At 38.3% G+C, this 71,162-nt stretch overlaps 5 protein-coding genes and 1 pseudogene across 9 annotated transcripts; all 6 read right to left on the reverse strand.

The window, feature by feature from the left end:
• Positions 1 to 25,350: 25,350 nt before the first annotated feature.
• On the reverse strand, positions 25,351 to 27,556 carry LOC113289682 (annotated as a pseudogene).
• Positions 27,557 to 27,734: 178 nt separating this feature from the next.
• Positions 27,735 to 30,431, reverse strand: LOC113289680 (cinnamoyl-CoA reductase 2-like). Its single transcript, XM_026539010.1, has 6 exons — positions 30,155 to 30,431; positions 29,369 to 29,538; positions 29,059 to 29,244; positions 28,727 to 28,889; positions 28,431 to 28,620; positions 27,735 to 28,153 (listed from the first exon to the last, which is right to left on the reverse strand). Exons 1-6 carry the CDS (start codon positions 30,285 to 30,287, stop codon positions 28,012 to 28,014), a joined length of 984 nt encoding a protein of 327 aa, XP_026394795.1. The 5' UTR covers positions 30,288 to 30,431; the 3' UTR covers positions 27,735 to 28,011.
• Positions 30,432 to 30,507: 76 nt separating this feature from the next.
• Positions 30,508 to 32,965, reverse strand: LOC113289681 (cinnamoyl-CoA reductase 2-like). The gene is made up of 6 exons (XM_026539011.1): positions 32,662 to 32,965; positions 31,971 to 32,140; positions 31,676 to 31,853; positions 31,311 to 31,481; positions 31,040 to 31,226; positions 30,508 to 30,850 (listed from the first exon to the last, which is right to left on the reverse strand). The coding sequence occupies exons 1-6, from the start codon at positions 32,774 to 32,776 to the stop codon at positions 30,670 to 30,672; spliced, it is 1,002 nt and encodes a 333-aa protein (XP_026394796.1). The 5' UTR covers positions 32,777 to 32,965; the 3' UTR covers positions 30,508 to 30,669.
• A 261-nt stretch (positions 32,966 to 33,226) lies between these two features.
• On the reverse strand, positions 33,227 to 35,259 carry LOC113289683 (cinnamoyl-CoA reductase 2-like). Its single transcript, XM_026539012.1, has 6 exons — positions 35,078 to 35,259; positions 34,821 to 34,987; positions 34,537 to 34,722; positions 34,187 to 34,349; positions 33,746 to 33,935; positions 33,227 to 33,616 (listed from the first exon to the last, which is right to left on the reverse strand). The coding sequence occupies exons 1-6, from the start codon at positions 35,232 to 35,234 to the stop codon at positions 33,484 to 33,486; spliced, it is 996 nt and encodes a 331-aa protein (XP_026394797.1). The 5' UTR covers positions 35,235 to 35,259; the 3' UTR covers positions 33,227 to 33,483.
• Positions 35,260 to 36,138: 879 nt separating this feature from the next.
• On the reverse strand, positions 36,139 to 37,744 carry LOC113289685 (cinnamoyl-CoA reductase 2-like). Its single transcript, XM_026539019.1, has 4 exons — positions 37,565 to 37,744; positions 37,178 to 37,340; positions 36,730 to 36,919; positions 36,139 to 36,521 (listed from the first exon to the last, which is right to left on the reverse strand). The coding sequence occupies exons 1-4, from the start codon at positions 37,643 to 37,645 to the stop codon at positions 36,389 to 36,391; spliced, it is 567 nt and encodes a 188-aa protein (XP_026394804.1). The 5' UTR covers positions 37,646 to 37,744; the 3' UTR covers positions 36,139 to 36,388.
• On the reverse strand, positions 37,701 to 42,502 carry LOC113289684 (cinnamoyl-CoA reductase 1-like). 5 transcript variants are annotated; one of them, XM_026539016.1, is made up of 11 exons: positions 42,365 to 42,502; positions 41,696 to 41,821; positions 41,483 to 41,558; positions 41,124 to 41,392; positions 40,431 to 40,600; positions 40,140 to 40,325; positions 39,605 to 39,767; positions 39,173 to 39,362; positions 38,803 to 38,936; positions 37,831 to 37,917; positions 37,701 to 37,750 (listed from the first exon to the last, which is right to left on the reverse strand). In XM_026539016.1, the coding sequence occupies exons 4-9, from the start codon at positions 41,230 to 41,232 to the stop codon at positions 38,804 to 38,806; spliced, it is 951 nt and encodes a 316-aa protein (XP_026394801.1). In that variant the 5' UTR covers positions 41,233 to 41,392; positions 41,483 to 41,558; positions 41,696 to 41,821; positions 42,365 to 42,502; the 3' UTR covers positions 37,701 to 37,750; positions 37,831 to 37,917; position 38,803. The 5 variants fall into 5 exon arrangements, with proteins under 5 accessions (XP_026394801.1, XP_026394800.1, XP_026394799.1 ...); XM_026539015.1 differs by lacking the exon at positions 42,365 to 42,502 and adding an exon at positions 42,198 to 42,344 and having other exon boundaries at positions 41,124 to 41,386; XM_026539014.1 differs by lacking the exon at positions 42,365 to 42,502 and adding an exon at positions 42,198 to 42,344.
• Positions 42,503 to 71,162: the final 28,660 nt, after the last annotated feature.

Here is a 71,162-nt window from a genome sequence, read left to right on the forward strand (position 1 = left end):
AAAATAGGTGAGACCTATTTATACAAGTCACTGTACCCTGGTCTCGTCGGAAGTGGAAACGATTGAGTGTTGGAAGAAGGGAGTAACGGGTAACGCCTGGAATTTATGTTTCCATAATGAAAGATATGTTTACACCTTTACTTCTTGCCATTACAAACCGCCCCGCTTTATGACACTTTCTGTAACGGGCGTATTGCACGCCGCACGCTGTAAATCGCCAGACCAATACCCTGATGAGTATCCCCCAGTTTGTGACATGTTTTGATGTCTCGAGCGATTTCGTGGAAAACATGTAGCACTTTGCTACGTGGGGCAAGTTAAAAATGAGAGGCTTTCCGTAGGTAAATAGCATATGTGATGCTAGGCTAGTTTTTGTTAGTCGCCTAAAACTTGTCACGAGCTGAATGGCTAGGTGGCGAATTTTGATGGCTGAGATTACATCTCATGAGGAAGAGTGGCCATTGATTATGGCCGCATCTTGTTATATAGCGAAGTGGCGCCATTGGAATAGTAGCGCCTGGTGGAGCCATGGCATAACGGCATGCTAGTGGTTGTGGCATGGCGGCATGCTAGTGGTCGTGGCATAGCGGAATGCTACTAGCTGTGGCATGGCAGCATACTAGTAGCTGTGTCATGGCGGCATGCTAGTAGCTGTGTCATGGCGACATGCTAGTAGTTGTGGCATGGTGGCATGCCAGTGGCCGTGGCATAGCGACATTCTAGTAGCTGTGGCATGGTGGCATGCCAGTGGCCGTGGCATAACGACATGCTAGTAGCTGTGGCATGGTGGCATGCCAGTGGCTGTGACATAGCAGCATGTCAGTTGTATGGCTACGTCTGTAGTGTTGTAGCATGTCCAAGATTAGGGCATGGCGTCGTGGCCAAGGCTAGGGTTTGGCACTATGGCGGAAATTAGGCGTCGTGCCCAGACTGGGATTTGATGCCGTGGCCAAAGGGTTTGGCGGCATGGTCGCTCAAAAGTTGCCACAAGCCTGTTAGTTTTGTGGCGAACTTGGATGGCTGAGATTGCATCTCAGAAGGAAAGGTAGCCGTCGATCATGGATACCTTTAATTGGCAGTGGCGCCTTTAACTTGTGCAAGCGGTATTGCGGCATGGCACGGCTCGTGCATGCCTTTAACACGGTTGCGCGCATAGCCATATCCACTGAAATTTTGGCACGTTGGTGTGGAAGTCTTGCCTAAATTAGGGTTTGGTTTGTCGAAACCCTAATTAGCCTATATGGCACGTCGCATGGGGTGAGTGGCCATGTTTGGTGCGTTTGGCATATGCATTTGGCATGTGTGCCTGGTATGTGCGTTTGGCATGCTACTTGGCATGCTGGTGCGTTTTTGAGAAGCCAATTGGCTTTGCGGCCATCTGGCGCGATTTCCTTCTTTTCAACACTGTGGCGAGTTTAAAGTAATCTGATTGGTTAATGTAAGAGGGACGGCCAAGCATGGGCGTGGCTATACTTCTGTGTGAGTGTGGCGGATTTAAAGTGACCTGATTGGTCGATGGGAAGTGGGGCGTGGCCACACTTGCAGTGCCCTGTGGCGGATTTAATCGCCTAGTTTGGTTAAGCATAGTTTTTCGAACAAAGGGGTCTAGTGTACTGCGAGGGGCGCGAAACCCTAATTTTGCAAATTACTCGGGTTTATGAGTTTTTATGAGTTATCACAATAATTGGCTGGATTTTGTATGCTGTGCGGGGCCCGAAATGCAGTGTGCTTTCCGTCTGAGCATTTCGTGCAATGGCCTTAACTTTGGTACTTGGAGGTTCATGCTACTCCGCTGCGAGTGAACACAAATCCGTCACGCCATACCGATATTAAGGGTTCTGCCGGGGAACATATCACATGAAAGTACTCAGTGGGTCTTGTATTGGCGAGGTGCCGAAATTTACAGAGCGTTTGGGATGGTTGCTACATTCGCCAGTCTGGATAAATTTCATGTAAATATATTGAATGGCTCAATAAATATGCTGGTGGAGAGGTTAGCACTCACGACACCATTTTCTTGCAGAGTGACGTCAGATGCAAGGTTTTACGATTTTAACCCTAAGCTAGAAACCACCATCAACATTAAGTCCCCTGCTTAGCACGTAACAGTGAAATTATTGCGGGGTAAGCATGAGATGGTGACAGACAAGAGTAAAATCGAAAGAGCAAGATGTGAAGAGATTGCCAAGGAAATTCAACTAACCATTGGTGGAAGGCATGAGGAATCTGTGATCCTTGCATTGGCGGCTTTGCGTAAATTTTGCTTGGCCATGGGGTGTTGGCATCATCACTGCAACTTTGGCTACTGATCGGTAGAGACGACACTGCTACTTGGTCCACGGAACGGGCGCTGGATGGCCAAGAAAGGTAGATGGCGTTGTTGGCTACGGAAGAGTGAATGGACGATGGGGCGGATAGCTTGAAATGGCCGAGGGCATGGCTAGCTTGGAATGGCCAATGGCGCGGCTAGCTTGGAACGGCTGATGGCGCGGCTAGATTGGAATGGCTGATGGTGCGGCTAGTTTGGAATGGCCGATGGCGCGGCTAGATTGGAATGGCCGATGGCGCGGCTAGATTTGGCTACGTCCGTGGAAAGGTGGAAATGGCTTCAGTCCGTGGAATGGTGGAAACTGGTTTCAGTCCGTGGAATGGTGGAAACGGCGCTTGGCTTCAGTTCGTGGAGCGGTGAAGATATGGCCCTGGAACTTTGGCTACCGTACGGTAATGATAGCGCTACTTACTTGACCACGGAGCGGGTGGAGATGGCACTGCTGGATAGGTCCGTGGAAAAGTGGAGATGACGTTGTAACTTCGGCCACGGACCATCAATGTTGGCGCTGCAACTTTGGCCACGAAGTGCTGATGGCGGTGCTGCAACTTCGGACACGAACTGTTGGTGTTGGCGCTCGGAGTGTTGGCGCTGGCTTGACCACGTAGTAATGGAGCCATGGAGCGTTTATAGGTTGAGCGACTGGTGTTCCTCGTGCTGGCGCGCTGCTGGTTCGGTCATGGAGCGGAGATATTGTCATATTACTTGTTCGGCTATGGAGCATGAGTATGGTGCGCCAAGTCATCTATTCCCGTTCATGGAGCAATAAGGAATCCTTATTCTGTTCAAACTCTAGAAACTGCGTTCGTACGAAAGGGGTATCACCCCTCTTCTGTTTTTGTTGTTCGCCCGGCTCCGTGCTTTCATCTGCAACATGTGGATCCTCTTCGTCATTTGTTAGCGGTGGTAGAGCGAGTATTAATGGCAACAAATAAATCTCCAATAGTGATAATCAACGGCAAGGCAATCCAGGAGAACACAAGGTAAGTTCCCTCGCATGTATCCACCCAACAGTACCATCGATCTTCTCCAGAATGTGTAATAAGGCTCTGACTCCAGAAGAATGAGTATCTAACCTCTCCAGTGGATTTCAAAATTTACCAAACTCCATTACGATCTTAGGATAGATGGATGAAATATATGCTCGGTAATGATCATGTCAGGGATAATCTTGGAGATTGTGGTTGCGTTGTTGGTCCATCCTTGATTTTAGGTTATTTGGTTCTTGGACTTTATGATCGCGATGATGATATGTTGTGGATGCTTGCATGGTCGAAATCTTCTGGAGACATGGGTGAAGTAGACGAGCTGAGAGCGTTCCGTTGCCGATATGCTGCTATCAAGTCTTTAAGGACTTCGTTCCAAACGACATCCTTTAAACCATCTTCTGAATATTGGACTATTACATGGAACAATATGCAGTGAGCAGTCCCCAGTTATACTTCTGTTAGATCTGATGGCATGGCTGGATATGTGAATGTATCTCTGTGGCATACTTTTGGGGTCTTTGATGCGCGTGTACGGCTTCATGTTGAGAAATTATTGCGGCTCGTAAAACTTCGACAGTGATGATATTGAAATCGGAAATAACCTGGTTGAGGGAAGTGAAGGCATCCCATTCTGGTAGTCCCCACGTGTAATTATCCCGAACCTATTTTCTCGTGGAAGATGTGCTTCTACTGCATTCACTGGTAAGGTGGTGACTGTGTTTAAGCTTCTAAACATGAAGGAATCTTCAGTCCCCAAGTGTAGCCTACTTTAATTGCATCACCTTGAATCCACACATATGGGATTTGATACAATCTTATCATACTCTCCTGGATGTGATGCTGGGATGCTTGGAATATCATATGGACAAAACATTCTGGATAACGAAGAGGTAGAAGTGAGGGAGTTATGTCGTTAATCGTGGCTCCCTCTGTCTCTTCAAGAAAAATGTTTTAGCCGCGTCTCTGGAGTTATCTCATGAATGCTTGATTGTTGTCGGGGATGGACCGTGATGAGCATTCCCCAGTCACACTTCTCTTTGGTTACTGAAGTTGTTTTCTCTGAGTAGGCTTGGGATTATCAGCGGCCTCGCAAAGTGTTGCAGGCGCCTTCTAGATAGAGAGGTGGTGATATTATTACGCTACACCTTTGAACGGTGGATGACCTTGTCGTGGATATGACTTTTGGTAGACCGTGTCTTCTGAGATTTGACAGTAAAGGGATCCCGTGTAGAGCCTCAGTCCCCAAGTATGGTTTACATGTTTCTAACTTGTATGGTCAATGAGTTGACCACGATAAAGACATCATCTTGCATCCGCACTGGTGACTCTATTAATTCTTCTACGTGAAACTTTGTAGTGGTTGTTGCTATAGTAAATCTCTGGATGGTGTCGATAAACGAGCAACAACAGTTCTAGGCAACAAATGTGATCAGAAGAGACTACATCGTCGTAGGAACCAAAATAGGTTGGCTGGAATTGCATGGGTGTCCATGGAAGAAAAGGGATCGGCTGGATGCGTAAGCGAGTAAACTGTTCACGACCACGAGATTTGGCGAGATGGATCAAAAGTGGCCACAACCGCGATCCTTGGATGGCTGTGATTACGATCCTTCACAGGGAGGAGGTATTGAAATGACTCCGGCTCTTGGAGAGGACGTTGAAGATTATGGAGGAAAACGCTGAAGTTTCGGCTTCGGATCCTGGAGCATCTTACGGAGATAATGCTGAAGCGGAGTGGCTGCTGGAGCGAACGTTGAAGCGAGCCGCTGCTGAATAACGTTAAAGCGGAGCCGCTGCTGGAGAACGTTGAAGCGGAGCGACTTCTGGAGAACGTTGAAGCGGAGCAACTTCTGGAGAGAACGTTGAAGCGGAGCCGCTGCTGGAGAGCATTGAGGCGTAGCAACTTCTGGAGAGAACGTTGAAGCGTCTCCTGGAGAGAAACGTCGAAGCAGTTCCTGGAGAAAACTCCAATGAGAGCGCTATTAACCCTTGACTTTGAAAAACGACTTGATACAATATGGCATATGGGAAGACGTCACAAATAGTGTTGGTCGGCAAGTAGTGTTTTTCTCCTTATGGGAAAGAATACGCTTCTTCTGTTTGATTTTCCCTTGAAACTCTCAGAGCCTTGACGGTTACAATGTTGAAGTCGGAGGCCGCGTCAATCAGCGTGCTGCCAAACTCGACATCCTTCAAGTAAACAGTTAGGAGTCCCCATTTCCATCTATCAATCGTGCTTTCCATGAGAGGTTGGGGTTTGGGAACGGCTTCCCTGGCTGGAAACATCTGCTTTCTTGATGTAGTGCGGTTGAGGGATTCAAATATGTCTTGACGCCGCGCCTTGGAGAAATACATAATCTCACATAAATGTTTCATCATAGACTGCACGATTTTGTGGGCGAAATCCCCAGAAATCATGCAGCTCCTGACGGGGAAGAGGGTCTCTGTGAACTCAGGAGGGTTGCTGATTTTCTTTGCCTCGATTTTGGAGAAGTCGTTCCTGATCTTCACGTGTGGTAAAATTGGATTGCTGATTCCTTTCTACTGGGCGTTCAAGAGCAACGTGAGCCTCTTCATCTATAAACGCGCATATTGCTGAAGTGCCCATGCCGGATTTTAAAAGTATTCCTTGTAAGCTCCATCTGGGGTTGACGTGACTCTTGTGGTAGCCGTTCTGTTAGTGTCTTGAGAAAAATAGGTATCTCTTTTGAGTTGTAGCCATGTCTATCTGAGCCTTACGAGAACCTTTTTTCTTTCCATCAAATCAACAGTGGTAAGAGGATATCGGCTTCTTCCGGCTCCTTCAGTCTCTCGTCCTGATGGTGGAGTAGCAGCGACTCTGGTGAAGGTTGGAGATGTTAGCAGCGACTCTGTTTGACGGTTGGAGATGTCACACTTGAAGAAACGTTGGGAGTGGCGGCAGCGGCTCTGGCTCTGGTGATTGGCGGTGTAACACCTGAAGGAACATTTTCCGCGCCGATAGTGTTGGTGGTAGAGTCTGCGGCGCCGCGGGTGTTGATCATGCTGACAGGTGGTACATTGATGTTACTGGAAGGAACGTCGATATCAAGGATGTTTTCAGCGCCGGTGGCATCAGCGTTTGTTGCTGACCCAGACCTGAGCTCTACCATTTTGAAATTGGGATTGAAAATTGAAAATTGAAAATGGAAATTAGTATTACAGCCGAGAGATTAATCTCCCACTGTGGTCGCCAATTATTTGTGGGTGAAAACGGTTTCTATTGTTTTTGGTAATTTCGTGTGTGGATGAGAAACGAGTCTAAACCCTAAACAATGTACTGCACGGGAGTACTTTTGATTCGAGAGATCAATCTGTACAATCCTGGACTAAACCAAGAAATGGCCGTTCCAGGATTTCTTCGGTCACAAAGTGAAGGAGAAGGGTTGGTCTTAGGGAGGGAAGCGAAGAAAGTGTTGAGACCAGAATAGTTGATTTTGGAAGTGTGGGTATTTCGTGACTTGTATTAGAAAATTGAATTGGCTAGCTGAATGAAAATCTATCAGATGATTTCTGGATGTTGTATTCTTCTCCTGACCAAAACTTGTTTTTTGGTGGAAAATAGGTGAGACCTATTTATACAAGTCGCAACAAAACGTACCCTGGTCTCGTCGGAAGTGGAAACAATTGAGTGTTGGAAGAAGGGAGTAACGAGTAACGCCTGGAATTTATGTTTCCATAATGAAAGATATGTTTACACCATTACTTCTTGCCATTACAAACCGCCCCGCTTTATGACACTTTCTGTAACGGGCGTATTGCACGCCGCACGCTGTAAATACCCTGATGAGTATCCCCCAGTTTGTGACATGTTTTGATGTCTCGAGCGATTTCGTGGAAAACATGTAGCACTTTGCTACGTGGGGCAAGTTAAAAATGAGAGGCTTTCCGTAGGTAAATAGCATATGTGATGTTATGCTAGTTTTTGCTAGTCGCCTAAAACTTGTCACGAGCTGAATGGCTCGGTGGCGAATTTTGATGGCTGAGATTACATCTCATGAGGAAGAGTGGCCATTGATTATGGCCGCATCTTGTTATATAGCGAAGTGGCGCCATTGGCATAGTAGCGCCTGGTGGAGCCATGGCATGGCGGCATGCTAGTGGCCGTGGCATGGCGGCATGCTAGTGGCCGTGGCATGGCGGCATGCTAGTAGCTGTGTCATGGCGGCATGCTAGTAGTTGTGGCATGGTGGCATGCCAGTGGCCGTGGCATAGCGACATGCTAGTAGTCGTGGCATGGTGGCATGCCAATGGCCGTGGCATAGCGACGTGATATTAGCCGTGGCATGGTGGCATGCCAATAGCCGTGGCATAGCGACATGCTAGTAGCCGTGGCATGGCGGCATGATAGTAGCTGTGGCATGGTGGCATACCAGTGACCGTGGCATAGCGACATGCTAGTAGATGTGGCATGGTGGCATGCCAGTGGCTGTGGCATAGCAGCATGTCAGTAGTATGGCCACGTCTGTAGTGTTGTAGCATGGCCAAGGTTAGGGCTTTGCGCCGTGGCCAAGGCTAGGATTTGGCACTATGGCCGAAATTAGGCATTGTAGCTGGACTGGGATTTGATGCCGTGGCCAAAGGGTTTGGCGGCATGGTCGCTCAAAAGTTTCCACAAGCCTGTTAGTTTGGTGGCGAACTTGGATGGCTGAGATTGCATCTCATGAGGAAAGGTAGTCGTCGATCATGGCTACCTTTAATTGGCAGTGGTGCCTTTAACTTGTGCTAGGGATATTGCGGCATGGAATGAATGGCATGGCTCGTGCATGCCTTTAACACGGTTGCGCGCGTAGCCATAGCCACTGAAGTTTTGGCACGTTGGTGTGGAAGTCTTGCCTAAATTAGGGTTTGGTTTGTCGAAACCCTAATTATCCTATATGGCACGTCGCATGGGGTGAGGTGGGTGGCCATGTTTGGCGCGTTTGGCATGTGCATATGGCATGTCTGCCTGGTATGTGCGTTTGGCATGCTGTTTGGCATGCTGGTGCGTTTTTGGGAAGACAATTGGATTTGCGGCCATCTGGCGCGATTTCCTTCTTTTCAACATTGTGGCGAGTTTAAAGTAACCTTATTGGTTAATGTAAGAGGGCCGACCAGGCATGGGCGTGGCTACACTTTTGTGTGAGTGTGGCGGATTTAAAGCCACCTGATTGGTTGATAGGAAGTGGGGCCGGCAAGCTAAGGCGTGGCCACACTTCCAGTACGCTGTGGCGGATTTAATCGCCTAATTTGGCTAAGCATAATTTTTCGACCAACGGGGTCTAGTGTACTTCGCGGGGCGCGAAACCCTAATTTTATAAATTAGTCGGGTTTATGAGTTTTTTATGAGTTATCACAATAATTGGCTGGATTTTGTATGCTGCCACAAAAATCCTTATCAACAGAATGCAGTGTGCTTTCTGTCTGAGCATTTCGTGCGATGGCCTTAACTTTGATACTTGGAGGTTCATGCTACTTCGCTGCGAGTGAACACAAATCCGTCATGCCATACCGATATTAAGGGTTCTGCCGGGGAACATAGCACAGGAAATTACTCAGTGAGTCTTGTATTGGCGAGGTGCCAAAATTTACAGAGTGTTTGGGATGGTTGCTACATTCGCTAGTCTGGATAAATTTCATGTAAATATATTGAATGACTCAATAAATATGCTGGTGGAGATGTTAGCACTCACGGCACCGTTTTCTTGCAGAGTGACATCAGATGCAAGATTTTACGATTTTAACCCTAAGCTAGAAACCACCATCAACAAAGGCCTCATTCAACTCATTCATGTGATAAAACAGAGAAGCGACTGAAGTAAATACGAAATATCAGTAGAGATTAGAATGAGAGGAGGATAATGAAGCTTAGAATAAAGAGATAAGAATTACTCAGAAGGGAAAGAGATGAAGATAATAATAGAAGATAGCGATAGTTCTTTTACTCATAATACCTAACATCCAAAGAAAAGAAGGAAATGACTAAATACACAACAACATGAATGTGAAGAGTAAATACTATTAAGGAAGTCGACTACTAACTAACGGCAGCTTAGCTATGTGGCCCGTAAGAAAATATTTCATGGATAGGGACATGACAAATACCCTCTACTCAAAGGGATTCTTGACCTCAAGAATCGGTTTAGGGAAACTCTGATGCATAAGAGTTGTATCTTCCCAAGTGGCTTCTGAAACAGTAGAATGTTCCCAAAGAACCAAAACTTGATCAACTAACTAGTCATTTTTCCTGATAGTGCGAGTCTCAATCACCTGTAATGGTTGGACCTTTAAACAGCCAGTAGAGCCAAGATTAGGTAATGAAGTCCGAGGAAGAGACTAAGATCTAATTTGGGATTGAGTTGAGGGACATGAAAAACTGGATGAATTCTAAATTCAGGAGGCAGTTGAAGTTTATATGCCACTGTACCAATCTTAGCAATCACCCGATAAGAGCCAAAGAATTTGGTTGCTAACTTCAAATCCTTCTCAACTGCACTGAAGTTTCTATATAGGTGTAGTATCAAATAAAACCAGTCACCTACCTGGAAGAATATTTCAATTCTCTTCTTATCATCTTGCTGCTTAATTCCATGTTGGGATTCCTCTAGTGTAGATTTAAGTAAAACTCTCATTATTTATCTCTTCTGCAAGTAATCTTCAGTAGCAGTATTGGTGGTTGTTTGATGAGCAAAAATACTAAACCGGGGAGGAGAATAACCATATCGTCAGCTCCCTTGCAAGTAATCTTCTGCAAGTAACCTCTTCTAGACAAACAGGTTGCACTTGAGAAATAATATTGCAACTTGGTGAAGGTGGTTGAGGCATTCTGGATAAGGCATCAACAACCTTATTTTCAGCTCCCTTCTTGTAAACCAATTCATAATCATACCCTAAGAGATTAGAAATCCACTTCTGTTGTAACAAGAAGTCTGAAAAAGCGGGGGTCTAACAACACCACCCAATATTTCGCTTAGCAATATGTATGGACTAACTCCGAAACACTTTCTAGAGATTCAACTAGATAGACAGACTCAATCTAGGTAAAAGTAACTCAAGGAGTTAATACCTCTCTCTTGTTTTGATTTACTCAAGCTAATAGAAATCAGCGAGTCTTTAATCAAACACAAGGAATAACTTAGATGGTACCAAAGACCAATATCCAAGGATTAATCAATGAAAATCAACAACCAAAGGTTGGATTATTCTAATTGATGATCTAACGCACAACCTGTATTATTTCAATTATAAAGATAAAACAATATAATGCGGAAATTGAAATAACACAGGCACCAGAAATTTTGTTAACGAGGAAACCGCAAATGCAGAAAAATCCCGGGACCTAGTCCAGATTGAACACACATTGTATTAAGCCGCTACAGACAATAGCCTACTCCAAGTTAACTTCGGGCTGGAATGTAGTTGAACCCCAATCAATCTCCCACTGATCCAAGGTACAATTATGCTCATATTCCTCTGATCCCAGCAGGATACTGCGCACTTGATTCCCTTAGCTGATCTCACCCACAACTAAGAGTTGCGACGACCCAAAATCGCAGGCTTTGACAATAAACATATCTGTCTCACACAGACAAGTCTATCAAAGGATCAATCTGTCTCCCACAGATAAACCCTAAAGGTTTTGTTCCGCCTTTTGGTAATAATCAAGGTGAACAAGAACTAATTGATAATCCGGTCATATATTCCCGAAGAACAACCTAGAGTTATCAATCACCTCACAACAATATTAATCGTATGGTAGCAAAACAAGATGTTGCGGAATCACAAACAATGAGATGAAAATGTTTGTGATTACTTTTTATATCTTGCCTATCGGAGATATCAATTGCAAGCAAATCAATCTGATTGTACTCGTACGATAGAAGATGCAAGATCAAATCACATAACTATGATAAAAGTAGTATCGGTCTGGCTTCACAATCCCAATGAAGTCTTTAAGTCGTTAACCTTGTTTTAGAAGAAGAAAACCGAAGGTTAAAGGAGAATCGACTCTAGCACGCAAACTAGTATCCCACGTAAGGTGTGGGGATTAGTTTTGCACAATACTAGATGTCTCCTTTATATAGTCTTTCAAATCAGGGTTTGCAATCAATGTTAGCTTAGTAACAAAGCAATCAATATTCACCGTCGATGAAAACTTGATTTAGATTCAAGCTAATATTTTTGTCAACCGTTAGATCGAAAACTTAGCTTGTTACACATACTTGACAATGCACGCTTCTAGGTTTGTTAACCGTACCCAAACGTATGCACTTGTTGGTTCAACAATAATTAACCAAAAAGTTATCCATATGAGCATTTCATATCAACCATGTTCTTCTTCACCATAACTAGTTCAAATGACTTCAAATGAACTAGTTAGAGAGTTGTTCAATTGCAAGGATATCTTATGTACTACACAAGACACAACTGAAACAAAGATGATTTGATTCATTTGAATCGGTTCATGAAATTTTATATCCACGGTTTGCAAACTGAATTCCTTAGTCTTTTTAAGTTTAAGTTCAGAAATCATCTTCAGATATATAACCTTCTCAAGTTCGCAGACTAGGTTCGCGTACTTAAGTTACCGGGCAGAGTTTTACAAACTCCAGCAGAAATTCTCGGGTATGAGAACTTCGCCTGTTCGCGGACTGGTTTCACGGGCTGAGTTCGCGGACTTAGCTTCACGTAAGTAGATTTTCAACTCCAGCAGAAATTCTTGGGTTTGAGAACTTCGGCAGTTCGCGGACTGAGTTCGCGGACTTGGCTCACTCCATTTTTCCGGTTTTCTTGATCAACAAAGTTCGCAAACTTTGGTTCAAGGAATAGGACTTATACATAAATGTGTTTCAACAACAATGCTTATGTCCACCATTGGTTATGTAATCTAAACTCTCATTTCAATCATTAAAACATTCTTAGAGGACGTTATATAGTTGTTACACCATTTCTCGTCAAAGCAATTTTCAAGATGATTGAAACATATCATGACTTTCGTCACATGGTAAAGATAAACTTGATCGAAGCGAAAAGCTTACCAACACATATTTCGAGATATATATAGGCGAGGTATACTCGACTAGAAATACCAAATGTGTATAATCCAAGTCTATATATATAGCATATGACTTCTTGTCTCAAAGAGTATGAGATAGAGTAGATAGACTTATGAGTGATAGATAAGTTCAAGTTTTCACATACCTTTTTATCGAGAAGTTCCACCGGTTCCTTGAGTAGTTCTTCCACTTGTATGATGAATCTCCATGAAGTCCTTGAGCTCAACTACACTTTTTATCATAGTCCGAGACTTAGCTATAATAGACTACAAATCAAGACTTATAGTTTTTATCACTAACATTGACAAACATGCTTGAGATAGCAACACATGCGAGTTCGACCGAGCAATGCTCTAACAATCTCCCCCTTTGTCAATATTAGTGACAAAACTATCAATACATATGGAATACAAAAAAGATAAAGAAACTTTAGTAGCTCCTATTTCGCATGTCTAATCTTCAACATTCCTCGAAATCTTCGTCACTTCCAAGTACTCCAATGATCCCAAAGGTTGTAAGTTTAGTATCACCGATGTTGAAGATCCGTAGCTATAACAATGAGAAAACATAGTTCTCGACCATTGTATACAGTGTCATAGCATATTACACAGCGTCAAAGTTCAATTGTATCACAACTTCAACAATAATACTATGGTGATATGTATCACTCCCCCTTAGTCAATACTCCATCTCACATGGAAACCACTCCCCCTTACACAATGATCCGAAAATCATATGTATTTGTAGTATGAACTACATATTAATTCTCCCCCTTTTTGTCGATAAGATTGGCAAAGTACAAGAACGGGATCATAATAAAATTTCCGAGAGATACATTTCATGATAAAAGGAAAAAAATACATACCAACGAATTTAGATGCAATCATAAAGCCGAAGCTAAATGCATTCATCAAGGAGTTTAAATATACAAGATAGCCCCTCTAAAATTCCACAGCCGCACACCCCTCAAGATATGACCATTAAGCACAAGTTCAAAATAACTCTCCCCCATTTGATGTCATTCCCGAAAGAACAACAAGAGCGACCTTAATTTCAAAAGAAAAGAAGGATTTTATTGGACACCAAAAACCATGAGAACGATTTTCTATATCCAAAAAACTCAACCAAATTAATCACAAGTAAACTCATGATTATTTTAATCGGAATACACAATCAAATTAAACATAAGAGGTGATCAATTCAATTGATTATGCTCAACAAAAGAGAACTTATGGAGACACGAAAAAACTCAACTAGATTAATTAAAAGAGAACCCATAATTAATCTAATTGGAATACACAACCAAACTAATCACAAAAGTAATCAATTTAATTTTCATTTGTTTTTCTCGACATAAGAAAACTTACGGATCAATAACTAAATAACCAAACAAGATAATTAATTTAGTTCAATATGCTCGACATAACATATCTCACGGAACACCAACTAAGCTAATAAATCAACCTGGTTATATAGTGCTCAACATAAGATGCATTACGGAGCCTCACAGTAATATATAAAATATGGATCAGGGATGACCAATACTGCGGAATACACAAGGATTCATTCTATCTTCAATCACTATTTGCATAATGACAATTAATAGACATAATCCTTGAAAGAAAAAGATTTTGACCTATCTTCCATCAAAGATTGACAATATAGGCTTAACTTTTGTATTTGTAAAAAGTCCATTCATTCTTTTACCAGTACGTGAATACCGAACACGAACGACTTTACTTTTGACAAAGTATGGGAAAAACATATTTCACGGACGTAAACACCAATATCCCATAACAAATTACAATATAACAAATCATAAAGACTAAATACCGCAAAACATCATCCTCCAAATATTTTTAGAATTTATACCAATAAACCTAAAAAAGAACAAGAAGATGAAAAATAATAGCTACGTGTAGTCACAATCATTGCCATTCAAAGCACTATTTATTCTTCCAACTAAACCAAAAATAAGACGTACGAGGCAACAATTGAATCAGGTTTCTTTGACCACTTCATACCTTTGAAACGAACCATCAAAGTAAGTATCGCTGATATCCTTGATCTTCTTGACAGTCGAAACACCATGTTCAAGAGTTAAAACAATGGTTTTTCGGTCAACAATGCGATCAAGATGTCTAGCTTTGGCGCAATCAAGGATAACTTTCTTCTGATTCCTGATTAATTCTGAATATCAAGGATTTTTTCCTGTCCATCAATAAGCTGGTTTATCTGCAACTGAAGGTTAGCAAGTTCACCTCACTTTGAACGAGAATTAAATCCTTGACAGATTCTCCAATCCAACAGTTATACTCTTTTCTTTTGAGCATCTTTTTCAGAACAAAATCTTGAGCTGGATCACATCCTTTTAGGTCTTCCTCCATTGTAGGGTTAACTTCTTCTTTAGGAACAGTTTCCATATACATCATTTTTGAAGATTATGAACATATATATATATGTTAAGGAGTACACCCTAGATAGAAACCTTAGAGTTCCTTGAGGAGATATGGACGTTCGTGGGCTAACCCGAATGTATGAACAAAAAGGATGGACCAAACAGGGAAAATTGCATATTGTGACAATTTCAATGCTTGCGAACAGGTTAGAAGAGTCACAATGAAGAAATACTAAAAAATCACAAAGTAAGCTATCAATCATACAGATGAAAGTCAACTAATACTTGAGCATCTCTCATTCATCATCCTTGTATCTCTCAAGTTACATACGAGAATGCAACTTTCTACTATTAGGTAGTAGAGGGAGACATAGTCTCACCATAGGTATTGAGAGGATAGTTGTGATTTTCACCTGGATGTCTGACCTCAGTATTTCTTGTCTTCCCTTGGTTGTTTTCAAATTTAGAGAATTTTATCACAACCCTTCCTGAAAGCTCAAGAGAAGAAACTTTCTGATTATTTAGTCTAGGACCTCTAGAGATCGGTTCTAGAGGATTTTCCGAAATGGGTATCCATACTCTAGACTTAGATTTAACAGAGTTGTTCTTATAAGCACATGAAATGCTTTCATTAGAAGCACAAGAAATTGTACCACTAGAATGCACAAAGGTCCTGTAATGATTTCTAGGGAAGAGATCATTCTTATAAGTTGTCTGGTTTCCTGTGGACATAAGGTTCAATGCTGTAGTCGACTGACTATTTGTTCCATTGACAGCGAAGTGAAGCAAATTGTGAAGTTTAGCAATTTGTTTCTTCCTGGAAAAACAATGGATATCATAGTGGTTCCCTTTTCCACAGAAAGTACAGGTTCGTGGAGGAGAAGAAAAAAACGGCATCTGTTTTAACTTCACATCCCTGTGAGAAGATGGTAAGTTATGTAAACTTTTCTTGACACAATCTTCTCTTGGAGGATATTTCTTCATTTACTGTACGTCAGGAACAGTTGGAACAGAAGAATTTTTTCTTAAGACAGAGTTATCATTTTCCAAGGACTTGCACTGTTCACGGGATAGTGAAAGGGATGCTTCTAGTTTCTCTTTTTCAACACGAAGTCTGTCAAGATCAGATGAATGCGTCTTGATCAAACGTTTTTATCTAATTGACCCTTCTTTGACAATCTTTTCAAGATCACAAATATTTTCATGTTGTAAATTATTTTCTTGAAGAAGTTTCTCAGTATCCTTAGAGAAGGACTCAATAATGTTATAGAGTACACGTTCTCGATCAATAGACTTTTCAAATTCATCGATGAGTTGATCATGATTATGAAGATCAACAAACTCAGTAGAATTTTTTGCGATTCTGGTGAGCTCCATTTCAGCTTTTTCCATTGTGTCCAATGTCTCATTGGAGGAAGAGTGATCAACACAAGATGAGACAATCTTCCTACCCCGGGATTCGGAAGAATCAAATAAGGAGCAATCCTTTGAGGTATTCCCGAGACAGCTGATATAGTTGAAATCTTTAGGAGGCATCTTGGTATGCGTAAGAGATTATGTCCTCAGACTCGGATTGCTTACAAACACAGACTTGTAAGGTCTTGAACGTGTTTTCCTGCTCTGATACCAATTGAAAAAGCGGGGGTCTAACAACACCACCTAACATTTCGCTTAGCAATCTGTATGGACTAACTCCGAAATACTTTCTAGAGAATCAACTAGACAGTCAGACTCAATCTAGGTAAAAGTATCTCAAGGAGTTAATATCTCTCTCTTGTTTTGATTTACTCAAGCTAATATAAATCAGCGAGTCTTTAATAAAACACAAGGCATAACTTGGATGGTACCAAAGACCAATATCCAAGGATCAATCAATGACAATCAACAAACAAAGGTTGGATTACTCTAATTAATGATCTAACACACAACCTATATTATTTCAATTATAAAGATAAAACGATATAATGCGGAAATTGAAATAACATAGACACCAGAAATTTTGTTAACGAGGAAACCGCAAATGCAGAAAAACCCCGGGACCTAGTCCAGATTGAACACACATTGTATTAAGACGCTACAGACACTAGCCTACTCCAAGCTAACTTCGGACTGGACTGTAGTTGAACCCCAATCAATCTCCCACTGATCCAAGGCACAGTTATGCTCCTACGCCTCTGATCCCAGCAGGATAATGCGCACTTGATTCCCTTAGATGATGTCACCCACAACTAAGAGTTGCTATGACCCAAAATCGTAGGCTTTGACAATAAACAAATCTGTCTCACACAGATAAGTCTATCAAAGGATCAATCTGTCTCCCACAGATAAACCCTAAAGGTTTTGTTCCGTCTTTTGATAATAATCAAGGTGAACAGGAACCAATTGATAATCCGGTCTTATATTCCCGAAGAACAACCTAGAGTTATCAATCACCTAACAACAATCTTAATCGTATGGTAGCGAAACAAGATGTTGCGGAATCACAAAAAATGAGACGAAGATGTTTGTGATTACTTATTATATCTTGTGTATCGGAGATATCAATCTCAAGCCAATCAATCTGATTGTACTCGTACGATAGAAGATGCAAGATCAGATCACACAACTACGATAAAAGTAGTATCAGTCTGGCTTCACAATCCCAATGCAGTATTTAAGTCGTTAACCTAGTTTTAGAAGAAAAAAACAAAGGTTAAAGGAGAATCGACTCTAGCACGCAAACTAGTATCACACGTAAGGTGTGGGGATTAGTTTTGCACAATACTAGATGTCTCCTTTATATAGTCTTTCAAATCAAGGTCTGCAATCAGTGTTAGCTTAGAAACAAAGCATTCAATATTCATCGTTAAATGAAAAACTGATTTAGATTCAATCTAATATTTCTCAACCGTTAGATCGAAAACTTAGCTTGTTACACACACTTGACAACACACGCTTCTAGGTTTGTTAACCGTACCCAAACATATGCACTTGTTGGTTCAACAATAGTTAACCAAAAGGTTATCCATATGAGCATTTCATATCAACCATGTTCTTCTTCACCATAAATAGTTCAAATGACTTCAAATGAACTAGTGAGAGAGTTGTTCAATTGCAAGAAAATCTTATGTACTACACAAGACACAATTGAAGCAAAGATGATTTGATTCACTTGAACCGTTTCATGAACTTTTATAGCTACGGTTTGCAAACTGAATTCCTTAGTCTTTTTACGTTTAAGTTAAAAAATCATCTTCAGATATATAACCTTCTCAAGTTTGCAGACTAGGTTCGCGGACTTAAGTTACCGGGTAGAGTTTACAAACTCCAGAAGAAATTCTCGGGTATGAGAACTTCGCCGGTTCGTGGACTGGGTTCACAGACTGAGTTCGGGGACTTAGCTTCACGCAAGTAGTTTTTCAACTCCAGCAGAAATTCTCGGGTTTGAGAACTTTGGCAGTTCGCGGACTGAGTTCACGGACTTGGCTCACGCCATTCTTCCAGTTCTCTTGATCAACAAAGTTCGCAAACTTTGGTTCAAGGAATAGAACTTATACATAAATGTGTTTCCACAATAATGCTTATGTACACCATTGGTTATGTAATCTAAACTCTCATTTCAATCATTGAAACATTCTTATAGGACGTTATACAGTTGTTACACCATTTCTCATCAAAGCAATTTTCAAGATGATTGAAACATATCATGACTTTCGTCACATGGTAAAGATAAAATTGATCGAAGCGAAAAGCTTACCAACACATATTTCGAGATATAGATAGGCGAGGTATACTCGACTCGAAATACCAAATGTGTATAATCCAAGTCTATATATATAGCATACGACTTCTTGTCTCAAAGAGTATGAGATAGAGTAGATAGACTTTTGAGTGATAGATAAGTTCAAGTTTTCACATACCTTTTTGTCGAGAAGTTCCACCGGTTCCTTGAGTGGTTCTTCCACTTGTATGATGAATCTCCATGAAGTCCTTGAGCTCAACTACACTTTCTATCCTAGTCCGAGACTTAGCTGTAATAGACTAGAAATCAAGACTTATAGTTTTGATCACTAACATTGACAAACATGCTTGAGATAGCAACGCATGCGAGTTCGACCGAGCAATGCTCTAACAAAGTGTAATCTTTGTTCCATGAGAAACTTGAAACTTTGATGATCAGTAAAGATAGTAAAATGGTTATCCAGCAGGTAAGGTCTGCACTTGTTAACAGCTAGAACAATGGGTCTTTGTTCCTTTTCATAAGCAGATTTAACCGAAAATCTAAGACCCGTTACCTTACTAAAAAATGCTATTGGTTTCTTCTCTTGCATAAGTACTGCTCTTACCCTAACATCACAAGCATCAGTTTCCAGTTCAAATGGTTGAGAAAAATCTGGTAAGGTTAAGACTGCAGTAGTTGTGACAGCTACCTTGAGTTGATCAAAAGAAGATTGAGCAGCTGAAGTCCAACCAAAACAGTTCTTTTTGAGTAATTCATTTAGTGGCTTGCAGATAATACCATAATTTTGAACAAACTTTCTGTAATATCCAGTCAGACCCAAAAATCCTCTCAACTCTTTCAAAGAAGATGGAGTGGGCCATTTAAGCATGCATTCAGTCTTTGCAGGGTCAGTAGGAGGAATGTGGTGGTTATGTGATCTAGTAGGTTCTTGAAATACAAAAGCATAAGTGTCACAAAGTTCTTGAATGAGTAGTGGTGTTTGATGAGGTGTCGAACTCACAAAAAAATATATTCCTTACTCTTCTTACACTAACAAGTAGCACAAGGATAAGCAGGTTCGTTCCTAAGGGAGAGTTGAGCTAAAGTTGTCGATTTAATTTCTGAAATATGAATATGCAAAAACTACAAAACAAATATGAATGTGAATAATGAGGATGAGAATGATTAGGGGTTCTTTCTCCACTAGTGAACATGAATCTTCTTCAAAATACGTTTACTAACAATCCTAGACAAGTTATAGGTTCAACAAGTCTAATAAACTCCAAAAGTCTCTTCGTAGAATAAGTTCTCTACTCGTGTCTAGTCAATCAAACCACTTTGAATAAGCTCTCTAGTGTAACTTAACTAACCGGTATGTTCTATGAGTTGGATTGATCCTAACCACATGCTCGTAAGTTCTACATGTTAACTTAGGGTTGTCAAATACACATCAAAATCCACAACATCCCATTGCAACGTCGATGCTTTGCTACTAATGATTATATTACCATAATAATTACGGATTACGGTTCTAAAATCTAGCATTAGTATCACAAGAAAGTTATCTAATTGGCCACTCAAATTCCTTGAAAATAATTCTTGGTCATAAGAACGGTAAAAGACAAACAATAAAACAATATTGAGAATCATAATCAAGTCACATAGCTTCAAAATATCCCTAATCAAACAAGTATTTAGCTACTGGAGTTCATGGTAAACAACGCAACACAAATTTAAAACCAATTAAGCAAACCCAAGCAAGTAGCAGGTGGACTGTTGTTGTGATATTGTTACAGCGCAAACAGATGGAAGTGGTGTTGTATGTACTGCAGGTGCCAATGCTGGCTGCTGTTGGTGGATGGAATGGTGAATGCACTGCTGCTGTCTTGGTGCTGTAGTGAGGACCTGAGAACTGGTGCTGCTGTTGTTGGTGACTGCGAAGGTGGTGTAGCTCTCTGCAGGATTAAGTGGTGATATGGATAGAAGGTGCAGGTGGTGATATGGGAACTGTAGCCTGGTGGTGATGGATGTATGCAGTGGACTGGTGGAGAAGATGTAGGTGAAATGATATTGCGAACTGGTGGTGGTATGCAGGTGATGGTGGAAGGATGGTGGTGGTGATGATGATGAGAGGAGCTACAGCTCCTGTTGGAGGTGAAAGCAGTCGTGAGAGGGGTGCAGGATATATGCTGTGGATGGAACTGGTGGAATGGAGGGTATGCAGGTGATGGAGGTGGTGATGATTGGAGAGGAGCAGAGAGCGCCTCTCTGGTGGTGGTGATGGCAGTCGTGAAGAGGGTGTTGGGATGTCTCTGTAGCTTTAGGTTTGGCCTCTTTCTATAGCTACAAATACCTGCAATTCCCAGATCGAATAAAACTCACTTTCCTAATCTGAATACTTGTTGCTTCCTGTCTTGTCGGCCAGTGTTTCCATGTATATCGAACAAGTTCTCAATTAGCCACTGCACGGCTAAACCCCACAGACCCAAGGTGCAGCTGCGAGAAAATAGATTGGTACCCCAAACTGTTGTCGACCCATTCAACCGCAATTACTAACGGCAACAGCATCAGCATATGCTCAAATCAAAACACAAAACGGTGTACAATTCAGTTCCTTCCCTGACTCTTTATAAACAACTTGCAAAACCCACGACGGAACTTGGCATAGGCAACAGTGACAAATACTTGCAGCAGAACTGGTTCAGGCTATTTTTCAAACACGTCTTGTGTGTATCCCAGACTGGTGAAGGTTGTGTACTGCTGTATATTGGGGATTGCACAACTCCTTCCCTGTATTAGACGAATTCAATCACACAACAACGCATCATTCTTAATCATTCAGGGCTCAAAAACATTCATAAATCTTCATACTTAACTAACAAAACTCAATGGTAGTAGCTCATTCTTTTCTCCCTGATTTCTCCAACTGAAATGAACCCAAATCCTCTTGACTTGAGTTTGAGCATAAACCCAATTCCTGATTCTTGTCGAACCTTCAAAACCCATCTTAGTCTTCTCCGTTCATGGCTACAAATCGACGACAACAGCAGCAGGTATTCTTCCCTGTTTTCACGGCTTGTATTTCAAGTTCTATACATGAACCCAATTCTTCTGTGCCTGTGCCGAACTCGTATAAGCTTCTCAATCTTAGTCTGAACTCACGAGCCACTGAGACCTTGGTTAGCCGGCGTTGAGAACTGGTGCAGAGGTGTCTTCTCGGCTTTGACAAGAAGAAATGAACTGTCTTTGGTTATGCTCGACCTAGATTAGTTATAAAGGAGGAGGTGCCCCCTTAACGAACTGTAGCCTGTCCTTAGTGAATCAGTCAGTTGGTTGCCCCATATCCTCGGCTGGGCTCCAAGTAACACTTGCATATGAAATATCAGTTTTGCCCCATTTTGCACCTATTTCTTCTTCTTTTACTCCGATGACTCCAAAATACCTATAAAACTCAAAAACAACGTAAAATACATAGTTCACAAGAAAAATAGCAAAGAAAGCATAACCAATTGATAATAAAATTAAGGTGTTTAAGTCACCTACCAGTGTTCTTGCCAAAAGTACATTTGCTGATCTTAGAAAAAAGTGTTTGTTGCTATAGAAGAGAAAGGACAATCTCCAAATGTTGTAGATGAGAAGTAATGTCAGGGATGTATATCAAAATATCATCAAGGAAAACTAGTATGAATTTTCTTAAGTAAGGGGCAAAAACATCATTCATGAGAGCTTGGAAGGAAGCCGGAGCATTAGTGAGACGAAATGGCATAACCAAGAGATCATAATGTCCTTGATGGTTCTAAAGGCTGTTTTGTGAGTGTCTAGAGGATGTACTAGAATCTGGTGGTCACCAACTCTCAAATCTATATTGGAAAAGATTTTAGAATCCTTGAGCTCATCCAAAAGTTCCTCTATAACATGAATTGGATATTTATCCTTAACGGTGATATCATTGAGTTTCCTGTAGTCACACAAAATCTCCAACTTCCATATTTTTTCTTAACAAGTAGAATTGGTGAAGAAAATTGAGAATGACTTGGTTGGATGACACCAGTACACGACATTTCTTGAACAAGTTTTTCCACTACCTACTTTTGGACATAAGGAATCCTGTAGCGTCTCTGATTAGGAGGTACTGAAGATGGTTTGAGAGGGATGTGGTGGTTATGTGATCTAGTAGGAGGTAATGTAGTAGGTTCTTGAAATACATAAGAATAAGTGTCAAGAAGTTCTTGAATGGGTGGTGGTGTTTCAGATGGTGTAGGAGTTGCAGACAAAGAAAACAAATGACCTATGATACCATGTTTATTCTTGTGAAAAAATATGGACTTCAGAGTCTGACATCATGGAGAGCGTGGCTGAATCAGATTGACCTTGAAGTAGAATGTTGGTTCCCTCCTTGAAGAAAGAGACTATGAGTTTGTTGAAGTCAAAAATTATAAAACTAACCTCTTTCATCCAATCCGCCTTTAAGACCATGTCACAACCACCCAATTTCAATACTCTCATATCAAAATGAAATTCATGACCTTGCACTTCCCATTTGAAATCAGTACATTTAGTATCACTACTTAATTTGTTACCATCAACCACATCTACTTGCATTGCAACAACAGGAGTCATGAGAGCACCACATATCTTAGCAGCATTTGGGTCTAAGAAACTATGCGTGCTACCACTATCGATGAGGATCCTCAACTTTTGCTTCTTAACTAGACCCTGAATTTTAGTTGTGGTATGAGAAACATTACCAGAGAGTGCATGAAGTGAAATCTCTACTGCTTCCTCAGATTCTTAGTCAAAATGTATAGAGGCAGCATGTGATGTAACTTCAGAAGTAGTTCCTTCATATTTATCTGCTGCTAACATGAATAACTGTTGTTTAACATATTTATGGCCAGCTGAGAACACTTCATCACAATTGTAGCAAAGCTCTTTGTCCCTCCTCGCTCTCATTTCAGCATAAGATTGTTTTTTAATAGGGTATTGAAGGACTCTGGTTTGTAGTACCAGATGAAACTGGTTTAACTGGTAACCTTGGACTTGTGCTAGGAGATGTAAATTTCCCGTTAGAAGAAGAATGAGAACGAACATATAATGGTGATGGTCCGTGAAACCCTTTATTCTTCTTAACAACATTCTCTAATAGGGCCCCTTGCATCTTTGCCAAATAAATAACATGGTCTAGTTAGGGAGAACACATTTGTACATAGTTCCTCTTTAAGTACACTAATAAAACTAGAGGTAAAATGTGCTTCAGTGAGATGACGATTCTTAGCCAACATAAGAGTCTTTAATTTCTCAGATATCTCTTGGTAGTCAAGAACAGATCCGATTTGACATAGTTTATTAAACACCCACAATATCATCATGACCAAGCTCTTGAAAACGAGTACAAATATCCTTAAGGAAATCTTCCCAGACAACCACTTGTTTACACACTTGATAATCTTGAAACCAAATATCATCCTTACCTTCCAAATAAAGAGAAGTTAGATTTACCTTCTGATCATCATCCATCAGATGGATTTGAAAATATTTTCTGCACTTTCTGATCCATGACCTTGGTTTCTGTCTATCAAATCTAGGAAGTCCACCTCCGGTTTAAGTTGATGGAAACTGCTTTCACCAAAACTATCTACAGTTCAATGTGAGTGACTCTCTTTTTCTGTGAAGTCAGGTCTCAGAATTTTGTTGAAACCAGGAGGTGTACCAAGTAAACTCATACGAATATCTTGCTGAAACTCTCAATGGTTAAAGGATCTGTTACTATTCTCGAGCATTTGGGAAAACATTTCTCTCATAACTCTCATGTGTTCATCAGAAGGTCTTTTATAGTTGTCTGTGACAGTTTGAAGGAGGGCATCATGTTTTTGAAGAAGAGTATCATGATTTTGAGATAATTTTTCTTGGTTTTGAGAATATTCAATCTGTTTCTGGGTGAGATCTTCTATTTTCTTAGTAAGTTCATCGACTATAGCTCTAGTCGCCACGAGAGAGGAATTTTTTTTTCTTTCAATGAGGATCTTACTGCTCTGGTACCAATTTGTAGTGGTCTACACGTACAAAGGCCTCATTCAACTCATTCACGTGATAAAACAGAGAAGGGACTGAAGTAAACGTGAGATATCAGTAGAGGTTAGAATGAGAGGAGGAGAATAAAGAGATAAGAATTACTCGGAAGGAAAAAAGATGAAGATAATAACAGAAGAGAGAGATAGTTCTTTTACTCATAATACCTAACATCCAAAGAAAAGCAGGAAATGACTAAATACACAACACCATGCACATGAAGAGTAAATACTATTAAGGCACCCGATTACTAACTAACGATAGCTTAGCTAGGTGGCTCATAAGAGAATATGTCATGACTAGGAACATGACACTCATCCAAAAATGATCCTCCTGCTAATCTCATAGGGAAGGAGGCAGATCCCATCACAGTGTGAGTGAATTTTAAGAAAATCCTATAGACATAAGGTATGTAATAGGGTTTGGCAGAATGGCATGTGACTAGTAGGAGCACAGTGGCGGATAATACCATTTTGGGAAACACTGTCTACATCTCAACTTCTAACAGCCATTCTTTCTCTCGCCTCTGAGATAACGTGTTCTGATTGGTTTCATTCTTGAATATTGGGTCCATAGCACACGGTATTCAGTAAGAAGGTGGGTCAACTGTTCGTCGTGCTCTTTTTATCTGTTTGCTGGAATAGTACATTATTTCTTGGATTCTTTCTCTCTTTATTGCTGTATTTTCTCTTTATTATTCATATAATCTCCCCCTCTGGGTATAGAAAGTCTTGAGTGGAAGCAATCATAACGACAAGGCCTACAACCAAAAAAAAACAAATCCCCTCTTTTCTTTTTTGAACCGACCGACATTCGTTGAATCCTACTGATTTACTGCAACGGAATTTAAAGACTTTAACATGGAGACAAGTATCCAAGAATGATTTATTCACTGTGTTTTATTACAAGTCAGGATCTAAAATCCCTTTCTCTAAGTAGTTTTGAACAGACTCCGCCAGGGTCTCTTCTAATGGTCTAGTTGTCCATCCCAACTTCTGCAATTTCTCACAATTCAATTCTTGAACCTTGTCTGCAGCAGTGACTCTGTTGAGACATGCAAGATGAAAGAATCAATAAAAATAGAAAGATTGTGTCTTCGAGTTTTGCAAAATTGTTGTAAAAGATTTACTATAGCCCGAAGACACGTACTTCTTAGAGGGGTTGTAATTGGGATATATTTTCTTTAGCTTGTCAACCAATTCTTGCGTGTCCACCATGAATGCGGAACAAAGATATCTCCCTTCTGCTTTAGGCATCTCATATGCTAGCAGTACGCCAGTACTGCTTCAGCAACATCACGTACATCTACGACCCGCTGCATAAAGCTTAAGCTTCTTTCACATCCATCTGAAAAATTGATCATTATGTTAACATTATGCTACATTGCAGGAACAATATATACAGTTTTGAGGTATTATTCTGCAAAGCAGCAATCAATGACAGATATTGATAAACAAGAGAAATACATCTCAATATCTTGACGAGGAGAGAGCTACTAGAATTCAATCTAGGCTGCAACATTGGTCCAAATGTGATAGATGGACAAATGGACACAACATCTAGCCCAACTGTCTTGGCATAGTCAAATGCCTCTCTTTCTGCTGCTGTTTTGGAGAGGCAATACCAGTTCTGGCACAGATAATGAATTGTTTAAAAGAGTGAGACCATCAACCATAATTGTGTCAGTTGTGTGTTTAATAACTAATCAAGTTCAACTCACTGATTGATGCAAGAATATTATACAGGATTACTCCTGAGACGTAAATTTCAAACTCATTGCAAATGCCTTCTCCACTTCTTGAATCCTTACCTCAAGGTTTTTGCAGTGCTCTTCGTCAGACCAACAAGACTCATCCATCGGTTGATCCTTCCGCCAGTTAGGGTTCATAACAACAGCAGCAGCAGATGACACAACCACTACCCTCTTCACTTTTGCCTCGTTACATGCTCTTACTACATTAAGGTGTCCCCATAACAGCTGACTTGATATCCACCTACAACATAAGCTTACTAATGACTGAGAATGTAACAGTTAAAGCATCCTTTTTGTTTATATGGAACATGTGATAGAACCCCCGATAGAATAGAATTTAGTGTAAGCAAATCACATACCTCAGGATTGGCTACACGATCGGCAGGAACTGGACTCGCAACGTGGAAAACTCCATTGCATTCTGCAATGGCAGCACGGATGCTGTTGTAATCCAGCAACTCTACCTTGAAGAGTTGAAGGTTCTCAGCGGCTTTCTCCAATTTTCTCAAATGACCATTCTTTTCATCACCTGAGAAGAGGTTTAACGGAGCATAAACATAGAGTACTAAAACCCAAATCTTCCTCAAAATATAAACTTGCAAGCACATTCAAGTTTCAATATGGGGATAATTCTCAGGTGAAATTTAGTGAAACCTGCAAACAAGTTGAGGACTTTTACACACAAATGCCTAGAAAGAAAACTGGAAACAATTGAGAGAGCAAAAGAACCCAACTAAGCTAAACGGTGAAAAAAATAGCTAATTAAGTTTACCATTAACTACTTGAGAAACAAAGTACGGCAAAGGGGAAAGAGAGAATTAAATAGTTGCTATGGAAAATATTAGAAGATTTACCACTTAAGTGATAATTGATGCAATCAAAAGACAACATGTAAATAATATCAAACAAAGTGAATAGTACTAAACTACTAATGAACACAGGATGAGTTATATCATAAAGAGAGAAAATGAGAGAGAGTTACTTGGATCTCTAACAGTTCCATGGACTATGTAACCCTTAGAAAGAAGAAGCTTTACGATCCATGATGCTATAAATCCTCCTGCACCTGGGAGGCATACTCTCTCTGGCTCTACCATTTTCTCTTTTGCTCTGCAATTGCTATGTTCTGCTCTTCTCTGATACTAACAACGGCCAAGTCCCCCCACTCTTATTTTTATCTCTTTTTTGAAATAATAAACTGACTGCTAAGTAGAAAAATACTGAAGGTGGATCAAATAGAGGCGAAAGCAAACGAGCATACAAGACAACTATACCCAACAACTGCTACTACTGGTGGTCCATCGACAAACAAACAAATGAAACAGCTGACTTGTAGTTTAAGTATATAATAATTCTAGTTGGTCCCTTAAATATATAGGTACACTTAAACAAACTCTTGAGAATGAAAAACATATAATTTTATTTCATATCTCAGATAAAAGCTGAATGCGAAAGCATTTTTAAGCAGAATAATAAGCTGAAGCTGGATCATATAGGAGTGAACAAAACAAACGTACTACACGACCTGAGTTTGTAACTCATTAGCACTTTTAATCATACTTATTTATAAAAGCATATTGTTTTAGAAGTCATTCAATTTTTGTATCAACATTCAATAATTTCAACCAACTTACTAGAAGAAAATTAAAGACTTTTAACAGACTGCAAGGACGTGATATGTGTCCAAGAAACATTGGATGAATGATTCATACTGTTGTTTTTAAAAATGTTCATCTAAGATTTCCTTCTCCAGGTAATCTTGAACAGAGTCAAGGAGTGTCTCTTCTAACGGTCTGGTTGTCCATCCCAACTTCTGTAGTTTTTCACAATTCAACTCCTGACCCTTCTCTTCCCCGGGAGTCCTGTTCACAGATGCATATGGTAAAATCAGTTACAGAGGAAACCTGTACTTGCATTGCGCAGTTCATGTTAAAAACCGCTGATATGAGACTTTGAAACATGGCTCACAACCGTGTTTAACAGGAATAGTACTAATATTTGTTAGATATGTTTCCCAAATCACCTGAGCCCTCTCAGTTTCTGAAATGTGTAAACCTAAGACGACTTAGGGTCAGGTAGTGAGGTAGATAGGTTTTAGCACTATTATACTGATAAAATAATAACACGAAGCGGACTTACATTGGCGAGCAACTGAACTTTGGATAGATATTCTTTAGCTTGTCAATGAAGTCGTGTCTTTCGACTGAGGGTGCTGAACAAAGATACCTCCCTTCTGCTTCAGGCTTCTCATATACTAACAATACAGCTTCAGCAAAATCACGCACATCAACTACCAGACGTACAATGTTTAACATTCTCTCACATCCATCTGATAATTTGATCATGTAAAAAATTAATGATTTGTTAGACTAGAGATATTTTACTTAGGCGTCTAAACAAGCTATTGCTGAATGATGGTAAACGAGGAAATAAACCTTTCAAAATCTTGATGAGAATCTTGCTACTAGAATTCATTGTGGACTGTAACATTGGCCCAAGAGCAACAGACGGACAAATTGTTATAACATCAAGATCATTTTTCTTTGAATATTCCAGTGCCTCCCTTTCTGAGGCTGTTTTGGCGAAGTAGTACCAGTTCTGGCACCAGTTTTTAAAAATTAACCAGGGAGTCAATTCATTCACATTTAAGCAACCAAATGTGCGTGTTCTGTAGCTATTGATTTTAAGTCTGGAAATAGAAGCTTAAGTGAAGAGAAAAGTTACAATCATGTATCAATTTTATGTTAACGAATGTAGTCTTAGTTACCTCAGTTTTTCTGCAGTGTTCCTCGTCAGACCAGCATGACTCATCCATGGGTTGATCCTTCGGCCAATCGGGGTTCTTAATAACAGAAACAACAGATGACACAACCACAAGCCTCTTCACTTTTATCTCACTGCATGCCATTAAAATATTTCTAGTCCCCGTCATAACAGGCTCGATAACTTCCGCCTGGAACAGTAGTTTACTAACAACTGAGAATGTATTGAAGTGACAATTTAAACTTATTAAACACATGAAACATATGATTGTATCCGAAGTAGAAGGGAACCTCAGTGTTCAATATTTTGTTTACCTCAGGGTTGGCTGCACGACCAGCAGGAACTGGGCTAGCAACATGGAAAACTCCAATGCATCCTGCAATGGCACCACAGAGGCTGTTGTAGTCCTGCAAGTCTGCCTTGAAAAGCTGGAGGTTCTCCGTGGCATTGTCCAAAAGTTTCAAATGAGCATTCTTTTCATCACCTGAGAAGAGGTTCTAAAGGAGTTTAAAGGTAGACATGGAGTATATAACAACATCCAATTTACTCTAATATGTACTAGTAGTGCCCGAACAAGTTTCCACATTGATAACACTGTAGAAAACTTCGGAAAGAAAGAGGTTGTCGGATGCAGACAAGTAAAATCCTATATGAAAACAAGCAAACCACCACAGGCACTTATAGGGATAATTCTCAACTGAAAAAATGCTTAAGTATTATCCCTGTAAAATCCTACAGGAAAACAAGCAAACCACCACGGGCACTTATAGGGATAATTCTCAATTGCTTAAGTATTGTCCCCCAAATTCAGTGAAATGTCAAACAAGTTGAAAAATAGTAAATACTCGATTGCCTGGGAAGATAAACAGATACGAATTTTACAAATTAAAAAAAAAAAAGAAACAAACAATTAAGAAACCAATTAAGGTAGATAGTGTGCCAAAGCATAAAATTCCAAGTCTTCCATTACCTAATCGAAAAAAAAGAAATACTATAGTGATAATGGATGCGCAGTAAGCAAATATCAGACACTTGAGAGGACTTATTAGAAGACAAAAGTATCATTGAGTATCATTGATAAGGAATGGAGAGAGACTTACTTGGATCTCTAACAGTTCCATGTACTATGTAGCCTTTAGAAAGGAGAAGCTTTACAATCCAAGATGCTATAAATCCACCTGCACCTGTAACACATACTCTCTCCTTCTCCACAATTTCTCTCTCACTTTGCATATTTTCAAGTCGTCTCTCTATCTCTGCCTTCTCGCTGTAGGTGAAATAGATTGCAGAAATGGCTAGGGTTTTTCAAGGAAAAACTACCTTTCCTAATGAAGAATCAAGATGTTGACTTCACTTCAAACAAGATATAATGTTTCAACTTTTAGAAGCACAGTTGTGAATATAAAAATATCTATTAAATACTAACCATTCATAATATTATATATCCCACATGTATCACACACAAATTGATTCAACAGCTGAAGGTGGTCAATACAGAAACAAACAAATGAATGGATAAACAAGGAGGCCCCAATTACATAACTGATCAATCATGTCTCGCACATTGATTTGTTTTATCTGAGAACTTTTGAAAATTGATTTGGTACCGATGAATTCAACCAAATGACAAGAACGAAATGTAAGCCTTCAAAATGTTTTTAAGCAAATGAGTGTCTAAAATTCCCTTCTCCAGGTAGTTTTGAACTGAGTCAGTGAGGGTTAACGGTCTGGTTGTCCATCCCAATTTCTTTAGTTTCTCACAGTTCAACTCCTGATACTTCTCTTCCACAGGAATCCTGTTAATGTTTATATATAAACAAGATACTATCAGCTGTAGAGAATTTATGCACTTGCATTTCACAGTTCAAGTGAAAAGTCTTTGATTGAAGACTTTGAACCCTGGCTTACAACCAGGATAGGGGTTAACAGGGTTTGATTGGTACTTAATATTATATTGACAAAATGATAGCCTGAACAAGACTTACTTCATTGGAGAGAAGTTTGGATAGATGCCCTTCAGCTTGTCGACAAAATCTTGCTTTTCGACCGAGAAGGCCGAACAAATATATCTCCCTTCTGCTTCAGGCTTCTCATATGCCAGCAGAACTGCTTGAGCAACATCACGCACATCAACGACCCACCGTACAATGTTTAACATTGTCTCACATTCATCTGCCAGTTCGATAATAGAAACAATAATCTCTTAGTTTACACAATAGATATTCTAACGAGTTTAAACGGATGAGACAGGTATACCTTTCAAAATTTTGGCAAGAATCATGCTAGAAGAATTCAACTCGGACTGCAACATTGGCCCAAAAGTAAGGGATGGACAGATCGTTATGATATCAAGGTTCTTTGTCTTTGCATAATGCAACGCCTCACTTTCTGAGACTGTTTTGGCGAGGTAGTACTCATTCTGGACCCAGGCATTAATTTTAATATTAGTAAGAGGAGCTCAATCCGTTCCGGATTTAATAAACCATGTGTGCTCTTTCTAACTTTTTCATATGAACAAGAACATTTAATTAAAGGAGAAAATTCAGAGTCATTAGAGTGTAGCTCAATGAATGCAATAACATTAAAGAAGAATAGCTTGGTCAGTTCAGTTAATTCAAATTTTTTGCAGTGTTCCTCGTCAGACCAGCATGTCTCGTCCATGGGTTGATCCTTTGGCCAATTGGGGTTAATAATGACAGCAGCAATAGATGATACAACCACAACCCTCTTCACTTTCATCTCGCTGCATGCCCTTAATACATTACGCGTCCCCGTTATAACAGGCTCGATAACCTCCACCTGCAACAGTAATTTACTAATAACTGAAGGTGCATTTGTAAGGACAACTTACTGTACAAATGGAACATGTGATTCAACTCACTATTGAACTTTTATTAGCGATCAAAGTTATTATACCTCAGGGTTGGCTACAGGACCCACAGGAACTGGACTGGCAACATGGAAAACTCCGGTGCAGCCTGTGATGGCGGCACAGAGGCTTCTGTAGTCCTGCAAGTCTGCCTTGAAGAGTTTGAGGTTTTCAGTGGCATTGTCCAATATTTTCAAATGAGCATTCTTTTCATCACCTGAGAAGAGGTTTTAGAAGAGTTTAGATGTAGACTAGCAGCTAAATTTCGGTATCAACAAGCACATCGAATTTAAGGTAAGCACTCCAAAATCCAAAGGCACTTATTGAGATTATTCTCAACTGAAATGCCAATGTTTAATCCTCGAATTCAGTGAAACCTCAAACAAGTTGAGAAGTGAAACAGACTCGTATGCTTACGGAGGAAACTAAATACTCCTCCTAAGCATAGAGAGTACAAATTTCAGTTTCAAAGAATACAAAAGAGCAGCAACAAATTATCTTAAGCTCTAAGCTCACTAATGTGAGAAGTAAATACAAGTGTTCCGTTAACTACTTACAAAAAATGTGAATGCACCAACATTAAGATACAACGCCATTAGTTTTGTTATGGTAGTATGTTTGGGTCATAGATCACGACTGTCATTGACAGTTCGAATATCATCAAATAGCACAACTAATATACCTAGAGGACAGTGAAGAGGACTAAAATTAGAGAAGCAAGGTGAGAGAAAGCATTACTTGGATTTCTAGTAGTTCCATGGACAATGTAGCCTTTGTAAAGGAGAAACTTCACAATCCAGGATGCTACAAATCCTCCTGCACCAGTAACACAAACTCTCTCCTTGTCCACCATATCTCTCTAACTGGTTCTGTTCTGATACTTGAAACCAAATGGAAAAGCTAGTTTTCCTTGGGAAAGTAGTTGCTTTTACAATTACAATTCGGTAGATCGATTAATTGAAGCTTTCGTAACGATGAATGAGATGTTTATAGCATGCCCATGTGGTCACTGCGTACTAACTTATCTTCTCTGACCTCAGAATAAAACTCCTACAAATTGGTAATTTATTACCATTTTACAATTTAAGAGGTTTCACTCCTGTAACATACAACCTGATTCTCTAAGCAATCTAAGCCATATACTTCCTCTACAAAAACCAGAATATACAGTGCTTGAATAAAAAGCTGAATGGATGCATGCTTTAAGCAGAATAAGAATAGAGGCCAACAAAAATAGAACGTACAAGACAACTATAACCAACTACTACGGCTACTGATAGTGGTTGAAAGATGAACAAATAAATAACTGGAAGGCCTACAACCATAAATACTGGCAGGTTTGTTTCATTAAAAAAACTGGTAGTATCCTTTCAATCACTCACAACTTCATTATCCCAGGCTGTTCAATATAATTAATTCTTCTTTTAAGGCAAAAACCAGAACATACCAAGATATATAGTAAGCCTAGAAACTACTATTTTTACAAAGCAGTAAGATATGATATCTTTTTATTGAGATACTACATAGAGCATCCGTCCCACTTTTGAACATGTTTGTACCTCAAAGCAAGATACCCTTCTCTTTGTAGCATTTAACAGAGTCAGCGAGGCTTTTCTCGAGCGGTATGTATGTCCATCCCAACTTCTGCAACTTTTCAGAACTTAGCTTGTGCTTATCTTCCCCTTTAGTAATTCTGTTAAGAACATGTAGATGAACAAAAATTATAATTAGAAAAATAAAGACACCAGCAGTAAAATCATAGACAGCTAAGATTACTTCTCAACTCAAATTAAAGGCACGTAGACTTCATGAATTGACTTACTTCTTGGGATTATGAGACATTGGATACATAGTCTTGAGCTTGTCAACCAAATCTTGTGTTGTGGCATTATGTGCAGAACAGATATATCTTCCTTTTGCTTCGGGCTTCTCATATGCCATCAGTATTGCCGCAACCACATCACGAACATCCACAATCCTAAGGTCATTGTTAACCATTTCCTCAGCTTCATCTGATTTGATCATGTCAGAAGCTTAACTTAGAAACAGACAGTATTTTAATTTGCAACTTAAAAAGCCTTACAGATAAGGAGTGAAAGGGTCTGTCAACCAAAATTTACCCCACATCATTAGAGCTGATAGTTAACTGAAATTTGAACTTTTATTGTTTGTAGTGTAAAATGTGAAAGGGGAACCCTATAGTGTTCTCACTTTTCAGAATGTGAAACTCTAAATGGAGAAATATAAAATACACCGAAGGTACCTTTTATAATCTTGACGAGAGTTAAGGTACTTGCATTCATCGTAGACTGCAGCATTGGCCCGATGATAAGTGATGGAAGTATTGTTACCACATCGAGCCCGGTCTTCTTTGCATACTCCCAAGCCTCACTTTCTGCATCTGTTTTGGAGAGGGCATACCAATTCTGCAACAATGACAAATCAAGGAGCTTAGGTTACCAACATAAATGATGAAGTTGATTTCATGGAAAGTGTCGAGCTAGAGTAATTGAAATCCTATACGACTTCATTGAATCATTCCCAATACAAAAATGAACTAGAAGTTTGTATATAGTTCAATGGCGTCAAGTTAACAGAACTTGGTAAGCATACCTTAATGGTATTCAAGTATTCCTTGTCAGACCAACACGACTCATCAATGGGTTGATCAATTGGCCAACTAGGGTTCCAAATAGCAGCAGCACGAGATGACACAGCCACAACCCTCTTCACTTTGGCCTCAGTACACGCCTTCAGTACATTAAGCGTACCCTTGACAGCAGGCTCAATCAGTTCAACCTGCAACAACCCATTAAGAATGTAATGCACCAAACCTCTCTACATAAACATGTTAACCCATGATGAAAATATCCATTATTAGCCCTAGAAAGTCTCACCATAGGATCGGCCACAGGAGTTGTACATGGACTGGCAACATGAAGAACACCGCTGCATCCTGCAATTGCAGCACAGAGGCTGTTGTAGTCCAGCAAATCTGCCTTGAAGAGCTGTAGATTATCCGCGGCGTTCTCCAGATTGTTCAAATGAGCGTGCTTTTCATCACCTGAAAAGAATTTTACAAGAAATCAGATGATACAACCTGTCTGATAATGCGAGGAGATCAAGCATTACATTATGAGTAGAGATAGTGTACTTGGATCTCTAACGGTTCCGTGAACAGTGTAGCCTTTAGAGAGGAGAAACTTGATAACCCAAGAGGCTAGAAAACCTCCAGCGCCAGTTACACAAACCCTTTGTTTCTCCATCTCCTCTGCTGCTTTACCTTTTTGTCTCTGAGTCAATGATTTCATATCCTCTCCCCCGTTTGTTTGTTTTTATCGAGTCTTTAGATGAAAAAGTAAGGAATATTAGGTGACTCAATGTTGTCACGCATTACCTAAATGTCAACACATGATGTTTTCTTTCTGTTTGAATCAAGTTTTAATTTAGGTACAAATTTTGTTTTTTATATATATAGAAAGGTCGATTCTCCCTAGGAAAGAGCCAAGGTTTAGGGGCAGATAAAATTGACAGTCCAACTACCCAGCAGTGCAGTGACCACAGGTAACCTCACATAGCCGGAATATTCTAATAGGACTAGGAGCACTTTCTGTGGAACTCCGCAAGTGACTTCTTTCCATAGGGACTGGGCCTTTTTTATTAATTAATATACTTTTTGGTTCCAGCTTTTACTTTATGATCTTAGTCATTAAGCATAGTTAAACACTCATTTTACCTCGAGAAAATCGTTGGTTAAATGCTTGGAAGAGGAAGAGGAAGAGGCTAATAGTCCGGGGCTTGTCACTCTACCGTACAACTGACATGATCAGGAGTTGAAGCCCCTAATTAGAGGTTTATCAGTGAGTAACTTTGTTTACACTTAGGTAATCTATCATTTGGAGACGATACACGAGGCTATGAGAATGTGTATCTCATACACAATTCTCATCACACTGTCAATTGTTCTAACCAGTGGTGGAACAAGCTAGCTGGGGTTCAGCATATATTTTAGGCCTGGCTTAAGCCTATTTTTTAGGCCTGTGTTATCTTTTCAGCCGTTATCATTTCAAGTTTCAACCAAATTAGGTAGTGAAAAAAATATGCTTGTTTGAGCTTTTGGTGGGGACTTGAGCTAGGATAAGTTAAGTTGTAGTCCGCCCTTGGTTCTAACAATGACATCCGAAGAATGAACAAAACATACAATGTTGTTCTTTATAACAACGATGAAATCAATAGCGGTGATGAAGAAGAAGATGATGGTGGTGATGAAGGCAGCGCTTTCACATGACAACCCACAAGGTATATGCAGCAGCCAAAATATCTTAAAATGGTTACAAGATGTGGGATAATAGCCAAATAGCGCTTTTTCAGTGTGTTTTTGAGGTTGTTCGAGAAAACATACCTACTCAAGTTAGACAATGATCCTTCGACAGTGATACATTTTATTGCAATACCAGTGTATACCTCAATCCAAGATGCCTTTCTCTTGATAGCATATAACGGAGTCAGTAAGGCATTCTTCAAGTGTTCGGTGTGTCCATCCCAACTTCTGCATTTTCTCACAGTTTAACTTGGGCTGGTCATCAGCTTCAGTAATTCTGTTAATAATATAGAAAACGCTAAATATGATCACAAGGAGGCAAAGAGTCGCATTCTGAGTAGTAATTCAAACAATAAGTACTAGTTATGAAAAAAAGACAAATAGTCCTAGCAAGAATAGTTGAATGAAATACAGAATTACTTCACTATCAAATCCATTGAACAGTTCAACCAAATAGAACACTAGAAAGATGGCACATTTCTTACTTTTGGGGATAATTATACTTTGGGTACATGGTCTTGAGCTTCTCAATCAGATCTTGTGTTTTGACCATATACGCGGAACATATGTATCTTCCCTCCGCTTCGCACTTCTCATATGCCAGCAATACTGCTCTAGTCACATCACGCACATCTACAATCCTTTGGTCTTTATTTACCATTGTCTCAGCCCCATCTGATTTCGTCATGTCAGAAGTGTAATTTAGAAACACAAAGTAATTTACTTAGCAACTTTTTTGAAGCTCTATTTAGAGGATCAAAAACTCAGAGGGAACTATTGGCTCAAGTCTAAATTTAAAGAGTTATGTATGGGGATTTTTCGATTAATATCACTGGAGAAAAATTGTATAAGTGAATCATATACTGTATTTCTTTCCTATATATTAGAATGCCCAACTTTTGAAATAAGACAAGATTTTTGCAAGTAAGATACCTTTCAGAATCTTGAGAAGAATCGAGCTACTGGCATTCACTGTAGACTGTAACATTGGCCCAATAATAAGTGCCGGACAAACTGTCACCAAATGAAGCCCTTTCTTCTTTGCATATTCCCAAGCTTCGCTTTCTGCTTCTGTCTTGGAAAGGAAGCACCAATTCTAGAACCAACAACAAATAAGGAGTTTAAGTTATACAGATATGTGATGCATTTGATATGAGAGAGAGGTGCTTAAGAAAATGAGAGGGAGAGACCCTTAATGAAGTTAACAACATTCTCATTGCATCATGAACAACAAAAAGCAGAACTGTGATATATAATACTTATATTTTTCAAGGATATCAAGCTTCTCATACAACTAACGTATAAATATTGTATCGTTACCTCACTTGCTTTGCAGTATTCATTCTCGGACCAACATAATTCATTCATGGGATTACCCTTCGGCCAGTTCGGGTTTAACATAACAGCGGCAATAGATGACACAACCACAACCCTCTTAACTTTTGGTTCAGTACATGCCTTTAATACATTATGTGTTCCTATCAAAGCGGGCTCGATCAGTTCTACCTAAAGCAATCACACAAATCGAAGTAAGCATCCAGTGAATGAAACAGCTTACTACCATGGGATTGGCCACAGGAGCTGACCTGGACTAGCTACATGAAAAACACCCCTGCATCCTGCAACGGCAGCGAAGAGGCTGTGGTAATCGAGCAAATCATACTTTTCATCACCTGAAAGACGTCAATAAAGTGGGATTCAGAAGAATAGCATATGGCAATCCACATGTGTTGGAAGATTTTTCAGTTCCATTACTTAGTACAAGTAAAGTATTCTAAGCTTTTCTTTTGGTGCTGGGGATGGGGGGTCGGTAGAGGGTAATAATAAACTGGCAAAAGGGTGAAAAAAAATCAGTTCTACCACTTGTCCAGAATTCCTTAACTGGATCTTTTCATATAAAAAAGAAGTAATGACAAAACAGTAGAAGCCGATGGAACTAGGTACGCATGTATAAGAGACTAAAATCAAAAGCAAGTAAAGTGTACATACGTAACCAAAGTAGTTTTAAGAATATTAAACTTGAAGAAAAATGAAGGAGAAAACATACGACAGCATACGATCAACAAGAATAAAGCAGAGACTAAAAGACAATATAGAAAGTTACTGGGATTTCTAACGGTTGCACGGACTATGAATCCCTCAGCAAGGAGATACTTGACAACCCAAGAAGCTAGAAATCCTCCTGCACCTGTTACACACACTATCTCCTTCATCTCTACCTTCTGTCTCTCCTTCTGATTAATCATTTAGATCACAACCTTTCTCTTTCTAATATTGATTCAGTATAGAACAAAACAACAAAAAGGTAAGCTCATGCGATCACTTCTTTACTATATATGTGACATCATATTATGCGTTTCTTTTTCTTTTCTTTTTTGACGGTAGAATTTGGTATTTTATTGATACTAACGATTGTACCCACCAAATGGTATATCATCTATTCTATTACACGCAGGAAACAAGAATCCCACCAACTACTATTACATTTCGTTTTATTGAGAGCTTACACAGGCAACCCTTTCACCGGGAAACATGTTTCACTACACACTCGATTGTACCTCAATCCAAGATTCCCATCTCTTGGTAGCATTTGACAGAGTCAGCGAGGCTCTCTTCCAGTGTTATGCATTTCCATCCCAACTTCTGCAGTTTTTCGCAACTTATCTGGGGCAATTCCTTCACTTCAGCAATTCTGTTAAGGGAACATAACAAAACTGAATAAAAGTATAAAAAAGAAATACATTCTTTGTAAAAGTTGAATCTATGTTATCAGGAGGTAGTTAGGATTACTTATGAACTCAGAACGCAGACGTACTTGTTAAAAATGGTTGCAAAAGCAGAATATACATAAATAGAAAATGTCAGGAAAGATGAGGCAGTTCAATTAAAAAGAAAATGTCAGGAAAGAGACTTTCGACATTGACTTACTTCTTTGGGTAACTGTAATCAGGGTACATGGTTTTGAGCTTCTCAATCAACTCTTGTGTATTGACAGTATAAGCCGAACATAAATATCTCCCTTCTGCTTCTGGCTTCTCATATGCCAGTAACACTGCCTCAGCCACATCACGCACATCTACAATCCTCCTTTCATTATTATCGATTTCATCAACGCCATCTGATTTGACCACGCCAGAAGTGTAACTTAGAAACAGAATGCAATTTATGTAACAATTTACAAACTATCAAAGCTCGTCACATGTGGAGTAATGGGATTTCTCAAACAAATTCACCCCAAAATTGATGCTTAACTGAAATATGGAGAACTTTTTGTTTGCAGAAATGAATCTTATAGAGGTCTCTCTTTTTAATAATAATATTATTCATAATGCCAAACTCGAAAAGGACAAAAGGTGATACCTTTCAATATCTTGACAAGAACTGAGCTACTAGCATTCATAGTAGATTGTAACAGTGGCCCAAAAATAAGTGATGGACAAACTGTTACCACATCAAGCTCATTTTTCTTTGCGTACTCCCAAGCCGCACTTTCTGCTTCTGTTTTGGAGAAGCTATACCAGTTCTGGCACCAGTGATAATAAATGGGGATTAGGTTATAAACATACATGGAAAATCCAACGCAGAGGCAAGTGAAGAGAGATAAAGTCAAACCCCATTACACAATTGGACGGCAACGATATATATACATACAACAAGGCATTGAGCTAATGGAACTTGGTAAACATGCCTTTGGCAAGTAAGATTGAACAAATGAAAATTCTCAAGTTACATGAGCAATAGGCCAATTTTGTAAACGGTAAACACATGTCTGGCTTTAATACAAGAAAATGATTATAACTGCACTTTAGAAATATTTCAGGAAGTAGATAGTTCGAGTGAAATCTTTGATGGTTAATAAGCTATATCATGGCTGCATTAATCAGTAGATCATTACCTCACTTGATCTGCAATATTCCTTGTCAGACCAACACGATTCATCCATAGGCTGATCCTTTGGCCAATTAGGGTTCCAGATAACGGCAGAAACAGATGACACAACCACAACCCTTTTTACTTTTGCCTCAGTACACGCCTTCAGTACATTGCATGTACCAGTTAAAGCAGGCTCAAGTAGTTCTACCTGCAACGTCCGACAAAGAAAGTAAACCGACAAAATTCTTTACATAAAACAAGTGTACACAAAATGGAAAAATGCATCGGTAACATTAGTTCAAGATATTCTTACCTTGGGGTTGATTACGGCACCTGAAGGAACTGGACTCGCTACATGAAGGATGCCCCTGCATCCTGCCATGGAAGCACAGAGGCTGTCGTAATCCAACAAGTCTGCCTTGAAGAGATGCAGGTTTTCCATGGCATTCTCCAGATTCTTCAAATGAGCATACTTCTCATCATCTGAAACACATTTAAAAGAAAGTAAAGTTCATGATGCAAAAGATTTACTTCAGGGAAATTCTACAAATTGAGGAAAATCCAGAGACTTCACTAGTGTGTTAAAAAATACACGACACACATCTATTTTGTAAGGGCACATCATTGAACTTTGAATATAAATTGCAGCTTCAATACTCAAGAGTGGCAAAAGTTGTGAAATCATGTTCTAGTATCTATGAAAGTTTTAGTCTACTCTACTTGATGGATATTAACTCTACTTGATGGATTACTAACAGCAGGCAGTAGCATCTAGTATCCAGATTTTGAAGATAATAAGGAAATCAACAAGAGGACCGGCCTTTGATTTGGAATCCTTCAATACATTTCAACGACATCTAAATGAAAAGCAACTAAGTTAAGCAAAAAGACCAGCTTCAACATTATTAGCTTATTAACAAATCAAACTAACAATAGTATGAAAGAAGGTGACTACATTTACAAAAATAAATAACTCAAGAGAGCTAGGCAGAGTAGAGGGAGTTACTTGGATCTCTAACAGTTCCATGGACTATGTAGCCCTTAGAGAGGAGATACTTGACGACCCAGGAAGCTAGATATCCTCCTGCACCTGTTACACACACTCTTTTTTCCATCTCTTCTACTCTTAATTTTCCTGTTCTAACAGAAATATTCCCAAATCCTCTCTCAAATCCTCTCTCATATATGATATGGAGTCTCTATAGAAACAAGTGGTCCCTCACTAATTAAGATGACATGAGATGAGTGAGTGGGGGATAACTCCAACCTCTACAACTTAAAATAAATGGGAGCATTATTTAAATGGGTGATACTTAAACATTTGTATTTTATTAACGATTGCACCCTTAAATTGATACTACATACATTGTATCCTACAGCTTGATACATCAGCAAGGCAACACCTAGAGATGTCACTTATTCTGGAAAGTGATAGCAGAACCTGCCAAGAGAAGGCGCGGATTATGAAACAAGACGCCCACTAAATTCTTACTGCTGTTTTAACACAAAACATTAAGAAATAAACTCTTTTTTGATCAAACTAAACAAGTACATGATATGGCTATATCTTTCCGGTACCTTGAGTCAAAATAAACTTCTCTTGGTAGCTGTTAACAGAGTCAACAAGGCTTTGTTCTAGTGTTATGTATCACCATCCCACGTTTTGCAATTTTTCACAACTCAGCTTCCAATTGCCTTCCACTTCTGTTGCAGATATAAAATAAACAAGAAAAAGAGAGAGACATTCAAATTTCTGAATGCTTAAGAATTCACAAAGCAAATAGGCTTAACGGGAATCTAAAATGGTTGCTGAAACCACAAAAATCACTGGAATATCACCATGTCAGTATACTGTGCTACGTATCTTTAAAAGTTTATGCACGAAAGGAATAATTTGGCAGTATTCAATTATCAAAACTACATATATTCGCGAAGATCCTTTTTAATCATACTTTGCATAGCTCTTATTTTAAAGAATCAATGCAATCAAAATCTAACAGCGAACCATCTTTCATACTAGCAATAAAAACAAGGTAAAGTTGGATGGATGAAATGAAAATCCAAACACCAATATCGCCACCTGGAGATCCAGATTTAAGACAGGGCTTTGATAAGGAAGAGTCCAAGATCAAACTTAATTCAGAGGAGGTGAATCAACCGGATGAGAGGAACATTATTAGATATGATAATAATCTACTAATAATACTATAAACTAGAAAGTTGAGTGAGTGAGAGAGAGAGATTTACTTGTGTCTCGAACAGTTCCATGGACGATATAGCCCTTAGAAAGGAGGCACTTGACAGCCCAAGAAGCTAGAAGTCCTCCAACGCCAGTTAAACAAACTCTCCGTATCTCCGCCTCCTCTACTTTACCTTTCTTTCTTTGAACTCTCACTCTTACTACTGGTTCTGGGTTATGTTCACTTCACTTGCCCTAAGTTGTGTTCGGTACCACTCAGCCCCGCTTGGGATTTCTTCTTTTAACAAAGAACCATAATATTGGGCATACCAAAATCTTTCAACGCATACTGAATGAAGATAAAAAAAGGTTGTTGAATAGCAAAATCAGATAACCCCATAACCCAAAAAAATTTTAATGACAAATCTGCCCTTTACGTATTAGTGTTAATAATCTTGATTAGTGATTAAATATTTTGTTTAGTGATTAAGATAATTTTCATAATTATAAGAGTTGTTTAGATGAAAAATTTGAGGAAAAAAAATCAAAGTTTTGTTTTGGTTAAGAAGGAGAGAAAGAGAAGGAGAAAGTGAGAAAATTTTAATTCTTGATTCAATGGAGGATGAGGAGGGTCATCATTCATCTAAAAAACCTAGGAAAATACACATCAACTACAACAATGATCCAGAAATGGCTGATTTCTTAGATTATGAGAATGATTTTACACCCACTCAAACTCAAGCTCAAACTCAAACACAAACTCAAGATGATGATTTTTATGAGCCAAATCCTGATGATGAATACATTGATGAGGAACCCAATTCTTCTAATACACAGGTACACTTATATCCTATACTTAATCTCACTTCTATAGCTCTCAATTATCAAAAGTTAGGTTTTTTGAATCATGGTTCGGCGAAACAGGTTGAGGTTCGGCTCACATCTATGAGCCGAATCTACCATTGATGAACGGTTAGGCTTACTGAATCTGTTTACTGCATGCGCCGAACCTATAATTTCCAATTCCAATCCTTTTGCTAGACACTAGTTCGGCTTATATGAAAGTTTCATAGTAAGCCGAACAACATCCTGAATAGCCCGGAATGGAATCATAATTTAATTTTTGGGTTGAAATATTGTTACTGGTTCGGCACATATGGAGAATATCGTATCAGCCGAAACCTCTTATGTTCAAGGTTCGGCACATAATTTGATTATAGTATGAGCCGAACATAAATTTGTAAATTTTTGGGTTAAAATATTGTTCGAGGTTCGGCACATATTGAGGATATCGTATAAGCCGAAACCTCTTATGTCCAAGGTTCGGCACATAATATGATTATCTTCTGAGCCGAACATAAATTTGTAAATTTTTGGGTTAAAATATTGTTCGAGGTTCGGCACATATTGAGGATATCGTACAAGCCGAAACCTCTTATGTCCAAGGTTCGGCACATAATATGATTATCTTCTGAGCCGAACATGCATTTGTTAATTTTTGGGTTAAAATATTGTTTGTGGTTCGGCACATATTGAGGATATCGTACAAGCCGAAACCTCTAAATGTTTATAGTTCGGCACATAATGTGATTATCGAATGCGCCGAACCTTGTTATTATATTCCCTTTCTAGTGTTTAACCTTGTGATATTCTTTGTAGATCGTGCTTGGACCCATGGAAAATCAACCTGATCCAGTAGACATAATTCACGAGGATACCAAGGATCACTTCCAAAATGATTTGGTATGTAAGAACCTTTTGCTTACCTTAATATTGTCGGAATATTCCAAAGTTTTGCTTATTAATTACTTGTTTTGGAATGAACGTAGATATGGAAAACTAAACCAGAAGTTCTGGATTGGCTTGAGGAACACGCGATGAAGATAAATTGTGTACTAGTTAAAGGACAACAAAGCCGATGGGATCGGTTTGAAATGATTTGTGAGCGTAGTGGAACCGGCGCTAGCAAGGTTAAAAAGGGTACTGTATACGTTGGGAAGACCGGGAGAAAGAATTGGACGAAGACGAAGAAAAGAAATTGCCCTTTCAAGATCGTTTTCAACCTCAAGAATAAGTCCATGAACAAAGAAGATCAATATTGGATAATGAATAAAGATATGGATTGTCGTCATAACCACCCACGTCCCAAAGACCTTCATGGACATGCGAAAGTAGCGCGACTCAAACCCGACGAGATGCTAGAAGTGGATAAAATGACACGAGCACGTTTGCCACCTTCTAGGATTCTTAGAAAATTGAAGGCGGACAACAACAATAACAAGTCGACTATGCAAACTATCTACAATGCAAGACAAAAGATTAGAATACTCAATTTGCAAGGTAGGATGGTGATGCAACAAGTAATGTGGTTAGGGATGAAGAATAACTACACTTGCCAAAAGAAGTTGGATGACTTCGGTCAAGTCACACTCCTTTTCCTTGCCCACCCGGAATGCGCCCAATTGGCTCTATGCTTCCCACAAGTTATTATATTGGATTGCACGTACAAGACTAATAAATATGAGATGCCGTTGATGAACATTTTGGGGCATACTTCGACAAAGGCACCGTTCACCTTGGCTTTTTGTTTCATGAAAAACGAGAAGAAAGAGAGTTATGTTTGGGGGTTAGAACAATTGAAGTTAATCTTCCGGGAGGGTGCTCTTCCTAAAGTGTTCGTTTCCGATCAAGATTCATCGTTGATGTATGCTATTAAGAAGGTATTTCCGGATGCATTAAATTTTCTTTGTACGTTTCACATATGGTGCAATGTGAGGAAAAAATGTCAACCGATAATTCAACCACTTAAGTTGAAAGAATTAGAGAATATTGCTAAGCTACCGTTGGAGACACGAGTAAAGAAAAAGAAGGAATTGTTGAAAGCATATGAACATAATGAGATGTTGTGGGATTCTTTCCAAGGCGAATGGGAAGCTTTGATATGGTCAATCACCGAGGATGTCTATGAAGAAAATTTTAAAATGCTTATTAAGCATTGGAAGACCGCCTACCCCGATGTCATTACTTACTTGGTCAAAGATGTGTTGGAACCTAATAAAGAAAGGTTCGTGAGTTGTTTCACAAATCGGCACAAACACTTCGACAACCAAGCCACAAGTATGGTAGAGTCGGCTCATTATCGGTTGAAGAAGAACCTTTTTGGTTGTGTTGACACTTTTGTCACGGTTTTTGATGCAATTGATGAATATTTTAAAAGTGATGTTGTGAGAATTAAAACCGCATTCGAGCATGACCTTATGTTTAGACACAAGAATTATGATACTAATTGGCTACGGGAATTAACTTATAAAGTCTCCCATCTATGCATCGACTTGTTGATGAAAGAAGTGGATTTGATTGAGACATTAGGCGCCACCTTGGAGGAAGAGTGTGTTTGTACAATGAAGACATCTATGGGACTTAAAACATTAAAAGGAAGTTGGAAACATAAAAGGACATTTAACCACGACCCCTCTTCTTAGTGGTAGGCTTTTGTCCGGGTTCCTCGGGTCCTTCTCCTTTGTTGATGATTGCACCCCACTTTTTGTAGAGGTAGTTTTGTTCTTCCACGATCATTGGTGTTTTGGAATCAATTTTGTCCTTCATTTTTTTCAACATCTCCCTACCCGCGGCATTGGTCCTGACACAAGTATGAAAGTTATAAGACTAATTCGGGGCAAGTATGAATCATGTCTTGAAATTTTTATTAGCTTACACAGAGAGTGGATCGGCTCATACCACAAAATAATTATACGCAGATCCTAAATATTCGGCTCAAAACCTATTTTGTCGAGTAAGCCGAAACCTGTATTCGGCTCACAACCGGTATTGTCGAATAAGCCGAACCTATGATTATGAACCCAAACATGTATTCGGCGCAACATGATATCATATAAATAAGCCGATCCTACATACTTGTAAAATTTATGAAATTTTAACAATGATATTCGGCAGCCCTAATACTATCGAATAAGCCGAATCTAGACTTAAGAATTGAAACATTTATTCGGCGCAAAACTAATACTACCATACAAGCCGATCCTAAGCACATACAAAAATTCTGAAATTCAAACAACATTTATTCGGCACAAAACTAATACTACCATACAAGCCGATCCTAAGCACATGCAAAATTTCTGAATTTCAAACAACATTTATTCGGCACAAAACTAATACTACCATACAAGCCGATCCTAAGCACATGCAAAATTTATGAATTTCAAACAACATTTATTCGGCACAAAACTAATACTACCATACAAGCCGATCCTAAGCACATGCAAAATTTCTGAATTTCAAACAACATTTATTCGGCACAAAACTAATACTACCATACAAGCCGATCCTACGCACATGCAAAATTTCTGAAATTCACAAAACATATTCGGCACAAAACTAACACCATCGAATAAGCCGATCCTAAATATAAGTCTCTGTTTTACTAAGTTCGGCTCAAAACAGATTTCAGATATACGCCGAGCCGTTCATATGCACTTTCAGAGTTCAGTTTCAAGAACAGCTCGACGCACATCTAACATTTGTTTTACGCCGAACCATACCCTGTAACCGCCGCAGAACACATGATTTTGAAGAATTAAATCGACCAAAACAATCAAAAACATCAAATATGAGATGGGTTTGTAGAACTAACCTTCTTATTCTCATTTCCGGAGTTGGTTCTTCTTCAATCTCTTCTTCCGGTTGATTTTGTGGTTGATTTTGAGTTTGTTCTTCACTCTCTAAATCTTCTTCTTCTTCAATGGGTTGTTGAGTCGATCGATTTGAACGAGATACTGGCTTACGACGACCCATTATATAGATGAGTTTAATCGTCGACTAAATTTTCACGAATCGACGATTAAATTTCCGCGATGAAAAAAAAGAAAGGGAAGGGTGAATGAGTTCGGCTGTGGAGAGGAAGAAGAAGAAGGTGAATGAAACTGATTTTAGGTGTAGTTGATTATAGGTTTTGTATTAGGGTTAGGGATAGATTAGTAGTAATTTAAAGGATTTAAGGACATATAGGTAATTGAACCACCCCATAGGGTACCCCTTATAAGGTCACCCAAGTTAGGACTAGTGCTTTGTATGCCTAAGAAGATTTTGGTATGCCCAAAATCAGGGTTCGAAATCAATTTGATGACTGTGTCCATACTTTGAGTTGGGATTTAAATTTTACTAGTTAAATGGGCTCTTCCACTATTATACTAGTTAATGGGCTTTATACAATTGTTGTCTATACAGCAAAATGATGGAAAGATATGTGGTTTCGGGGTGTATGTTAATTAATTCAGAACTATAATTTTGGGCATACCAAAATCTTCCAAGACATACTAAATGAAGACAAAAAAGGTTGTGAAATAGCAAAATCAGATAACCCCTTAACCCAAAAAAATTTTAATGGCAAATATGCCCTTTACGTATTAGTGTTAATAATCTTGATTCGTGATTAAATATTTTGTTTAGTGATTAAAATAATTTTCAGAATTATAAGAGTTGTTTAGATGAAAAATTTGAGGAGAAAGTGAGAAAATTCTAATTCTTGATTCAATGGAGGATGAGGAGGGTCATCATTCATCTAAAAAACCTAGGAAAATACATATCAACTACAACAATGATCCAGAAATGGCTGATTTCTTAGATTATGAGAATGATTTTACACCCACTCAAACTCAAGCTCAAACTCAAACACAAACTCAAGATGATGATTTTTATGAGCCAAATCCTGATGATGAAGACATTGATGAGGAACCCAATGCTTCTAATACACAGGTACACTTATATCCTATACTTAATCTCACTTCTATAGCTCTCAATTATCAAAAGTTAGGTTTTTTGAATCATGGTTCGGCGAAACAGGTTGAGGTTCGGCTCACATCTATGAGCCGAATCTACCAATTGATGAACGGTTCGGCTTACTGAATCTGTTTACTGCATGCGCCGAACCTATAATTTCCAATTCCAACCCTTTTGCTAAACACTAGTTCGGCTTATATGAAAATTTCATAGTAAGCCGAACAACATCCTGAATAGCTTGGAATAGAATCATTACTAATTCGGCTTATATATCCAAAATCGTATGTGCCGAACATAATTTTTTAATTTCTGGGTTGAAATATTGTTACTAGTTCGGCACATATGGAGAATATCGTATCAGCCGAAACCTCTTATGTTCAAGGTTCGGCACATAATATGATTATCGTCTGAGCCGAACATGAATTTGTTAATTTTTGGGTTAAAATATTGTTCGTGGTTCGGCACATATTGAGGATATCGTATAAGCCGAAACCTGTAAATGTTTATAGTTCGGCACATAATGTGATTATCGAATGCGCCGAACCTTGTTATTATATTCCCTTTCTAGTGTTTAACCTTGTGTTATTCTTTGTAGATCGTGCTTGGACCCATGGAAAATCAACCTGATCCAGTAGACATAATTCACGAGGATACCAAGGATCACTTCCAAAATGATTTGGTATGTAAGAACCTTTTGTTTACCTTAATGTTGTCGGAATATTCCAAAGTTTTTCTTACAAATTACTTGTTTTGGAATGAACGTAGATATGGAAAACTAAACCAGAAGTTCTGGATTGGCTTGAGGAACACGCGATGAAGATAAATTGTGTACTAGTTAAAGGACAACAAAGCCGATGGGATCGGTTTGAAATGATTTGTGAGCGTAGTGGAACCGGCGCTAGCAAGGTTAAAAAGGGTACTGTATACGTTGGGAAGACCGGGAGAAAGAATAGGACGAAGACGAAGAAAAGAAATTGCCATTTCAAGATCGTTTTCAACCTCAAGAATAAGTCCATGAACAAAGAAGATCAATATTGGATAATGAATAAAGAAATTGCACCTAAAAGCAAAGGTGTTTGCAACACCATAAAAGTGTACTTAAAACTTAAGAAAAACATTAAAATGAAGTTGGAAACATAAAAGGACATTTAACCACGACCCCTCTTCTTAGTGGTAGGCTTTTGTCCGGGTTCCTCGGGTCCTTCTCCTTTGTTGATGATTGCATCCCACTTTTTGTAGAGGTAGTTTTGTTCTTCCACGGTCATTGGTGTTTTGGAATCAATTTTGTCCTTCATTTTTTTCAACATCTCCCTACCCGCGGCATTGGTCCTGACACAAGTATGAAAGTTATAAGACTAATTCGGCGCAAGTATGAATCATGTCTTGAAATTTTTATTAGCTTACACAGAGAGTGGATCGGCTCATACCACAAAATAATTATACGCCGATCCTAAATATTCGGCTCAAAACCTATATTGTCGAGTAAGCCGAACCCTGTATTCGGCTCACAACCGATATTGTCGAATAAGCCGAACCTATGATTATGAACTCAAACATGTATTCGGCGCAACATGATATCATATAAATAAGCCGATCCTACACACTTGTAAAATTTATGAAATTTTAACAATGATATTCGGCGCAGCCCTAATACTATCGAATAAGCCGAATCTAGACTTATGAATTGAAACATTTATTCGGCACAAAACTAATACTACCATACAAGCCGATCCTAAGCACATGCAAAAATTCTGAAATTCAAACAACATTTATTCGGCACAAAACTAATACTACCATACAAGCCGATCCTAAGCACATGCAAAATTTCTGAATTTCAAACAACATTTATTCGGCACAAAACTAATACTACCATACAAGCCGATCCTACGCACATAAAAAATTTCTGAAATTCACAAAACATATTCGGCACAAAACTAACGCCATCAAATAAGCCGATCCTAAATATAAGTCTCTGTTTTACTAAGTTCGGCTCAAAACAGATTTCAGATATACGCCGAGCCGTTCATATGCACTTTCAGAGTTCAGTTTCAAGTACAGCTCGGCGCACATCTAACATTTGTTTTACGCCGAACCATACCCTGTAACCGCCGCAGAACACATGATTTTGACGAATTAAATCGACCAAAACAATCAAAAACATCAAATATGAGATGGGTTTGTAGAACTAACCTTCTTTTTTTCATTTCCGGCGTTGGTTCTTTTTCAATCTCTTCTTCCGATTGATTTTGTGGTTGATTTTGAGTTTGTTCTTCACTCTCTAAATCTTCTTCTTCATGAATAGGTTATTCAATCTATCGATTTGAACGAGATAATGCCTTACGACGATCCATTATATAGTTTCACAAATCAACAATTAAATTTCCGCGATGAAAAAAAAAGAAAGGGAAGGGTGGAGTTCGGCTGTGGAGAGGAAGAAGAAGAAGGTGAATGAAACTGATTTTAGGTGTAGTTGATTATAGGTTTTGTATTAGGGTTAGGGATAGATTAGTAGTAATTTAATGGATTTAAGGGCATATAGGTAATTGAACCACCCCATAGGGTACCCCTTATAAGGTCACCCAAGTTAGGACTAGTCCTTTGTATGCCTTGAAAGTTTTAGGCATGCCCAAAATTGGTGTTCTTAACAAAAGCACTTTGTAACAGATTTTTACCAAAAGTTGCTTGGTAAATTTTATTGGGAAATTCTCTCTCGCGCGACACAGCTCACGGAACATTTATAAGCTAGCACATTCTAGCCGTCCGATAATAAGTCACTTTTTTTCCAGACGTTAATACTCTTTCATTTCCTTTTTAATAGACTGGTTTTGTTTTTAGAGAAATTTAAGGAAATTAAGAGAACTAATCATTGAAAGTGGTCCTCATGACATTTATCAATAAAAGAAGTGAAGTGAAATGGTCCCAAGACACTTGTCAGCAAAAGAAGTAAAGTGAAATGGTCCACATGACACTTGTCATCAAAAGAAGTTAAAAGAAAAGTGGTCCCGGAAAATTAAAGTAATATTTGACTTTCCCAATTAGGAAACCAACCTATTTTTTTGAAACATGTATTTATGAAAACCAACCTATTAAAAAGGAACGGAGGATTAATAAATTAACAGGTGTCGATAAATATATTACCAAACAAGTCTTTGTAAAATATTTTTTTTTGCTAGAATTTTTTTTTTTATTGCTGAATAGAACTATTACAAAGCAGAATTGAGAAAGTTTGGAATAACTTCCATCTATTCCCCAATAAATTTTAGATCTCTTGCTAAACTTGGCAGCCTGATCGGCCAAAATCAAAGCTAACGAATTCAAAAGAAGAACAAATGGTTTTACAGTCATCCAAGACTGAACTGTTGTACCGATATAATTGGTTATTATTTAAACTAAGATAATCAATGACTGACTTAGCGTCATTAATAAAAAAAACTCGCTACATTCCTTTTCCCTTTGCCCACTCTTTATCGTTCAATAAAGTAAGGCTTTCAGCTTCCTCTGCATTCCTTATTGTGCCTGGCTTGATCTTGCACCCAATAAAGGTACCTGCAGTGTCATACATTTCCAAACTCATTCCAGACATATTAGTATTCTTATAAAATGTTGCATCACTAAAGATAATAGAACTATTTCCAGGTAAGTCATTGATAACATTTTCCATATTTCTTTCAACTACAGGACACGATGTGTTTCTTCCATGTTCATCCTCTTTGTTCAAAAATAAATATGTATCATTAACTAGTTTCAAAGACAATCTAGCTGTGGAATGATGATTTAAAGTTTTTCCTTGAATGATGTGTGAGCATCTTTCTTTCCAAATACTCTAGGCAATTGAGAGAAGTGCACAAAATTTATCTTGTAGGATAGTGTCAGAATCCCACTTTATTACCCAATCTTTAAGAGTATTGTTAGAAATACTATCTTGCTCCACTAGATCTGCATAAGGAGTTAAAGACCAAACAGACTTTACAAATAGACAATCAAGAATTATATGTTCAGGAGTTTCAAGAAGGCCTGAGTTACACATACTACAGGTGGAATCATGACCATTAGTATACCTAGAAAGAATAGCTTTAGCAGGAAGGATGATTTCATGACACTTCCATATAAAAATCTGGACCTTAGGCAAAAAGGGAAGACTCCAAAGTGTCTTATAAAAAGGATTATTACTGAGAGTGTTATTCATGTAAGCAGTTTGACCAGAAATTAATTTGTAGGCCGATTTAACTGAGAATTAGTCATTCTTTGTATGAGGCCATATTATTTTATCACAACCTGAAAGGGGTATTCTAATTTCTAGAATGTTCTTAGCATTATGAGGAAGGATTCCTTCACACTTTTATTATCACACTGTCTCATACGTTGAACGTTATTTTTGTAAATTAAAACCAAACCGTAATGAATTTGAAGCTAATTTTCTGAGGATGTGTTCCTCTTACCAAGTCCTACATACCTACCAAAAATGAGCACATTCTGAAATATAAAACCCCACAATCTACCGGTCTTAATTTCGACGGCCAGAAATCCGTTGATTTTTAACGGCCCGTTTTCAAAGTAGTAAATGGTGGTTTTATATTTCTCGGAATACGCTCATTTTTCATAAGAATGTAAAGCTTTGTAATAATAACATATCCCCAAAATATTAGCTTCAAATCCGTTACTGTTTGATTTTTATTCGCGAAAAAAACATCCAACATGTGAGATAGTGTGATAATAAAAGTGTGAGGGGATCCCTCCTCTTTATATACACTACCTTTTCAGTTTTCATCCGGATAAACAAAAATCTGTTTCACGTCTTTTCCATTATTTCAATTGCGTTCTTTTAATTAAGCAATGGAGGCAGCAATGAATCCTTGCCGAAGTTCAGCAAACGAGTTTGACCCTAACGAATCTATTATCGGTGCTAACTGGTAGAAATTACAAGCCAAGAATGATATATCATGTAGATCTTTGTCTTTATTTTATGTCTTTCTAATTATTTCACTTAAAACTTCTCTTATCGATAATCAATAGTTTTTTTTCATTTAAACTTATATTCAGCATAGAGTTATTGTTTTATTTTATTTCTCCGTTTCCCCTTTTTTAGGCTTGTAGTTTATGCATCTTATTGCAGGTATGATTACACATTTCTTACGCTTGTAATTTATTGCAGGTCTGAATTGAGCAGCATGCAACGCCAACAAATAGGTCTCCATACAAGATGGCAGTCGTCCAGTTGGATTTATTTTTCTGAAATGAGCAGTTGATTCTTCTTTTAGCGCAAATTTTTCCATTAAACAGCTGAAACTACTAAAAACAATTAGCCTTGTTAAGGTCCCTGTCTCATTTGAATTTATCAATGTATTTTGGTTTATATTATCATTTGGTTCATATAATTTGTGTACTTGCTCATGTTGTGTTGGGATTACGATAGTGGAGAGAGTTTTGCTTAGACTATCTGACTAGACCAACAACTGCATCTTGGATTCTTAATTGAATATTAAACACAGGAAAACCTGGCTCATGAGCTTGGCAGGGAGTGGCCTAGATACTCCATCTTTGTAGTATGGTCAATACCATGATACTGTTACTAGGAAAAAGCCGGATATATATGAAGGGTATTATCGTTAGTCTACAATTTTTTGTTGGCCATGAAGCAGGTGTTAGAGAAAATGAGTTTATAAAAATTGAGTTTATAAAATAGTTTGGTTTTTTGGTCTTGAAAGGATTGGAACTTAGGACCTATTGGTCACTAAGGACACTAGCTCATTTTCACTTATTGTGAATGAACCTTTAGTCCCACATAGGGAAAACTAAAGATGATACCTCTCCATAAGTATTGAATTTTTTGATATTAAGAGTGGGCCTTGGTTCATTAGCACTTTTGTGCGAGTGGGAGGACTTAGGCAATGGGTTAGTTGGTGCAACCACATATTTTCACACACGCGCGGTGCTTCGCACCGAAGCACGCACGCCGTCGTCCGTGCGGGTTCGGGTGTGGGTGTGTCAAGACTTATCTTTTTGGCGAAACTTCCTTTGAATTATTATCTAAAAGATTTTAAACAAATCATTTCTTAATCGTTGGGGGCGTCTGACCCGGAGGATGTTTCCTTACGTTTTACAAACACATTATGATGCATGAAACGTGCATGAACGTTTTACAAACACATTATGATGCATGAACGTTTTATAACCAATACATGAAACGTTTTAAATCAATATATGAACGTTTTATACTGTTTCGAAAAATTTGAATTAATTGAAATTAATTCCATTCGATTTAATGCGCATCAATGAGACTTCTCTCACTTCTCCTCTATATAAACCGACCACGTTTTTCATTTTCAATTTGTGTCCAGAAGAGCTACTATCCTCTTCTTTTCGTCTTCTCCCCCTGTATGGTCCTTTATTTTCATTTTGTGCGCAATTGCTGTTGAGGTCGTAAGAGTGGGCAAGTACTGTAGTGCTAACAGTGCTTGCAACGGGCAGTTTTATCCTGGATACGAACTTGACCACAGGGTATAGGCATCACTCATTCTTGAGGCGTACCGGTCAAATATCGTGTTAAGGACAGCGTGTTGAACACGTGACTCTGTCCTCTGTTTGCAGTCCAATTGAGTGTCTATTTACTTTCCAGAAATTAATCCTTTTATTCTAACATCTTTCTTGAGTGTTTTATTGTTACAGAAGCAACAATCTTAACACGATATTTCTGTTTTCTGTCTGTAACAATGGGTAAGAACGATGTTGAAAGACCAGCAAAGTTTTCTGGAAAAGACTTTAAGAGGTGGCAGTCAAAAATGTTATTTTTCTGAGTTATCATGAGTTGGACTCCTATGTTCTGAAACCGTTTGGTGAGTCATTGAAGAATGCTGGTAGTGAGTCTCTTTTTGATGAATGGAAGAGGAACAATTACATGGCTAAAAATCATATTCTGAATTGTTTAGAGAATTCTTTGTATGATTTTTACAATGCTAAGGATAACTTTTCTGCTTTTGATTTATGGGCTGCTTTGGAGGCAAAATACCAAGCTGAAACTTCCGGAAGTAAGAAATTCTTGGTAGCCAGACTTTATGAGTATAAAATGGTGAATGACAAATCTGTGGTTGATCAATTCCTTGAACTCCAGCAAATTATGAATGAAATTCTTGCGGAAGGTATGGTGATTGATGAAACTTTTCAAGTGTCTACTGCTATCGAGAAATTGCCTACTTCCTGGTCCGAGTACAAGAAGAAACTGAGACATGAAACTGCTGAAGTTACTATGGTTGAACTGGGTAAGAAAATTCAAGTTGAAGAATTGTTGTGCTCCAAGGACAAAAATGTATCTTCTTCAAGGGACATGTCTTACAAAGCTCATGTGACTGAGCACAAAGGTTCCAATGCTGATAAGAACCGAAACAACTCCAAGAAACCTCCAGGAAAGAAAGGTATGTTTCATAAACCTAAATATAGCATTAATAAAATTAAGGGTGATTGCTATGCTTGCGGAAATCCTGGTCATATGGCGGTTCACTGTAGAAACCGTAAGGACCTTAAAAAGAAAAATAATGCTAATTTGGTTGAAAACAACAAAGATGAATTTTCTGGCACGGTGTCTGAAGTAAATTTGGTAACAAATGTGAGAGACTGGTGGGTAGACTCTGGGGCTACCAAACATGTCTGTGGGAACAAAGAAATGTTCACCTCCTAAAATAAGGTAGGGGAAGGAGAAAAAATTTATATGGGTAACTCATCTGCAGATGCGGTTGTAGGAAAAGGCAAAGTTGGGCTCAAGCTCACTTATGGCAAGACTCTCACTTTGAATGAAGTTCTTCATGTTCCGGACATCTGCAAAAATCTTGTTTCTGCTGCTGTTTTAGATGATAAGGGTTTTAAAATTGTAATAGAATCTGGGAAATGTACTGTAACTAAGGGTAAGGATTATGTGGGGCAGGGTTATAAGACTGAGGGTATGTATAAGCTTAATGTAAACTCTGCTGTAATGAATAATAATGATTCTTCTGCTTATGTTTGTGAGTCTTTGAACGTTTGGCATGGTAGACTTGGACATGTAAATTATAAGTCAATGCTTAAACTAGCCAATGTGGGCTGCATACCCAAATTTAGTTTGGAAAAGGAACACAAATGTGAAATATGCGTAGAATCAAAGTATGCTAGAAAACCTTTTAGCAAAAATGTTCATAGAAATTCTAAACCCTTAGAATTAATCCACTCAGACCTAGTTGACATGAAATCAGTTCAAACTAGAGGCGGTAAGAAATGGTTTGTTACCTTTATAGACGACTGTACTAGGTACTATCATATTTATTTGCTTAGAGGTAAGGATGATGTCTTAGAAGCATTTAAGAGGTATAAACTAGAAGTTGAAAACCAATTGAATACTACCATTAAAACCATTAGGTCTGACCGTGGTGGTGAGTATATAACTCCTATAGGAGATTTCTGTGTAGAACATGGCATAATACACGAGGTTACCCCTCCTTATTCACCTCAGTCGAATGGAGTAGCTGAACGTAAGAACCGCACCCTTAAGGAGATGATGAATGCCATGTTAATTAGTTCAGGATTACCTTCGAACTTGTGGGGGGAAGTTGTCCTCTCAGCCTGCTATATCCTGAACAGAGTACCTTTTAAAGGATCATACAAAACTCCATACGAATTGTGGAAAGGTAGACAACCTTCTTTAGCATACTTTAAAGTGTGGGGGTGTTTGGCTAAGGTTCAGATCCCTAAACCTAAAGCAACCAAGATAGGACCCAAAAATGTTGACTGTGTCTTCATAGGGTATCCTGAGCATACACATGTATATAGATTTATGGTTGTGAATTCTGATGTTTCTGAAATTGGTGTGAATGCTATTATGGAGTCTAGGGATGCTGTGTTCTTTGAAAATATTTTTCCTTTAAAATCTGACTCTCGTAAGAGAGGTGTTGATCCCCTAAATGTTCCTTCAACCAGTCAGACTTTACCTTTAGAGGAAGATGAAGTAGAATTTGATCTTAGGAGGAGTAAAAGATCTAGAACCAATACCTCTTTTGGACCTGACTTCATAACACTAGCAGAGTATGATCCTCAGACTTATAAAGAAGCCATGACTTCTTCTGAAGCTCCGTGGTGGAAAGAGTCTTCTATTAGTGAAATGGAATCCATCAAGGAAAATGATACATGGGAGATAGTAGATTTACCTCCAGGGTGTAAGGCCATAGGATGTAAATGGATCTTCAGGAGGAAACGTAACATAGATGGAACTATTCAAAAATACAAGGCTAGGTTAGTAGTCAAAGGCTACAAACAAAAGGAAGGTGTAGATTTCTTTGATACTTACTCACACGTTACGAGAATTACTTCCATTAGGATGTTAATTGCTATAGCCGCGGTTCATAACCTAGAAATACATCAAATGGATGTAAAGACAGCTTTCCTACATGGTGAATTAGACGAAGAAATTTACATGGAACAACTTGAGGGCTTTGTAGTGAAAGGTTGTGAAAACAAAGTCTGTAAACTGAAAAAATCTTTGTATGGATTGAAACAAGCACCTAAACAATGGCATGAAAAATTTGATCATGTAATGTTTTCTAGTGGTTTTAGAATCAATGAATCTGACAAGTGTGTATATACTAAGCTTGTCAATGATGCCCGTGTGATTGTATGCTTGTATGTTGATGATATGCTTATACTTGGTACAAACATGGATGTAATTAATTCCACTAAGAACATGCTGAATGAGAACTTTGACATGAAAGACTTAGGCCCTGCAGATGTAATCTTAGGGATGAAAATTAGGAGAAATTTTAACGGTTATAGTCTTAGTCAATCTCATTATGTTGAATCTGTGCTTAGAAAATTCAATCATTTTGATTGTAAACCTGCTTATACTCCGTATGATCCTTGTTGTAAACTCAAAAAGAACAGAGGTAATGGAGTATCACAACTTGAATACTTACGAGTTATAGGAAGTCTGATGTATTTGATGAACTTTACTAGGCCAGACATTGCTTATGCTGTGAGTAGGTTAAGTAGGTATACTTGTAATCCAGGGCAGGAACACTGGGATGCACTTTTTAGAGTGTTGAGGTATTTGAAATACACGTTGACCTTTTGTTTGAATTATGAAAGGTATCCTGCCGTCCTTGAGGGATTTTGTGATGCAAACTGGATATCAGACTCAGAGGAGTCTAAGTCTACGAGTGTATTTGTTTTCACTCTAGCATGTGGGGCTGTTTCTTGGAAGAGTTCCAAACAGACCTGCATAGCTCGATCCACTATGGAATCTGAGTTTATTGCGCTAGATAAAGCAGGAGAGGAAGCCGCTTGGCTAAGATGCTTTTTAGAAGACATTCCTCTCTGGCATAGGCCTGTGCCGGCTATATCTATACATTGTGATAATCAAGCTGCCATAGCTAAAGCTAAAAACATCTACTATAATGGGAAGTCTATACATATAAAAAGAAGACACGATACCCTAAAACAACTAAACTCAAAAGGCGTTATTTCCATTGATTGGGTTAAGTCCAAGGAGAATATCGCGGACCCTTTGACGAAAGGTTTGTCCAAGGAGATAGTTAGTAATGCATCTAAGGGTATGGGGCTTAGGCTCATTAAATAAAATTGCCATGAAGGATACTCAACCTTGCTGACTGGAGATCCCAAGATCAAGGTTTCGAATGAGAAACTAATTTGTGGCGGGTCAAGGTAAACACTATCAGAAAATTCATTCTCTGCCCCTTCCCTATGGTGTAGACGTGATAGTGTGACTGCATGTGAGGATGACTTTGTATTAAGTCTTAATGAGTTCTATAGTTTCAATTTTAGATTGAAGTGGGGTGTAGCAGTAAACACTCTTGATGGAATTCACCTATCTGAATGTGGAAGTGGGTCGCTTCCTATGAGAAAAGAGCCGATTCTCTAGAGCATTCGGAGAAACAGGATTTGTCCAGGGCCAAAAAGGACACAACGGCACGAACTCGACAGCACCTAAAGAGATATCACGTGTGGTTATTATCTCGAATTACACTAAACGATGGCAGTTCAAGACATCGCGTTCACTGTCCATCAAGTAGTTCCGGCAATTTCTTACTAAGCAAAGGTTCAAGACCTTATGGACATCTCTTGCCTAAGTGGTATTTCTCGTTTTCCGTTTTCTGATTTTTTATCGGTATTTCATTCATGCGGGGGATTGTTAGAGAAAATGAGTTTATAAAATAGTTTGATTTTTTGGTCTTTAAAGGATTGGAACTTATGACCTATTGGTCACTAAGGACACTAGATCATTTTCACTTATTGTGAATGAACCTTTATTCCCACATAGGGAAAACTAAAGATGATACCTCTCCATAAGTATTGAATTTTTTGATATTAAGAGTGGCCCTTGGGTCATTAGCACTTTTGTGCGAGGGGGAGGACTTAGGCAATGGGCTAGTTGGTGCAACCACATATTTTCACACACGCGCGGTGCTTTGCACCGAAGCACGCACGCCGCCGTCCGTCCGTGCGGGAGGGCGTGCGGGCCGGGTCGGGTTCGGGTTCGGGTGTGGGTGTGTCAAGACTTATCTTTTTGGCGAAACTTCCTTTGAATTATTATCTAAAAGATTTTAAACAAATCATTTCTTAATCGTTGGGGGCGTCTGACCCGGCGGATGTTTCCTTACGTTTTACAAACACATTATGATGCATGAAACGTGCATGAACGTTTTACAAACACATTATGATGTATGAACGTTTTATAACCACATTATGATGCATGAAACGTTTTAAATCAATACATGAACGTTTTATACTGTTTCGAAAAATTTGAATTAATTGAAATTAATTCCATTCGATTTAATGCGCATCAATGAGACTTCTCTCACTTCACCTCTATATAAACCGACCACATTTTTTATTTTCAATTTGTGTCCAGAAGAGCTACTATCCTCTTCTTTTCGTATTCTCCCCCTGTGTGGTCCTTTATTTTCATTCCGTGCGCAATTGTTGTTGAGGTCGTAAGAGTGGGCAAGTACTGTAGTGCTAACAGTGCTTGCAACGGGCAGTTTTATCCTGGATACGAACTTGACCACAGGGTATAGGCATCACTCATTCTTGAGGCGTACCGGTCAAATATCGTGTTAAGGACAACGTGTTGAACACGTGACTCTGTCCTCTGTTTGCAGTCCAATTGAGTGTCTATTTACTTTCCATAAATTAATCATTTTATTCTAACATCTTTCTTGAGTGTTTTATTGTTACAGAAGCAACAGCAGGGTGAATGCGCACTTTTCTAATAGCTGTCACCAGTTAAGATTTTATAAAAAGAAACAAAACATAAAGATTTTTTGTATTCAACGGTTTAAAAGCTCCTAGCATATAAACCCGTTATACAATGTCGCTTGGGATAGCACTGCTCAATTTATTCAAAATGGTTTTCAAGTGAAGAACTTCCATTTTAGACCTGCTTTTAAAAACTACCCGAGACTAGCTTTTAAAAGCCGGAAAAACGAAATTTGTGGGCTTAGGTAATTAAATTAATTTTCTGCTTTAACCGTATTATTTTATTATAAAGACAAATTTTACCTTAGAATATTGTACAACTATTATTATATTTTTAACTTTTATTTTGTTCCTCCGTTTATCATTTTTTTCTTTTGAAATAATAAAAATTTCAATTAATTTTTTTTATAAAAAAAAATTAAATAACTTATTACTATTATAATATTTTAGGAATTGTACAAAGTTGTAGTTGGTAACCTAGAAACAAGCTAGGCCCCAACACCTTTTTGAATAACAATAGCTAACCTATGAAAAATAAAACTGCCTAGGCCACTACCAGCATCATTGCCAACTAAACAATTTTTCCAACGTTTAAAAAAACATATAAAATCTTCGCTAAGCTCCCTTAAAGTAGTGAAAGCCAAAATCCCCAAACCATAGCCATGCGAGTCACATGCATCCAAATATTTAGTACGCTTACGCTGAATTGCTTTTGAAATAGCTTGACCTGGAATAAAAGCACTGGTACCCTCACTTGTGAAGGGTGAGACACCTGTAACATCCATACATACGTCTTTCCCATTTTCCCAGTCGTAAACAAGGATGTCAGCTGGGCGTAAATCCTTGCTTTTATCTGATAAAAGACCCAAATTAAATTCCTTGTGGGCGAGCACACCAGCTTTGTAACAGATATCAACAGATACATCACGTACTAGGTCATGAAGAAAATTGAGGTCTACATCATTTTCACAATGAAGAGCATGATCACCAAATATATCCATAGGTCTACTGCAACTAGAGCACAAGCCTCCCTCCACAAATAGGGGGATACCAAGCCGATAGCAAACAACCTCTCTAAATTGTCTACGCCCAAGGCATTGATCAAGTCCACTAATGGGAACGACCAAGAGATAATGTTGTGCATGTTTGACTCGGCTACATTTCCACAGAATGGAATCTCTTTCAGATAAGGAAAATTGGACAGGGCTTTGCTTCTTAACCGCGTCAAAATAAGTGACCTCCAAGGAGTGCATAGAAAGGGGGGGGGGGGCATTATCATAGACACAATAGGTAGAAGACAATCCACATACCTGAATAAAGTTCTGAAGAGCCAACTGACAAGCAGAACCGTTATCTGCTGAGAATAAGCTACCAAGAATCACCTTCCGTACCGAAGTAGTCTGACTCATAGAGGACAGATAACAGTAGGCACGAGTGTCCGCCATAGTGTAGATACCAAGGCCACCATCTTTGATGGGCAGAGTAGCTAGCCTATGTTGTAGAGGCCCAAAACCAGCACCATCTCCTGTGACTAAAAGCCTCATGTACTGAAATAGATGGTCATCAAAGAGATCAGTAGCCAGTTGCAGAGTTGCAGGGTTGGTCGTACGCATAGCAAAGTATAACCTTGATACACCATCACAATTGTGGAGTAACAACATCTCACTTTGAGGGTCCTTGAGTTTTTTGATGGCTGACATTAACTGAACGGTCTTGTTCACCCTGTTCACCACCATGTCACTTATGAAGTTCAGGTCCAGACTCACAGGACCACCCAAAAGTTTAACACCATTACAAGGCCTACCAATACCAATAGGAAATGTGAAAACTACAGGGAGCCCATTCTACAGATTTTCTACACCGTGAAACCCATGGGCGGAAAAGTTCACGCGCGCACCCAATTTTCGTGAGAAAATTTCTCCCAAACCCACAATTTATAAAATTTGGTTTATTCGTATCTTTTCTTCTTTTTCTTCACGGGAATTTCTTCTTCAATTATTTTTCTTTTCTTCCTCCCAACTGTGACTTACGATCAATAATATTAATAGACAGTATAATCACATGAAGATTGGAAACAATAGATGAATGAAATCGAAAGTTAGGGTTTGAGGTGATGTTCTGAGATGAATCGAGATCTTATTGTTTGTTATTTCCGAAAGATGTATGAATGGTTTTTTTTTTAATTAGGTATTATGATTGAGAAGATGGATCTGAGATGTGTTCTGAGATGGAGATAGGATTTGTAATTGTTTCAATTAAGTAGAACACGAAGAAAAGTTGATTTGAGATTTAGAAAATACAGGGAATAATAATAAAGCTTATTTGAGCTGCGATGATGAACAACGAAGAAGAAGAAGAAGATGATGTTGTTATGAGTGCATAACATGTCATGTAGTCGAAAAATGGATGCATAACACATTATCCGGTATCTTTGTTATTTTGTGTGAAATTGAAAATTGATGCATAATGCATCATGCAGTCGAGAAAATGGATGCATAACCTGATATGCATCTAAAATACGGTTGCATAATGCATTATGCATCGAGAAAATTGTTGCATAATCTTTTATGCATCGAGAAAATGGATGCATAACCTGATATGCATCCTTAAATATGGCTGCATAACCAATTATGCATCAAATTTTTATGTACGCACTAAAATCAACCAAAACAATGGCTACATAACTTGTTATAGATGCATAACTTTGTTATGCAGTCGAGAAAATGGTTGCATAATTCGTTATGCGTCTGCATAATGTGTTATGCATCTTTTTTGGAGGCCGCATAATGAATATATAGTCAGTTTTCGAAAAAATTCCCTAAAACGGTGATCACCTCTGATTTTTTCGTGAAAAACAAAAAATTGATATTGTTGTTTGTACTCGTTGCGTAGCTTTTTTAAAAAGATTTCCAACGATATAAAATTTGTAAAATTCCAAGGCGCGGATTTTTAGATATGTTATATCCAAGTTGTGTTGCCAATTATATCCCTGATGCATAACCCGTCATGCGGATGCATAATCCGTCATGCAGGCATTTTTAATAATTCCATATAATTATGGGTGTCACGGAACCAAAAACTAATTGTGTGCCTGACAATGAGGATATTATTTTTTTTTTGGCTGCACCTAATTTTCCATAGGAAGTACACCTTCAGGGATAATTACAATAATATTATTTTTTTTGAAGAAAATCATAATTACAAAATTGCGTACTAAATGATAAAAATAATTATAATATTTTCTTTAAAAAAGAATATAATTACAATATGTCTAAAAACTATCATATACTATGATTTAAAATATAATTTGATAATTACAATGCAAGCCAAGAAAACTAAAAGAGAGAAGAAAAAGAGCTATGCAAATCGGGCAACATAATGAGTGGACCCAGTGAAATTTTTTCATTTTAGATTTTATTCTTCTTCTTCTTTTCAAATTGCAATTTATTGTATGTTATGATCACTCTGTTTTAATTTGCTTTAACCATAATCTCTTTAGCCTCAACTGGTTTTCTTACATGATTTCGCATTAAAAGCTTATACGACTATCCCCTAGTTTTGTTTCAAAATAGTCATTATTGTCTTTTAGATTTTTATTTTCTTGAAATTAATTTGTTTATCACTGATAGATTTTTAATTTCTTGCAGGTTTCTCTAGATTTGGTATGGATTCCTTCCAGTTCTGGATCTTTCTGCACAACTTAGGTTTCATTCTCGCGACTATATTGTCATCTTTGGCTATATTGCCTTCTATAGTTCTATCATATCCTGCAGTTTTGCAAAACCTTATAGTATCAGCATTGAGTATTTCTCAATATGAGAATCAACATTATCCCCCTAATCAAATATTTGAAACTGTTAGAGCACTGCTCGGTCGAATTCGCATGCGTTGCTATCTCAAGCATGTTTGCCAATGTTAGTGATCAAACCTATAAGTCTCGATTTCTAGTCTACTATAGCTAGGTCTCGGACTAGGATAGAAAGTGTAGTTGAGCTCAAGAACTCCATGGAGATCATCATACAAGACGAAGAACTACTCAAGGAACTGGTCGAACTTCATCGACTAAAAGGTATGTGGAGACTTAAACTTATCTATCACTCAAAAGTCTATCTACTCTATCTCCTATCTTGAAACAAAAGTCGTTTTGTTATATAGACTTTGATTATACACATTTGCTATTTCGAGATGAGTTTATCTCGCTTATATATTTCTCGAAATATGTGTTGGTAAACTTTCGCTTTGGCCAAGTTCATCTTTACCTATTGACGAAAGCCATGTTATGTTTCAATCACTTTGAAAATGGCTTTGACGAAAAATGGTTTGTGAATTAACAACTATATAACGTCCTCTAAGAATGTTTCAATGATTGAAATGAGAGTTTAGATTATATAACCCATGTTGGATATAAGCATTGTGTGGCAACACATATATGTATAAGTCCTTATTCCTTGAACCAAAGTATGCGTACTTTGTTGATTAGGAAAACCGGAACAAGAGCTGTGAACTCAGTCCGCGAACCCAGTCTGCGAACTGGCGGAGGTTCTCATCCCGAAAATATCTGCTGGAGTTTGTGAACTCCTTCTGGGAACTTAAGTCCGCGAACTAAGTCCGCGTACTTGAGTTGGTTATATATAAAGACGATTATTTGTGAACTTATATTTATATTAACTACGGAATGCAAATTGCAAACCGTGGATATAAATTTCATGAATCGATTCGAGTGAATCAAATCGTTTTTGCTTCGATTGTGTCTTGTATAGTTATATAAGATTTATACAATTGAGCAACTCACTAACTAGTTCATTTGAGTCATTTGAACTAGTTATGGTGAAGAAGAATATGGTTGATATGAAAGTGCTCATATGGCTAACCATTTGGTTAACTACTGTTGAACCAACAAACGTACATGTTTGGGTATGGTTACACAAACCTAAAATCGTGCATTTCATTTGTGTGTAACAAGCTAAGTTTTCGATCCAACGGTTGAAAGATATTATCTTGAATCTAATCAGGTTTTCATCTAACGGTGAATATTGAATGCTTTGTTACTAAGATAACATTGATTGCAAACCCTGATTTGAAAGACTATATAAGGGAGAACTCTAGCAACTGGGAAACCTAATCCCCACACCTCCTGTGTGATACTAGTTGTATAAGCTAGTGTCGATTCTCCTTTAACCTTAGGTTTCTTCTCGATACCCTGTAGGTTAACGACTTGAAGACTTCATTGGGATTGTGAAGACAAACCGATATTACTTTCTTGTAGTTGTATGATCTGATCTTGCTGATTCTATCGTGTTGAGTACAATCGTAACGATTGGCTTGAGATTTTTATCTCCGATAGGAAAGATATAAAAGTAGTCACAAATATCTTCGTCTCATCGTTTGTGATTCCACAGTATCTTCTTTCGCCACGTCGATTAAGATTATTGTGAGGTGATTGATAATACTAGGTTGTTCTTCAGGAATATAAGTACGGGTTATCAATTGGGTCATGTTCACCTTGATTTATCTAAAGACGGAACAAAACTTGTAGGTATTTCTGTGGAAGACAGATTTATCTATTATCGTAGACTTTTTTGTGTGATACATATTTGTTTATTAAAGTCTTCGAATTTGGGTCGTAGCAACTCTTAGTTGTGGGTGAGATCAGCTAAGGGAATCAAGTGCGTAGTTTTCTGCTGGGATCAAAGACGTAAGGAGCACAACTGTACCTTGGATCAATGTGAGATTTATTGGGGTTCAACTACAGTCCAGACCGAAGTAAGTTTGTAGTAGGATAGTGTCTGTAGCGGTTTAATACAGTGTGTGTTCAATCTGGACTAGGTCCCGGGGGTTTTCTGCATTTGCGGTTTCCTCGTTAACAAAATTTCGGTGTCTGTGTTATTTATTTTCTGCATTCTATTTTGTTATATAATTGAAATATCACAGGTTGTGCGTTAAGATCAATCAATTAGAATATCCAACCTTTGGTTGTTGATTTACATTGATTGACACTTGAACATTGGTCTTTGTTACCGTTCAAGTGATTTCTCTTGTATTCAATTAGACTCGCAGATTTCTATTTGTTTGAGTAAGAATTGAATCGAGAAATAGAGATATTAGAACTATTTGATATACTTTATTAAGATTGAGTCTAGTTGATTCTCTTGAAAGTATATTGGAGTTAGTCCATACAGATTGCTAATCGAAATATTGGGTGTGATTGTTGTACCCCCGCTTTTTCAATTGGTATCAGATTAGGAAAACACGTTTAAGATCTTACAAGTATGTGTTTGTAGCGATCTGACTTTATGGACAGAGGTGTTATCTCTATTAACGTACCACCAGTCTTCGATGGCTCTAATTACTTACAGTGGAAAATTATTATGCGAGCTTTTCTTCAAGCACGTGATTTTCAATCATGGGTATATGTAGTTAATGGCTATGATGCTCCCGTTGTGGCAGTAGGAAATGTAAATGTTCCTAAGGACATTGGTGAATACAGTATTTCCGAGATACTTGCTGCAAAGAAAAACTCTAACGGTTTGAATGCCATCATACATGTCATTACCCCAGATCTTCAGCACTATGTGACTACATGCACTAGGTCTAAAGATGCTTGGGATATCTTAGAAACGGTATTCGAAGGTAATACCAGTGAAAAGGAAGCCAGGCTTCAAAACCTTAATTCCGATTGGAAAAACCTTCGTATGGCAGATGAAGATTCATTTGATGAGTTTAATCACAAAGTGTCTGGAATTGTTAATGCATCTTTTGTATTGGGTAAGACTATTCCTGTAAAGGACATTGTGATGAAAATTCTCAGATCACTGCCATCTAGATACGGTTCTAAGAAGCATGCCATCGTTGAAGGAAATAACCTTGATGCTCTTTCCGGAAACATGTTGGTTGGAAAGCTAAAGATCTTTGATCATGAGCACACATCCAAAATTGGAAAGGATGTTGCTTTCAAAGCACAAAAGAACACTAAATTTCTTGGCAAAAGTAAAAGTGTTTATGTCTCTGAGGATGATCTTTCTGAGACTGATCATCAGATGAAGATCTTGACAAATCAGTCTCTATGATCACAAGACAGTTTAGAGATCTTCTATTGACGAGATGTAAACGGTTTTCAAGAGACAAACCTAAGTCATCAGTTAAACCTCATAATCGTATTCCTCCTAAAAACAGGGACACAGATGAAACTGATGACGAGGATATGCCTCAATGCTTTAAGTGTAAAGGTTTTGATCATTTTGCAAATGAGTGTCCAAATCAGAAGAAATACACTGGGAACAAAGGTCTTGCTGCAACTCTTGATGAAATGTCTGACAGCTATGATTCTAATGAAGACGAGAAATCAAGCGTTGCACTTTTTGGTGAAAATATTGATTTTGATAATTGTAGCAATACATACATCAATCTTGATATTCTTTCAGATGAAAACTCAACCAATCTGGAAGAAAAAATTGACCATTTTCTTGAATACTTTGTATGTGATGTTTCAGCTTCCACTGTGTGTCTAGCAGCTTGCACATCTCAGATGCCTGTTTTATATCCAAGATTGATGTGCTCATATTGTTCTCTAAAGGGTCATGAACTATCAAAGTGTTACAAGTACAAACACCAATTGAGGCATGTCAACAAACTTCAACGAAGAGCAAATCGATTAGCAAATAAGCTTAAACTTGCTCAGAAGACCGATGAGGTGTGTAGGATTTTATCTTCGTCTAAGAAGTTAGTTTCCAAGGATAAAACAAGACCATTAGAGAAGAAAGTACGGTCAAACCGTTTTGATAGACAAAGGTCCGTCGATTCCTCTCAAGAGGAAAATGGTGGACAAATTGTTGTTCACCGCAACACAACTTGATTGTGTTGATTGATAAATCCTGTCCCATGTGCCTGATCAAAAGAGACAATATTGTGTACCTCTCAGGCTTTAAGAAAAATTTGTTTTTATTCTTTTCTTAGTTTTGTGTCTATCAATAAAGGAGGTTATTCTCGACAATTCTACTCTCTCTAGGGTTCAGAATTGTGCGTGCACGAACCTGTTAAAAGGTTACGTAACCCTACATTCCTTTTTCCTTCCCTGGAACCTCTTTTTATCTCAAGACTACTTGTTGAGTTTAAATTGTGATTTCCTCTCATAAACCCATACGCTTATGGATACTCCAAGCATCATGTCTTTTGATGGAAAAGATGTTAATATGATTGTCAATCCATCAATCATGAAGGAAAAAGAGAAATATCCGTTAGCTCCGACATTGGAAAGAAAAAGAAGGAATGTGAGGATGCCTAGCGTTGTTCCTTAAAATTCTCAGAAGTTTTCTGATGTTCTTGAAGTGTTGAAGGAGATTCAACAAATAAAGGATTTTGTGTTTAAGACTCATGAGATTCAGAAGGCCCTGGTTCGACATCAGTCAAGAAGGTTTATTGATATTAACTCCTATCTTCATGAACCTTTTGTCCCAATGGCTGTTGACGACAAGGATTTCGGGGACGATAAAGAATTCTTCAAAGGGCTTAACATCTACTAAATCTTTTATTTTCTTGTTTTGTGTAGAAGAAAAACTAGAGTTTGGCCATTATTATGATTACACATAGCTATGTCCAACGTTTTCATCTTCATGTTTTTAGGTTTATTTGTTTTAATTCTAAAATTGTTTGGAAGATGATTTTTGCAGTATTAATCTTTATGGTTTTATATATTGCAATTTTGTATGGGACATGTGTGTTTGCGTCCGTGAACTGTGATTGTCCCATACCTTGTCAAAAGATAAGTCTTTCATATGTCGATATGCATGTATTGATAAAGGAATGAATGAAATTTTGACAAATACAAAAGTTAAGCCTATTATGTCATTTATTGATGGAAGATAGGTTAATATCTTTTGTTGACAAGGATTATGTCTATTGTATGTCATTGTGCGAATAGTGATGGAAAATAGAATGAATCCTTGTATATTCTGCAGTATTGATCTTCCTTGATCCATAATTTTATGTATATACTGTGAGGCTCCGTAAGTTCTCTTATGTCGAGCATGATCAATTAAATTCATCACTTTTTGTGGTTAATTTGGTTGTATATTTCTGATTAGATTAATTATGGGTTCTCTTATGATTAATCTAATTGAGTATTTTTGGATTCAAATTCATATTCATATGTGATTTGTTATGTCCAAAGAAATCCTTCTTTTCTTTTGAAATTAAGGTCGCTCTTATTGTTCTTTCGGGAATGACATTTTATGAGGGAGAGTTCTTAATTGAATTTGTGCTTAATTGCAAAATCTCTGTGGAGAGTGCGGCTGTGGAATATTATAGGAGTTATCTTGTATCTTTATAAACTCCTTGATGAAAGCATTTATCTTAGGATTTATGATTGCATCTAAACAAGTTGATATGTGTTTTCTTTTGGTCATGAAATATCTCTTTTGGAAATTTCATCAGGATCTCGTTTTCGTACCTTTGCCAATTTTATTGACAAAAAGGGGGAGAATTAATAGGTAGTTCACGCTACAGATACATATGGTTTTCGGGTCATTATGTAAGGGGGAGTGGTTCCATGTGAGACGGAGTATTGACTAAGGGGGGTGATACATATCACCATAGTATTGTTGTCGAAGTAGTGATAAATTGAACTTTGATGCTGCATAATGATACTATGGCACTATATAACAATGATTGAGAATACTTGTTTTCTCATTGTTATAGCTACGGATTTTCAACAACGATGATGCTGAACTTACAACCTTTAGGATCATTGGAGTACTTGGAAGTGACGAAGATTTCGAGTAATGTTGAAGATTAGGCATGTGGAATAGGAGCTACAAAAGTTTATTCATTTATTTTTGTATTCCATGTGTATTCATAGTTTTGTCACTAAAATTGACAAAGGGGGGGATTATTAGAGCACGGATCGGTCGAACTCGCATGCGTTGCTATCTCAAGCATGTTTGTCAATGTTAGTGATCAAAACTATAAGTCTTGATTTCTAGTCTAGTGTAGCTAAGTCTCAGAGTGGGATAGAAAGTGTAGTTGAGCTCAAGAACTCCATGGCGATCATCATATAAGACGAAGAACTACTCAAGGAACTGGTGGAACTTCATCGACTAAAAGGTATGTGGAGACTTGAACTTATTTATCACTCAAAAGTCTATCTACTCAATCTCCTATCTTGAGACAAGAGTCGTTTTGCTATATAGACTTTGATTATACACATTTTCTATTTCGAGACGAGTTTATCTCTCTTATCTATTTCTCGAAATATGTGTTGGTAAGCTTTCGCTTTGGCCAAGTTCATCTTTACCTAGTGACGAAAGTCATGTTATGTTTCAATCACTTTGAAAATGGCTTTGACGAAAAATGGTTTGTGAATAACAACTATATAACGTCCTCTAAGAATGTTTCAATGATTGAAATGAGAGTTTAGATTATATAACCAATGTTGGATATAAGCATTGTGTGGCAACACATATACGTATAAGTCCTTATTCCTTGAACCAAAGTATGCGTACTTTGTTGATTAGGAAAACCGGAACAAGAGCTGTGAACTCAGTCCGCGAACCCAGTCTGCGAACTGGCGGAGGTTCTCATCCCGAGAATATCTTCTGGAGTTTGTGAACTCCTTCCGGGAACTTAAGTCCGCGAACTAAGTCCATGTACTTGAGTTGGTTATATTTAAAGACGATTATTTGTGAACTTATACTTATACTTATATTAACTAAGGAATGAAAATTGCAAACCGTGGCTATAAAGTTCATGAATCGATTCGAGTGAATCAAATCGTTTTTGCTTCGATTGTGTCTTGTATAGTTATATAAGATTTATACAATTGAACAACTCTTTAACTAGTTCATT

Source organism: Papaver somniferum, chromosome 6 (genome assembly GCF_003573695.1).
Source record: "Papaver somniferum cultivar HN1 chromosome 6, ASM357369v1, whole genome shotgun sequence".
NCBI classification, from domain to species: Eukaryota; Viridiplantae; Streptophyta; class Magnoliopsida; order Ranunculales; family Papaveraceae; genus Papaver; species Papaver somniferum.

What these genes read in the sequence shown, in the direction of transcription:
- LOC113289680 (XM_026539010.1), bottom strand. Translation starts at nt 30,287, where the DNA reads ATGCAAAGTGAGAGAGAAATTGTGGAGAAGGAGAGAGTATGTGTTACA. An exon ending in AACACTGCAGAAAAACTGAG is followed by an intron (nt 28,890 to 29,058) that starts GTAACTAAGACT and finishes AACTGGTGCCAG; the next exon opens with AACTGGTACTACTTCGCCAA. An exon ending in TCTCATCAAGATTTTGAAAG is followed by an intron (nt 28,621 to 28,726) that starts GTTTATTTCCTC and finishes TCAAATTATCAG; the next exon opens with ATGGATGTGAGAGAATGTTA.
- LOC113289681 (XM_026539011.1), bottom strand. Translation starts at nt 32,776, where the DNA reads ATGGTGGACAAGGAGAGAGTTTGTGTTACTGGTGCAGGAGGATTTGTA. An exon ending in TGACGAGGAACACTGCAAAA is followed by an intron (nt 31,482 to 31,675) that starts AATTTGAATTAA and finishes AAATTAATGCCT; the next exon opens with GGGTCCAGAATGAGTACTAC. An exon ending in CCAAACTTCTCTCCAATGAA is followed by an intron (nt 30,851 to 31,039) that starts GTAAGTCTTGTT and finishes AAACATTAACAG; the next exon opens with GATTCCTGTGGAAGAGAAGT.
- LOC113289683 (XM_026539012.1), bottom strand. Translation starts at nt 35,234, where the DNA reads ATGAAATCATTGACTCAGAGACAAAAAGGTAAAGCAGCAGAGGAGATG. An exon ending in CTCCTGTGGCCGATCCTATG is followed by an intron (nt 34,723 to 34,820) that starts GTGAGACTTTCT and finishes GGGTTGTTGCAG; the next exon opens with GTTGAACTGATTGAGCCTGC. An exon ending in TCTCGTCAAGATTATAAAAG is followed by an intron (nt 33,936 to 34,186) that starts GTACCTTCGGTG and finishes TGATCAAATCAG; the next exon opens with ATGAAGCTGAGGAAATGGTT.
- LOC113289685 (XM_026539019.1), bottom strand. Translation starts at nt 37,645, where the DNA reads ATGTTAAACCCGAACTGGCCGAAGGGTAATCCCATGAATGAATTATGT. An exon ending in AATACTGCAAAGCAAGTGAG is followed by an intron (nt 37,341 to 37,564) that starts GTAACGATACAA and finishes TGTTGGTTCTAG; the next exon opens with AATTGGTGCTTCCTTTCCAA. An exon ending in TCTTCTCAAGATTCTGAAAG is followed by an intron (nt 36,920 to 37,177) that starts GTATCTTACTTG and finishes TGACGAAATCAG; the next exon opens with ATGGGGCTGAGACAATGGTA.
- LOC113289684 (XM_026539016.1), bottom strand. Translation starts at nt 41,232, where the DNA reads ATGGAAAAAAGAGTGTGTGTAACAGGTGCAGGAGGATATCTAGCTTCC. An exon ending in GTGCCGTAATCAACCCCAAG is followed by an intron (nt 40,326 to 40,430) that starts GTAAGAATATCT and finishes CGGACGTTGCAG; the next exon opens with GTAGAACTACTTGAGCCTGC. An exon ending in AATATTGCAGATCAAGTGAG is followed by an intron (nt 39,768 to 40,139) that starts GTAATGATCTAC and finishes CACTGGTGCCAG; the next exon opens with AACTGGTATAGCTTCTCCAA.